This window comes from Chaetodon trifascialis, chromosome 19, assembly GCF_039877785.1.
Source record: "Chaetodon trifascialis isolate fChaTrf1 chromosome 19, fChaTrf1.hap1, whole genome shotgun sequence".
Taxonomy (NCBI): Eukaryota; Metazoa; Chordata; class Actinopteri; order Chaetodontiformes; family Chaetodontidae; genus Chaetodon; species Chaetodon trifascialis.
Window position 1 is genome coordinate 5,644,491 of NC_092074.1, and position 72,089 is coordinate 5,716,579.

Here is a 72,089-nt window from a genome sequence, read left to right on the forward strand (position 1 = left end):
TAAACTTCTTTAAAGTGACATCATCGAAAATAAAAAAAAAAGAAAAGTTACTGTGGTGTATTCCCTTTTTATTCCTACTTAAAGAATCATCAGTGGACTTACTTTGCTGGAATTTTGCAAGTTAATCACACAAGCATTGTTCATCTGGTGTTGTGGTGGCAAAATGCGAAAAATTGTGACCAGTGTCCAAGAACTGTAGATGCTTTAATTTTCACAATTTTGATTTAGCAATTTAAGTGGAAAATTAAAGACCTTTGAGAGTCAGGACACTTATCCTGTATGTAACCTATAAAATTATTTAAACACACTTTTAAATCCTCATGAAAAAAAAAATCTCTGTATTCTGTAGGCACAGAACAAACACACACACACACACACACACACACAAAATCCCAATTTGCATTTGTATAGCTTTGCAGCATTTACATTTGCATTTTAACACCTCATGGTCACAGTGGCTGAGAGAGAACTTCCACGGCAATTTACAGTGACGGAAATTGACGGAAATGTGACTTTTCATCCAGTGATGAAGCACGGTAGGGTGAGTTTGCCCACAGACTTTGCATACCGAACGCCTCTTGCAGTCACGACTCATATGACCCACACATAAACATGCAAAGCAAACTCCCTTTTCCTGCAGAAATTGAATTTTCTCCTTATGCTTCTTTGCAGTGAGTTCCTTACACTGGTCCAATGTGTGTTCATGAGCACAACAGAGGCATCCAGCTTTCTTAATTTTCTTTGGATCTTCAGTTCTTTGAGGCATGTTTATAGATGTTACTGCAGTGTCAACAATACTTTCCCTTATTCTGTCCCTTGGCTGTGCTTTGTACCTGTTAAGAGTCTTTGGTCCAGCAGCACCCAACCCAGGGTCCTGTATGTTACCAAACAGAGGGTCTGAAAGAATTCTGACATGGCGTTCAATAAATGTGACTAAGTCCGTGATGTGTGCTCTGTCATTTGTTCTTTCCATTATTTCATGAGCCTTGGCTCTCCATTGATCTCTCATCTTGAATGGTAATTTAGAATCAATGGCTCTCATGTTCAGTGGCATGTCAAGCTCTTGCAGGTACTGGAGCTCCCGGGCATAGCCACTCCCGGGATCCATATGCTGACAGCTACGCACCAGCTCTTGTGGCTGGCCCCTAGTGAATTGCTCCAGGTAATAAAGACAATCTGCTTTGCTTGCCTTTCCTTCTACACCACGCTCAAAAGCTTTGGCAAATGCTCTGCATTTAAGAGGGTCTCCTTCAAATGGGAATTTCTCTTAGTGGCAAAGATAGGGAATGCTGTTACTGCATCAAAGCAGCTGTTATTTCGTTTTGCCTGTGCATGATGTTAAGAATGTCTCCAGAAGTATTTTGGCTAATTGTCTGTTGAATGTTAGTAGATTGCCTTGATCCATCATTTGGCTGAACTGCTGTAAGATGACATTGCCCATGCTGTGATGTTGCCGATATGTTTCGGAGGCGATAAGGGCTTGTAGCAACTTGCAAAACTTGCACATTTGGTTTTGGCACTTCCATGGATCTTAGTTTGTCAGGTGGTGATGACAATTCTGCCAAGTAATTTTGTTGTGGAGGCCTCCATGCATGTTTGTACTCCTTTGTCATGGGGTTTAAGGCAATGGTACATTCCACTTTTCCCTTTCAAAGTAGGAATTCATGCCATTTGAGCCTTTAAAAGAAGAACTGTTTGTATCACAAGTCTGTAATATGGCCAGCTAAGCATTAAATGCAGCAAGCTCAGTTTCCAAGTCAAGCTCCCCCTTTTTCCTTTTCAGCTGCTCTTGCTGCTCCTCCAAAGCATGTCTTGCCTTTAATGCTGCTTGACGAGCAAGAAGTGCCGCTCTATCAGCCTCAGCTTTTATGCGTGCAGAAGATGTTGTGCTTGACTTCCCACTGCGATGGCTCCTTTGACTTGAGCGTTTGCTACCCACATTAGAAATACTGTCATCCAGACATCCACATGACCGTTACCATTTCCATGTGCAGTGAAACCATCATGGTACAAAACCCACTTCTTTGCATCAGCAATAGATTCATCATTACTTAACATTTTTGCTTTAAACCACTTTTCATGCTTCACCCTTTCAACACATGGCAATAAGGCCACCACAGAATCATGACAGAATTTTGCTTCTTTGAAAACCCTTAGCAACTCATCAAGAGCATTTTGTACCTCTGTCTTATCATCGTTCAACATTAAACCTTGCATTGTTTTTCTTATGACACTTGCTTTATTTAGTTTGGATTTTCTTTCTTTTTGTTAACTCTCTAATTTACCAGCAAGCGCCTTTGCAGTGAGTCTAACCACTCACTTTTCTGTTTGTGTTTCACCACCGCCAGTCATACTGCTGGCCTTTTTACCAGTTAATGTAACATTAGCGTTACTAGTCCTTTTGACAATGTCCGAAGCCGCGTAGCTCCTGTGCCGGGTCCAAGGATGACTATAGACGCAGCAGAAGTCCTGGCAGCTCTCTTCGTCCTTCCGCAATCTGTAGACACTCTCCAGCGTAGCAGAAATCCTGATAGCTTCCCGTCCTCCCGCAGCCCGCAAATAACTCTACAACTTAACTTCACGTTAACTGAAACTGCGTTTTGCTACCGTAACGTGACAAATGAGCCGGAGGTTTCTCAACAAAGTTTAAAATGGCAGGGTTTTTGACTAATGTAGGAGCTTGGTCTGATACTAAGCTACCGATGTGACTCCCAGGAGTGACCTGGCTGATGCGCTGCCTACACCTTACTGTATGCTGTGTTGTTTTAATGAAGAGTCTGTGGCTCGTATCGTCTGTGCTGAATAATGCAATTCCTTTATTTTCCTAGTGCACAGTGAATACATATTCCAAGTATGTCACATAAATGTACAGCAATCATATGGTACCTCTGTCCCTGCTTGCTGCCACAGTGGTCAAAAACCATATGCCCTTCCGGGGTCAAACACACCCAACAAAGTGACGTGACCCACCTAAATACCTGTGCTCTTGGCGACAGGACAGCGACACCCAATGGCACGTAACTGAAAATACACCAGGTGACCATGTTCATTTTTGACCCTGAATCTGGCTCTTACATATACTGTGGAGTTTTTTTTAAATCACTGGTACGGTAGCACCGGGGATGCAGAGAATACCTGACATGAAGGATTATTGAATCACCAATTAGGAGAGTGGTAGTGGAGAAAAGTGGACAAGGGGGTGGGAACTGAGTGCTTCCAGGGGGCGACAGTGCATCTCTCATGTCATCAGAGCGGGGCAAACTCAGGTGAGGGTGAGTGGGCTGTTCCCGCGAGTGTTGTGGTGAAGGCCTGTCGTCTGACATGGGTGGCTGCTTTCCAGTCAGCTGTGAGAAAATTAACCCCCCAGAGCGCCTGTTAACAGCCTCCCTTAGCAGCCTGCGGTGGTAGGAGGAGGACTTTCCTGCTTGCTTGTTACTCCGGTCGGCCCATTCTCCAGATGTTTGAGGGTTAGCAGTAACAGCAGTTGCATCCGACACGGGATGAGGGCCCCCTCCAACTGACTGTATCGGTTAGAAAGCTGAAGTTCGTGGAGAGGAGAAGGACATGAGTGTGAGGGTGACTTGTTTGACTTGCTTCTATGGACAGCAACCCATGGACCCTGACTGGGAGTGGAGTTATGAATTTTTGGAAGTTGTTGCTGGTATCTTTGGCTTAGCTCCTTGCCGTAGCCAGAGATCCTCAGGGACTGGACAACCGGGAGAGTGGAGTCCAGCTCAGCCTCAGCTGAGTAGGAGCAGCACCAACAGTAACAAGGGAGTCAAGGTATCATTCCTCATCCCAGAGTTGGTAGAGAGTGGAGATATGTCTTTCCAGTTCAGAGATGGTTTGAGTCAAATGCAGGCAGCGGTCATAGCCAGATGGAGAGGTAAGTGGTGGCATACTTTGATGATATCTGTGGAACAGGCAAAACAGCTACGGGACCAGCACCCCCACCAGCAGACCAGACACAATTCTCAGTGTGCAGGACCCCCCTGAGGAAACAGGACACACTGCAGTTAAAAATAAAAGGCATGACATAAGATAACTAAAATGAATTAGACAGTTAAAGGAAGAAAAATACGTAACATAATGAATAAAGTAGATTAAATAGGATGAAATACTACAGAATATAAAACAGCAAAATAAAAAACATCAACATAAGTTAAATGACAAGAACGTAAGAGATAGAAGAGAGAGAAGGTCAGCTAAAAACCTGATTAAAAAGGTGTGTCTTTAACCTTCTTTTAAAAATATCAAGACCTGGCTTTTAGTTCTGGCTTTTGGTATGGATAAAAGGCTGGTGCCGGAGGACCTCAGGGTCTGCGAGGGTTGATATGGTAAAAGCAGGTCAGATAAGTAAGAGGGCGCAAGGCCGTTAAGACATTTAAAAAGGTTTTTTAGAGATTGTATTGGTTTAAAATCTTGTAATTTTGGTAAAAGTTTCTCTGTCTGGCCTTCAGGACCTATAACTAAAACCTCTGTTTAGTCCTGGTTGAGCTGTAGGAAATTCCCTGCCATCCATGACTTGATATCTGAAATGCAGTTAAAAAAGGTATCTATTGGCCCTGTGTCATCAAAAGACATGGCAATGTATGGTTGTGTATCATCAGTGTAGCTATGGAAACTGATGCCGTGTCTCCTGATGACATCTCCAAGAGGAAGCATGTAAAGATTAAAAAGAATTGGAGCTACAATTGAGCCTTGGGGAACCCCACACCTAATTTCATGGGTTCCTGAGGAACAAGTATCCATACTTACATAAAAACATCGGTCTATGAGATAAGAGTGGAACCAGTTAAAAACAGTACCAGAGAGGCCAACCAGGTGTCTGAGTCTATTTAATAAAATGTGATGGTCTACTGTATCAAAGGTGGCCCTTAGATCCAGTAGAACCAAGACTGTGAGTTTCTTGTTATCTAAGTTCCACCTGATGTTTCTCTAAAATGTTTCTGTTTAAAAAGTCATTGACTTGGTTAAAAAACAGTTTTTCTAGAGTTTTATTTAAGAAGGGTAAGTTGGATACAGGTCGGTAGTTATTAAAAATGTTGGGGTCTAAAGTGCTCTTCTTCAGAAGGGTCTTCACCACAGCTGTTTTAAAGGTGGTGGGGAAGACACCCATCTGAAGAGAGCAATTCATAATGTTTAAAAGCTGTTCCTCAAAGAATCCAGAAAATGATTTTAAAAGTGAGGTGGGAATTGGATCTAAAAGTCAGTTTGTTTGGTTTACTTGTGAGAAAACTCGACTAAGTGTCCTTGCATCAACCAGGGCAAAACTGTGCAGTCTTTCCTCAGGCAAGGACAACATTTCAGGTGTGTCAACAGATAAAACTTGTTGGGATAAAAGGCTGGATCTGATGTCCTTGATTTTGGTTCTGAAGTGGTCTGCAAAGTTCTCACAAAGAGTGTCAGATAGCACGTTAAAATCAAAATTTGCGCTTGTTAAAATATCAAAGATGGAGAAGAAGAACCGGGGATTGTTTTTGTGGTCTATGATAAGTTTCGAGAAATGAGACATTTTTTGCCTGTTTAACTGTGTTATTGTAGGTTTTGCGTCGTTGCTGTAAAATATCGAGGTGGACAGTTAATTTTGATTTCCTCAATCTTCTCTCGGTACTCCTGCAAAGTCTTTTCAGTTCATGTATTTTATCGTTATTTTTCCACGGGGGTGTAGGTATTCGGCGGCATGGTGGCACAAGCAGGTAGTGCGCGTGCCTCACAGCAAGAAGGTCGCAGGTTCGATTCTCGGGTCGGGCCTTTCTGTGTGAAGTTTGCATGTTCTTCCTGTGCATGCGTGGGTTCTCCCGCCCGTTGACAGCCGAGATAGGCTCCGGCCCCCCCGCAACCCCGAAAGGGATAAGCAGCATAAAAAATGGATGGATGGATTTCTATAGCATTTAGCAGGTCTATATATTCAACCACAGGCTATATTGACAAACAAGGAAAACATTGAAGGTATACAGGATTTTCGAAATATTAACAAAAAAAAACCCCAAAACACTTACTCTTGATGGATCAGAGACTGTGCTTAATGTAGGTGATCTCCTTGCAAGGATAGAATGGATCTAAAGGTACAATCAAATTCATGACAACGTCATCAGTAGAATTCAAGTACAGTGCAATTTGGGAAATTTTCAGCAAAATTAGCGCTTTAAAGGAGCACATTGCCTTTTTGGGAAATACGTTTTCTTTTGAAGAGTTAAATGAGACAGCTACACCAACAGCCATTATGTTAACCTAAACTAATTGGCTTTAGCATTACACTTAGTCCACATATGTGAGCAGCAATGGTGTACAGTTGCAAGTACATTTACTAAACCTTTAAATATATGATGGACTGACACCACTTAACCGTTTATAAAGTAGCAAACATGAGCTCAACCTCAGCCAACTACAACAGTAAAAAGTTGTAAAGTAAAAACATTTGATAATCTAGCATTGATAGAAGCACTTCTACTCTACTACCATAAAGAGTACTCTTATTTTTGATTATTAAGCACATTTTGCTCATAATAAAATAAAAATGTATTTTTATAATTTTGTAATGTATTTCCCAAAATGTCAAAGTATTTTTTTTAAATCAACATACTATCAAGTAGAATCAAGTAGTGTCCCAAACACTAAAATGAAGAAACCCAGAAGAAAGACAGATGATATACATATTTCATGATCAGATGGAAAGAAGCCAAAATGTTTTATTACACAAAAAAATTGAAGAATGCAAAGGCAATGTGGATTCCTTTATTTGTTGGTGATACCATGGCTCCCACTCCCAAAGACCAAGTTAGTCCAAATAAACGTGTCAAAATGATCACACACCTTGCAGTGACCACCAGTGTATGCTTTTCATCTGTTTGAGCAGTGTCTCCCACGCCTCTTCTCAGCATTCTGAAGACCACAATGACTGTAGGAGCAGAATGTGAATTCATTTATGTGTGTATGGTGTGTTGGGTATCAGGTCTCATGGGGTAATTAGGAGTCATTATGATATATGGGGGGAACCTTTCTTTGTCTGGTCAGGTGTTCCACCTGGAAGGGGTAAACAGTTTTTGACCGCTGAAGCAGCTAGGTGCTGGAGTTGCACTTGTGGATGTATGAGCTTTTTGGTAACCTGTTCGAGTTTAATGGACACTGACACTTTGTGATGGAAAATAAATGGACGAAGTGTTCAACTGGCAAGTTTGACTCCAACTTTGATTCATCAGACATGGTAACAATAAACACGTCAATTAGGTTATCCCGTTGCAGTACCTCAGTGGCTTAAAACGTTGGCTTAGCCTCTATAATGACGATTTAAATGTTTATTAAAAACTGTGGTCAAGGCAGGTATCACCAAGGCCAGCAGGGCCTTTGTTTCGATCCAGTTGAGCCAACAAGCATTGTACGCCCTTATGTATCCATTTCCTGGAGCTGTGACAGCAACAGTAATAACAGCTACAATCAGAGGGCACCCACAGCCTAAACAGAGGCCAATGGCCAACATGGTTGACTTGGACATGTGGGAGAAGACCTGACACAAGCATCCAAAAGAATAGAGCTAGGTAGAAAAAGTGCATAAAAAATGTTGCTGTGCTGCATGGTCCAACTGGAACTTCATAGTCACCCCCTGGGTTTTCAAGGGGGTTCTTCACAATAGAGGCACCAATGATGAAACAGATGTCAGCAATCAACAGAGACAGGGCGGTGTTAATGATGGAAACATGACGCATAAAAGCAGTGCTATTTCTGGTAATGGCTTTCCAAACGTATCCTTCAATAATGAGGCATATAACTAGGCTTGCCAGAGATATCCCAACTCCAACGTGAGTGATCACATCCAAGGCATCTTTCAGTTCTGCAGGGACGCCCTTTGCCATCAGAACTGAGGAGGAGGTGAGATGGTTACAATTGCAGGTTACTGTGTTGTTTATGGCGGCATGGTGGCGCAGCAGGTAGTGCGTGTGCCTCACAGCAAGAAGGGCAGGCAGGGCCTTTCTGTGTGAAGTTTGCATGTTCTTCCCGTGCTTGCGTGGGTTCTCTCCGGGCACTACGGCTTCCTCCCACAGACTACTGCAGACCTCGCACTGTGGGTTTCATTTGCATTCAAATCTGCCCAGGACTCCCTTGCATCATCACCAATGATTATATCAATTGTTGTAAGTACATTCTGCAGATGGAGAGACATTTCATTGTGAGGGTACAACCTTAATAGAAAGTCAGAAAGTACATTTATTGACATAACACACCACTACTTGTACACTAATTGTTACACTACTTTTACTACATGAAAGTAGTGTAACAATTGTTTTGAAGCTTGCTGTTGTAGCACTAGATGTGATGAGAATATGTTGAAATTCTAGTGTACAAGTAATGCCTTTCAAGTTGAAATAAATTGCTGAACATTTTCAAACAAATTTCAAGTAGGGAAGGGTTACCCCACAACTGATCTCTTAATACCTACTGGTAACAACAGTTTTTGCTGGAGTTGGGCATGTTGTCACAGTCAGCACTGAATTTGCAAAAAACGTGTCATTGGAGACAATAAAAAACAAATTATTCAAGCCCAGATTTGCTCTGGATTTTTAAAAAAAACAAACAAAAAAAACCATTGTCATACTACCACGATTATTTTTTCCAACACTTGCTTGTTACAATTGATGTTACAATTGATGTAGGTGTTGTTGTGTTAACATCTATTGTGCTACTGTTGACAATTTTATAATTATGTTTGTTGAAGTAAAAGATTAAATCCTATGAGTGAAAGTTAATTATAGAAAGTTGTAAGTATTTTTAAGCATTCACTTCACACTAAAATTGTGGCAAGTGCCGTAGCAACTATTGTGAATCTGGAAAAAAACAAAATACTTGTCCTTGTATTAACTGTTAGTGTAGTTGTTGGTATGTGTGATGTAGCATAAGATAAGATAAGATAAGATAAGATAAGATAAGATAAGATAAGATAAGATAAGATAAGATAGGGTTTATTTATCCCACAATGGGGGAAATCCACGTGTTACAGCAGCAACAAGACGGAGTGCAAGAAGTCAGAGGACAAGAAGACAAAAATAAAAATATAACAAGAAAAAAAATATTGCACAAATGTTATATACCTTATGGTAATTTACAATATATACAATATGTACACACTGATTTAAAAACGATGATTGCATGTGAAAACAGAGGTTATCGGTATAACTTGCAGTTGAGTGGATGTTTATTGTGCGCTGTTATACAGTCTGATGGCTGTGGGCAGGAATGACCTGTGGTAGCGCTCCTTCCTGCACTGGGGATGTAAAAGTCTTGTGCTGAAAGAGCTGCTCAGGGTCCTCACAGTGTGGTGCAGGGGGGTGGGAGGAGTTGTCCATGTCAGCCAAGGATGTCAGCCAAGCTGACATCCTTCTGTCTGCCACCTCCTCGATGGAATCCAGTGGGCAGCCCAGAACAGAGCCGGCTCTCTTAACCAGTTTGTTCAGTCTCTTCCTGTCTCTGTCTGTGCTGCCCCCTCCCCAGCATACTGGCATAAAACACTGCAGAAGCCACCACAGTGTCATAGAGATTTCATAGTAGAACCCTGCACACACCAAAGGACCTCAGTCTGCTCAGCAGGTGTAGGTGACTCTGGCCCTGCCTATACAGGGCGTTAGTATTGTCTGTCCCGTCCAGTTTATTGCTGAAGTGAATGAGGTGTTAAGTCTGCAGAGACCATTTTGTGATCCTGCAGTATTGCATCATTCAAGCCCAAATAGGCTATTGTAAGGTTTTGTACTACCTTCAAGTGAAAAAAAACAACTGATATTAAAAAAACAAAAATAAAATGTTCACAACAGAAGTGCAACTTCATCACTTTTTACTTGAAAACTCATTGGTAACTGCAGATGTAGCTGAAGTTAAGTGTTTTGCGTTTTGATGTGTTGTGGCTATTGATGTTGAATCTGCAAGAACAATTTTACAACCATCAATTACAACCATAAAGTTACTGATAAAACTATAAACCAAAATTATTCAAGCCAAATTACTTACTAGAAGTTTTACTGCATATTAAGAAGCGTATCACGAATATTCAAACCATTATTCAAGACCATACCTTAGCAATTCTTTTTAAGCACTGGTTACGACTGTTGTTGGTGTTGTGGTAACTGTTGTTGTGTTCACTGAAAAGTGAGATCTGACAAGTTGATTAAGACAGTGTTGTTATAACAAGGAAGGGAATTATTCTCAAGCACTCACATGTTGGTGATGATGTGGCTGTTGTAGTGATCACATTTATTGTTGTTGTTGCAACAGGTATTGAATCTGAATGGAACATGTTGCAATATTACTGCTGACAATAGTAAACAGGTGCATAGTTCTAATCAATCAAGTATGTCACATGATCTTAATTGACATACTTCTTTACAGTATATCAAGGAAGGCAATTCCAACAATCCATTATGTAATTGTGGGGGTTATAATGTTCAAATGTGAACTCCCCCCTAGTGACAGCTGCTTAGAATCTTAGATGCAACAGTAATCATTTTAAAACCCCACAGCAGTCCAGTAAAAATTACCCTAAAACACCTATCCAAGGCAAACCCCAAGTACACTGATAGCTTTTCTTGAACCATCTGTACATGCATGGTTTGGATCTCTTGAAAGGTAACACTCTGAATGTTTATCCCCATCAGTCAGAATCACTGTAAGTGTTACTGGCATAGAGTTTTTTTTTCCTTCTTAAATATTTTTTTGAAAATAGATGGTTGCAGATGACTATATCTGGGAACTTATTAGCTGGAAAACACAATTGGACCACAGCATGAAGCTGTGCTCTAGTCCAAGTTCAATAAAGACGGACAATACCACAGAGACTGAATAGTTCTATGTTAGTTTAGCTTAGTTTCATGCTATATATCTTTATATTGAGGCCATTTACTATATTTATCACTAAATTAGCACTGAAATCCTTGATATGAGGTGACTGAAACTGTAAATGATCCCCTGAAGCGGCATATCGGCCTGTTCAGAATTTCATTGGCTATTCAAAGTGTCAGTCATCCACAAACTTGGTTCTAATTGGCTCAGTCGTCTTCTGTCGTCTGTTTAACTTAGACTGTTATTGGCTTACACTTTATCTTATATTTTCACACTGCAAAAATAATGGTGGGGGGGCATTACAAAAGGTCATATCCCTTAATTCTAAAACTCCACTTGGTGGAAGTATGGGTGTTGCATTCTTTGATTGTACACAATTGTTGAAACTAAAAAGATTAATTATTCAAGCCCAGATTACTAAGTGTAATCTTCACTCCATTTTCATATCATGTTTTTCAGCATGATAACAGTTGTCATTCGTGTTGTTGTGTCACAGGGTGTGTGAGTGTGTGTGCGTGCCTGTGCTTGGGTTGTGGGTCCCCCCCCCCTTTCTTGTTACCAAGTGCACCGACTGATTTGCAGTGATTAGCTGCACCTGTCCACAAAACGGCAGCGACTGTGATTGGTGCACGGGGGGTCAGTTCTTTCCCTTAAGTGACACAGGTGTGCTGCATTGGACGGTGGAGTGAAGAGTGAAGCGACAGGACGATAAGCGGTGACGGAGTCGGGAGGAGGTGATCACAGGCGAGGGAGACGGAGCTGAACGGCGGCAGTAAGAGGACACGGCGGCGACCCACTGCAGGCAGAGGAGCCAGCGTATGACGGCTCGGTGGGCCGGAGAGATTTGTGTGGTAGGAGCCGAAGAAGGAATCAGCGCGAGAGACCGAGAGAGAGAGAGAGAGAGAGAGAGAGAGAGAGAGAGAGAGAGAGAGAGAGAGAGAGGACGCGCCGTGAGGATGGTGGAGGAGTGAGGTGCGCTTCACTCCTCCTCTCAGCTAAGTAACCTCTTCTTACCTTCATGACGTCAGAGACGTGCTGATTCCCACAATCTATCCTAGGGGGATATTCATAGCTGTGTCCCCCCCGTCCCCTTATTATAGTTTACTTAATTAATTTAATTCCTTTATTAGTTTGGTTTGGTGTGGACATTTGTTTAAGAGTGTTTTTTTTTTTAGTTGGAAGTTTCTTTTGATATTTTGGAGGGGGAGGAAACACTATGACTGTACCCTGGAATTTGTTTATTGGATGAACATCCTACTAGAGGCCATCTACAGTGGTACAGCCGCCAGACTCTGAAGTAATTTAGTTTTTTTTACATGTAGGCTTCCTGCCGCCCTACTCCTGGATACAGACGGGGCCAGCTGCAAGAAGAAGCTCCTCCCTGGACCCCGAACTCATGTAGTGTTACTAGGGGACTACCTTAATTTGATGTTGCATTCGTTGATAAAATAACGGGGCACCACCTTCCTCAGCTAAGAAGGACTGCAGAAATTATCTGCTATAACGCTGATAAATACTAACGAATGAACTAACAGTAAACCAGTCTGATAATCTGAAGTGTAAACTCTGGATACAGGGATCGTATATATTCAGTTCAAAAGGACACCGTCTAACCAGGACTTATATCAAAATATCATTTATTAAGCAGAATTATGGATAATGAGTGATGTATCATGAATAATAAGACAGAAGATGGGAGATGATATGACATAACACAAAAGAAACTTATGGCAACACAATGGTAAAACAAGTTTGGCGATAGTGAGAAGTAGTTGTAAGGGGATAATAAGGACGCGAACCTAAAGTTAGTTCGGTTGAGTCCGTGACGGATTATTTTGGACTGATAGTACAAATTAAGAGTCTCTTCGATGTCGGTCGAAAAAAAAGCTACAAAATTAGTATTACTTGCCTAAATTTACTGAAGTTAAAACAAAACATTTGGCTAAACCAAAAAGGTTAACTTGAAAACTTGCGGCAAATTATAGAAACACGTCTTCTGAAAAATGAATCACACTACTCGGTATGGCTTTTGAGTAGCTCGAAGACCGGAAAAACTTTAAGAGCAAAAACGACTGTGCAAAACTTAAGACAAAGAACTAAAAGACAAAACTAAACATAACGTAACATAACCTAAACAAAACTGAGTAACGCGCACTCTGAGTAACGCGCGCACTGAGAGTAACGCGCGCACTGTGAGTAACGAGCGCACGCACTGAATTCATGCTGCGGCTGCAGACATTTAAACCTCGCTCCAGAGGCGTGTCTAATGGGCAGGCCGTCGAACATGTGAGACGCTTTTGTGACGCGCAATAGCCTCAAGGAGCTGAATTAATCCATGACTCACACAAGGGGCTCATCTGCTTCTCACTATGGTCAATCACATATAATTTCAATAACAAATTTTCAATGACATTTCAACATTGTTCACAGCATGCATCAGGCACTTCCTATGGTTGGGTGACAACATGAAATGATAATCTTGATACAGTTTCATCCCAACATGAATAATTACTCAATGTATAACTAATACAAAAATAAAAGAAAAAGAAAGAGATAAAGAAAGAAATAAGAATAAAGACATAACGAAATAAAGAAAGGCAGACTATAATTGCAAAAAAAAAAACCATTATCATCCTTATGATTGTTCCTTAATAAAGGTCTTATAAAGCACAGTCAACTTCAAACCCTACGAACCCTTAGATAATAGGAAGGCTCCACTGCAGAGCCTCAGGCAAATCTTAAAACAAAGTTAGATTCACAGCTTGTCATGGGACATGAGAGAACATGGGCATCATATAGATCATGAGTTTAGCCATGTGAATATGTCCAGTGTTGATTCATACAGAGATACAATTGTCAGGTATACCAAGAAACAAAGTCCTCCGGCTTACAAACTGTTCATTTTAAGGTTGGCTACTTTGCAGCAGACTCTGTTTGTGGATTCAGTTGAAGCCTGGCCTTTGTTCTTCCCAGCCGGCTTTACTTCCTTAGGGCTATTGGGGGACCATTAGCATTGACATGGGACATCCTGTTTCTCTTCGAAATCACACTTCATTATGAGCATTCTAGATGGTCTATAGTTCAATCAATTAGACTGGTTTCCAACTCCGTTTCTCATGAGAAGTCAGAGAGGGTAAGAGAAGGTCAGTTAGAGGCTAGTTCTGCTACACTCAGTAGCTGGCGAACTGTGTTTTTTTTAGAGACTTTAGAACTGGACTATTTTAGCAAATATTGTGTGTGTTTTAACAAAATTAAATTCTCTTATAAAGACTGCTCCCTGCGTGCTGATTGACAGACTGCTCCCCAGTGGAACTACTAAGTAAACTGCTCGGGGTTCCAACCCCCGTTACAGTTGCAGTTGTCCATCCATCCATCCATCCATCCATTGTCTTCCACTTATCCGGGGCCGGGTTGCGGGGGGAGCAGTCTGAGCAGGGACGCCCAGACTTCCCTCTCCCTGGACACTTCCTCCAGCTCTTCCGGGGGGATCCCGAGGCGTTCCCAGGCCAGCCGAGCGACATAGTCACCCCAGCGTGTCCTGGGTCTTCCCCGGGGCCTCCTCCCGGTGGGACATGCCTGGAACACCTCCCTAGGGAGGCGTCCAGAGGGCATCCGATAGAGATGCCCGAGCCACCTCAGCTGACTCCTCTCGATGTGGAGGAGCAGCGACTCTACTCTGAGCTCCTCCCGGGTGACAGAGCTCCTCACCCTATCTCTAAGGGAGCGCCCCGCCACCCTGCGGAGGAAACTCATTTCAGCCGCTTGTATCCGGGACCTCGTTCTTTCAGTCATGACCCAAAGTTCATGACCATAGGTGAGGGTTGGAACGTAGATTGACCGGTAAATCGAGAGCTTCGCCTTTCGGCTCAGCTCCTTCTTCACCATGACAGACCGGTACAGCGACCGCATTACTGCAGCCGCTGCACCGATCCGCCTGTCAATCTCACGTTCCATCCTTCCCTCACTCATGAACAGGATCCCAAGATACTTAAACTCCTCCACTTGAGGCAGGAACTCTCCCCCAACCTGAAGGGAGCAAGCCACCTTTTTCCGGTCAAGAACCATGGCCTCGGACTTGGAGGTGCTGACTCTCATCCCAGCTGCTTCACACTCGGCTGCGAACTGCCCCAGCGCATGCCGAAGGTCCTGGCTCGAGGTAGCCAACAAGAAAACATCATCCGCGAAAAGCAGAGACGAAATCTGCCGGCCCCCGAACCGAACCCCCTCCGGCCCCTGGCTGCGCCATTCTGTCCATAAAAATAATGAACAGAACCGGTGACAAAGGGCAGCCCTGCCGGAGTCCAACATGCACCGGGAACAGGTCCAACTATCTGCCGGCAATGCGGACCAAGCTCCTGCTCCGGTTGTACAGGGACTGTACAGCCCTCAACAGAGGGCCTCCAACCCCATACTCCCGGAGCACCTCCCACAGAATGACGCGGTCGAATGCCTTCTCCAAGTCCACGAAGCACATGTGGACTGGTTGGGCAAACTCCCATGAACCCTCAAGCACCCTGTGGAGGGTATAGAGCTGGTCCAGTGTTCTACGGCCAGGACAAAAACCGCATTGTTCCTCTTGAATCCGGGGTTCGACTATCGGCCGGATTCTCCTCTCCAGTACCCTGGAATAGACTTTCCCAGGGAGGTTGAGGAGTGTGATCCCCCGATAGTTGGAACACACTCTCCGGTCCCCCTTTTTAAAAAGAGGGACCACCACCCCAGTCTGCCAGTCCAGAGGCACTGTCCCCGTCTGCCACGCGATGCTGCAGAGGCGTGTCAACCAAGACAGTCCTACAACATCCAGAGACTTGAGGTACTCAGGGCGGATCTCATCCACCCCCAGCGCTTTGCCACCGAGGAGCTTGCGAACTGTCTCAGTGACTTCAGCCCCGGTGATGAATGAATCGACCTCCAAGTCCCCAGTCTCTGCTTCCTCTACGGAAGACATGACAGAGGGATTGAGGAGATCCTCGAAGTATTCCTTCCACCGCCCGACAATATCCCCAGTCGAGGTCAACAGCTCCCCACCTCCACCGTAAACAGTGTTGACAGAAATCTGCTTCCCCCTCCTGAGGCGCCGAACGGTTTGCCAGAATTTCCTTGAGGCCAACCGGTAGTCCTCCTCCATGGTCTCCCCGAACTCCTCCCAGACCCGAGTTTTTGCTTCTACAACCGCCCGAGCTGCCGCACGCTTGGCCTGCCGGTACCCATCAGCTGCCTCAGGAGTCCTATGAGCCAACCAGGCCCGATAGGACTCCTTCTTCAGCTTGACGGCATCCCTTACTTCTGGTGTCCACCACCGGGTTCGGGGGTTGCCGCCACGACAGGCACCGCCGACTTTACGGCCACAGCTACGGACGGCTGTGTAGCAGAACCGGCCTTTAACTGACCCCTTCTTTCCCTCCTTTTCTGGTGATACTCAAGGGAAATGGAGGTGTAAACCTGCCAACTGATTGAATTATGGACCATCTGGTTTACCTATAATGCAATCTGATTTCGAAGAGAGACAGGAAGTCTGGCTCAGTAAACTACTTTACTAACACACTGAAGAAAGAGATCCAAAAGGTCAACGCCTATCTCTAAACCAGGATGTCCGACTCTATGCTAATTACTCCCCCAATAGCCCGAGGACTCCATACAACAAGACTGCCTGAAGAGACAAATGGCAGGCCTCAGAGGAATCCACAAACATCAGCAAATGCTGATGGGTCGTAAACCGGAAATCCCTTGAAGCAACTAGTGACTCATGTTTGTGTGCTTTTCTCAATACCCCAGGATAACCAGACTTTTATGTTAAACTTAACTTTTCATGTTTTCAACTTGCAGGACTCGGGGTACGCATAATATTGATGTTTTCCCAGTATCTCTGACCTGAAGTATGACCAAGTTGTGATGTTAACGGTTTTATAAAAGTTTGTAGTCACCACAAAACCATACTGCCATCCAGAGTTTCCTAACCGTCAGATTGAATATGCTTGACTTGGCACATTTATCGATAAGTAACCGTAATCGTGATAATCATTTTGACAAATATAATCTGCCTCTCTTTATTCCTACCTTTATTTTTGTATTAGTTATTCATTGAGTTATTATACCTGTTGGGATAAAACTGTACCATGATTATCATTTAATGTTTTCACCCAACCATAGAAAGTGTCAAATGCATGCTGTGAACAATGTTGAAATGCCATTGAAAATTGGTCATTGAAATTATATGTGATTGACCATAGTGAGAAGCAGATGAGCCCCTCGTATGAATCATTGATTAGTTTAGCTCCTTGAGGTGATCGCGCGTCACAGACCGTCTCACATGATTCGATGGCCTGCCCTTTCGACACGCCCCGGAGCGACCTTTAAAAAACTGCGTGTAGTGCGCGTTACTCAGTTAGTCAGTTTAGTTTAGTTAGGTTTTGTTTTAGTTTTTGTCTTGTCTTGTCTTAAGGTAGATTTTTGGTTTTTGTTAGTTGGTTTTAGTTCTGTTCCTTTGTTTCTTTTCACGTCTAGTTACTCTCAGCTGAGTTCTTTTCCTTGCTTTTGTCTTAAGTTTTGCACAGTCGTTTTGCTCCTTAAGTTTTCGTCTTCGAGCTACTCCAAGCCATTCCGAGTAGCGTAAATCATCTTCAGAAGACGTATTCTTATAATTTGCCGTAAGCTTCAAAGTTAACTTTCTCTTTAGCCAAACGTTTTGTTTTTAACATCAGTAAATTTAGGCAAGTAATACTAATTTTGTAGCCTTCTTCAACCGGCCATCGAAGAGACTCTTAATTTGTACTATCAGTCTAAAATAGTCCGTCACGGACTCAACCGAACCAAACCCTGCGGCCAGCTGTTGATCCTTGGTCCGGTTCACAACCATCCGGAGCAGTCCCTCATCTGTAACCGACACCGCCGAATCAGTTCCAGAGACGCCCCGTTCAGCACCAGCTCGTCATCTTGGGGGCCTGGGCCTTCCACCAGAACGCCAAGCAGATCGAGCCACGGACGAACATCTGGAACTTCTTCGAGCCAGTTCGGAGCAGAGCACAACGGGACGCCAGCAACCAAGTAGGCACGCTAAGCGGGTTTGAATAAGAGTTGGTCCGTGAGGTTAAGAGTAGGTCAATTCGTCCAAATTCTCTCCATTAATCGTTCATTCCCTTAACTCTGCGTTCGCGTCCCCATTATTCCCTTTCGACTGCCTCTCACTATTGCCAATTTATTTACCATTGTGTTGCCATACGTTTCTTGTGTGTTCTGTCATATCACCTCCCATCTTCTGTGTTATTATTCATGGTACATTACCCATTATCCACAATTCTGCTTAATAAATGATATTTTGATTTAAGTCCTGGTTAGACGGTGTCCTTTTGAACTGAATATCTACGATCCCTGTATCCAGAATTTACACTTCAGGTTATCAGACTGGTTTACTGTTAGTCCATTCGTTAGTATTTATCAGCGTTATAGCAGTTAATTTCTGCAGTCCTTCTTAGCTGAGGAAGGTGGTGCCCCGACATTTTATCAACGAATGCAACATCAAATTAAGGTAGTCCCCTAGTGACACTACAGTTGCATCAACAATGGAAGTGGAGAACATGGTCCATTCGGACTCAATGTCTCCAACCTCCCTCGGGATATGGTTGAAGCTCTCCCGGAGGTGGGAGTTGAAAACTTCCCTGACAGCGGGTTCCGCCAGACGTTCCCAACAGACCCTCACGGTACGTTTGGGTCTGCCAAGTCTGTCCCGCTTTTTCCCCTACCAGGGAATCCAACTCGCCACCAGGTGGTGATCAGTTGACAGCTCAGCCCCTCTCTTTACCCGAGTGTCCAAGACCGCCGAAGGTCAGATGATACGACTACAAAGTCGATCATTGACCTCCGGCCTAGGGTGTCCTGGTGCCACGTGCACTGATGGACACCCTTATGCTTGAAAATGGTGTTCGTTATGGACAAACTGTGACTAGCACAGAAATCCAATAACAGAACACCACTCGGGTTCAGATCGGGGAGGCCATTCCTCCCAATCACACCCCTCCAGGTGTCACTGTCGCTGCCCACGTGAGCATTGAAATCCCCCAGCAGAACAATGGAGTCCCCGGTTGGAGCACTTTCCAGTACCCCCTCCCGCCTCTCTACTCCAGAGTAGAAGAGAGTCCAACCTCTCTCAAGGAGTTGGGTTCCAGAGCCAAGACTGTGCGTGGAGGTGAGGCCGACCATCTCTAGCCGGTACCGCTCAACCTCCCGCACTAGCTCACGCTCTTTCCCCCACAGTGAGGTGACATTCCATGTCCCCATAGCCAGAGTCGTTGTCCAGGGTTTGGGTCGTCGGGGCCCCCGCCCACGACTGCTACCCATATCACATAGCACCGGCCCCTTCTGATCCTTCCTGCAGGTGGTGGGCCTACGGGAAGGCGGGCCCATGTTGCCCCTTCGGGCTGTGCCCGGCCGGGTCCCGTGGGCAAAGACCCGGCCACCAGGCGCTCGCCTGCGAGCCCCAACCCCAGGCCTGGCTCCAGGGCGGGGCCCCGGTGACGCCAATCCGGGCGACGTACGCTTTCTTGATTGAATGTCTTTCATAAGGGGCTTTTTGAACTGCTCTTAGTCTGACCCGTCACCTAGAACCTGTTTGCCTTGGGAACCCCTACCAGGGGCATTAAGCCCCGGACAACATAGCCTCTAGGATCATTCGGGTACTCAAACTCCTCCACCACGATAAGGTGGCAGTTCAAGGAGTTGCAGTTGTAAAAAAGTTAAATTCTTCAAATGAATGTGATTTACTGAAATGGTCAAAGAAACACTAACCAGAGTCATCCCATCCCTTATATCTACAAACTCACTGTTAACTACAGCTGTTGTAGTCAAGGGTGCTGTAGTGTTCACATGTTGTGACAATAGGTCTCAGAATGTTACATGATTAATATTATTCTTAAGCACTTACTTGTTGCAGTTGCTGCAGGTGTTGAATCTGAAAAAATGACAACAGTCCATATTAAACCTTTCTGTACGCAGTTTGCATGCTCTTCCCATGCATGCGTGGGTTCTCTCCAGGCACCCCGGCTTCCTCCCACAGACCAAAAACATGCTCATTAGGTTAATTGGTGACTCTAAAATTGCCCCTAAGTGTGACTGTGAGTGTGAATGGTTGTTTGTCATGTGTGTTGGCCTATGATTGACTGGCGACTGGTCCAGTTGTGCACCCCATCTCCCGCCCGTTGACAGCTGGGATAGGCTCCAGCCCCCCCGCAACCCCGAAAGGGATACACGGTATAGAAAATGGATGGATGGATGGATGTGTCACTCAAATATTAACCAGAGGAGTGTCAGCAATCCATTAAATGTCAAATCTTACTGCTGACTGCTGTTGGTTTGACAGCAGATTTTTGAAACTGTGGGTGTTGAAGTGCTCAGATTTGTTTTAACAAAGGGGCTTGAGTCTACAAAGTTTGATCATTATTTGATATTATATGATCAGCTGTTCATGCCTTTACAACATGTGTTACGATACAATTCCAGGTCATTTGCTCTCAAGTCCAGCAAGTCCCTTTAATTCAAAGCACTGACTGCCAAGTTTCAATCATTAAGTTGTGGAACAGTATTTTAAAACTTACTTGGCACAAATGTTGTTGGTGTTGCAGCTGTTGTAGTGCTCATATCTGTTGTAGTAACAGGTGTTGAATCTGGAAATAATATATAAAAATGATCAATATTAATTATCATGTAAAGATTTCTAGCTTTAACTCATGTCTGAGAAACTTACTGGTAACTGCAGTTGTTTGTGTAGCTGTGGGTGTAGTAATGTTGAGCGTTAAATTTAGCTGTTTTTGACATCCTATTTTTTACAGTGGTGGCTGAAGTGCAGTGTCATGTCAGGCTGTCATGTCTGTAAAGATGACTTTAGAGTTACCTGTTTTTGATGACTGAAAAAGTAAAAACTGAACCCTGGTGATATTATGTGAGAATACGTATCTATTTTTTGATCTGTTTTAATTTAGAGTGAAGTATTTTGTCTACAGTAGATAACTAACCTATCCCCTTCTTTTAAAATACTTACTTATTACAATTGTGTCACAAGTGTTGTTGTAGCTAAGCTGATGTGGTGTTTCGATCTATTATCGGGACAGGTGATGAGTCTAAAGAGAAAATTTTACAGTTATTTATGTGCTGCAAATAGTGTGTCCTCCAAATTAAGATCAATCCTGGAAATTTTCAAACAAAAGTTTCATATTCATAAATATGTACTGGTGACAGTTTTTGATGTAGTTCTCTGTGTTGTAGTGTTTCAATCTGATGTAGCAACAGGTGTTGTATCTGCAAATAACAGCAATGTTGATTCAAAATGATTCAAGCTCAGATCATTCACAGTAATGATTTAACATTTTTACTGTACACCTATTACACATGACTGTAAAAAGTTAAAATCACTCCACTTACATAAAGAAATAGCACTGTTGTAATCACACTTACTTGTTACATCTGTCACAAGTGTTGCTGCAGCTGTAGCAGTGTTCAGTGTTGTAGAAACAGGTGCAGAAGCTAAACGGAATATTTCACAAATAATTTATTTTCTACAAGTAATGAGGTAAAGCTCATAACACACACATTTCACCCAGACCTGTTGTTAACCCGAAGGCTGTCACAGGACTTACTGGTGGCGATAGCTGGTGTTGTAGTGTTGAGGTCTGTTGTGTTATGTCTACAAAGAACATTTGAACAATAGAATGCAAAATCAGACAAGCCCAAATGACTCACTATGAGGTTTTAGCATTTTGACGGCACAAGTTGTGCGCAAAACGCTTATTCATAGTAATATACAAGAAGAGCTTTATTCTACGGCATCTGTGGCAGTTGATGGTGTTGTTGTCACTACTGTAGTGTTTACATGTGTTGTAGCAGCAGGTATAGAATCTGCATTTTAGACATTTTAAAGATTTTTATACAACATTTTAGATATCACATAAACTGAAAAGCTAAATCCTTCATAGTCATTGGTGTTGTAGCAATTTAGATGCTGTGTGGCAGAGACAGTGATTGAATCTACAAGGGTCATTATGCAATAACTTAACACATTTGACTTGACAGTAAAACAATATATGTGTGTGTTTTATTTGCGTCCATGTTATGATCTGCATTAGCCACGAATGCTCATTGGCAGTGTTGATATGCTTTTCATATGGCACTGCTTAAAGGTAACAGAGAAGCAGTGGAATTTGGATGCTGAGGTCTGTTGTAGCATTGAGTACTAAATCTCAAGTGATCATTAGAGTAAAAATAAAACTAATTTTATTCCACAATCACCTATGTTTACTGTAAATCCTTATGTTTTATGGTGTAGTTCTGACACAAGAAGGGAGGTAAACTGAATATACATGCCATGTTTGACAGCTGTTGTGTCTATTATGACTATTCTATCTTCAGATGTTGAAAGTAAAAAGTAAAGTTTTAAGAGCCTAGTTAAGTCTCTGTTAAGTTTTAACACTGTCATTTAAGATCCAAACTGCATTTGTTATGCAGATGGAGTAAAAATTTAATTTGCACCAAAATTAAAAGTTTTTAGGCAAATATAGAGAACAGCAGATAAAATTGGGGTGTTTAGATATGTACTATTATTGTAGGTGCTGAGTCTAAAAATGTGATTATAAGATTTTTTTAACAAGAAACTGTATGTATAATACATACATAAAAATGTATTATGAAATATAAATCAAGCAAAAATGATATCCTTTGATAGATATTTAACTCATGGCCTTTTAAAGAAGTGACTTGTTAGAAATGTTGTTGCAGCTGGTGTGAAATCTCAAAAGAATCATAGCAACAGATGTTGAATCTGAAAAGACCATTTTGAAATTATCCATAATCATTCAATCAATCCTTATGTACTGGTCACTACAGTTGTGGGTGTTGTTGTGTACAGGACTGCCATATGAACAGGTGTTTTGTCTAAAAGGACAATTTATGATCATGTGTTATTACTGACATCATATGACACGTGAAACACTCACTGTAAGGCTTAACAAGCTTGTAACATTTGTGAATGGTGTACACAGCCATGCCACAGTGTTCAGATATGTTTTCCAACAGGCAATGGTGTTAAAATCAATTTATTGAGCTATCCATACACTATGCATTCCACTATTTCCAATGTCATGCATGGGAGGTGGTGATACTAATATAGACATAAAATATGACAGTGATATCTTTTAGGTTAAGTTTAACCCTTGTGATTGATTGGTTGCAGCAAAACCTAACTGAGGAAGCAAAGTGAAATTCAGTATTCAGTGTCAAATATATGAGATGACTAATACATACCAGTTATGACAGTTGGGGTTGTTGTTAAGAGTGTGGTGGTCCGTGTTGTTGCAGTGTCTGTGATTTTAAAAAGGCAAAAAATATCAAGAAAACATGACACCAAGAACAGCAGCAAAACTTCATATCACATTTTAGAAACTCAATAAAGCAGAGTGACAGGCTGAATAAAGAAGGAAAGAACTCTACACTGTGTGTGGTATAGAATAAATACTTTATACACTGGATTTTCATACCATTTGGAGGAGTTGGTGATGGGCAAAGAGATCTGTGTGAAAAAACAGACAGTGTTTTGAAAAGGTCATAAAACAAACAGGAAGTGCTCATATCTTGAACGGAGCTGGGGAATGAAAGTAATTCAAGAGGCTTTCAGCTCCTACCTGATGGTGTCTGGCAGTAAGACCCATCTAGAGGGATAGTATTGATGCAGCCACAAGTATTGTTGATTATGTTATCACATGTGCCAAAAGTAGAACACATATGGCAAGGCCAGCGGCACTGGTCTGCATCAACACATGCAGTCAGTACTGTGCTTATCTTTTTTGTGTTTACACAAATGAAATATTGTCTTGTCAGTCTTACTTGTTGGTGAAAGAGTTGTGTGAGGACAGGCTGTAAAGTCTGTAAGCAGGAAGAGAGAGAGGAGCAGCTGCTGAATAAATATAGAGTGACGCTTTGAGGACAGTCACCACTGCACTTCAATGCTACATGCTGCAGTGGGTTGCTGCAGTTGTGAGTTTTCAACAGAAGATGGCACTGTTCTGACACAGGTCTTGACATAAAAAAAGTGGCTTAGGGAAGGCAGTTATGCAGGTTTTACTGGCTTCAGTGAGTTATGCAGCAAATGTTTGGAGCATAGTTATCAAAATGACAGTCATCAAACTGCCAAACAATGCAGGCCAAAAAAGTAGCTCCTCAGACTAAAGTTCAATGATTGTAAGGCAAAAAACATCACCTTCAACAACAGAGAAATACTCCATGATACCAAATTCAACCACCTGTAAGCTTGACATGAGATTAATTCAATTCAATTCAATTCAATTCAATTCAATTCAATTCAATTTTATTTGTATAGTGCCAAATCACAACAGAAGTTGTCTCAGGACACTTTCCATATAGAGCTGGTACAGACCAAGCTCTTTAAGAACCAAACGAATGGATCTTAATAGAGCCTGTTTTTCTTCTTCAAGCTTCAGCAGAATTCACCAAGTCTGTTTTTTCATGTTCCTTGAAGTTTGTTTAATAACTATAATTCAGTTGAGACATATCCTCAAACCTTAATTTAGGTGTCATTCAAAGTGTTCATCATTTTAGTTTTAAACAAAAGCAAAGGGTTTGTGCAGTGAGGCACCTGACCTACTGTGTTACGAGGTGTAATCAAGGCCAGAACCCAAAATTGCAGAGTCACAAATCTGGACTTTATTAGAAAACAAAGTACAACTAAAAGGCACCACGAGGGGAAAGACTAAAAGTCTACAAACAAACAAAAGAACTCCAAAAGGGAGAGACAAGACTTACAGATGCTTGTAACAGAAAACACACCCAAAAACAAAACAGGCAGAGGAATAACTTCTAAGGAAAACCCAAAGTAATCAAACAAACAGAAAAACTCCAAAAAGGGAGAGACAAGACTTATGTATGCTTGAAACAGAAAACACACCCCTAGCAAAACTGGCGGATAGCACAAATATCTTCTAATACACACTAACGAAACTATGAACTAGAGAAAGGCTCGAGGACGAGAGACACGGGTGAACACGGCTGGACTGAGGAATAGTCTGGCACAGGAATGAGTGTGAGCGGAGCATAAGAAGCCGGCTAATTGCCGATGAGCAGCAGGTGCGTCTCGTGTGCCTCGCCCCCGAGCCGACGGCCCCGCCTCTCCACACCGAGCCAGCTGAAGCAAAGGGAAAAAAGGGTCAATATAAATACAAAGTGGCTGAACAAAACCCCAGACCATGACATACTGTGTTGAGTTAATTACTACAAACCAACTCACTGTGCTGATCAGCAGACTTGCAATACTGTCTGTCAGGAGGAATGGCATTGATGCATCCACATGTGCCACTGGTTATGTTGTCACCGGGTCCATACAGGAAACACTGGTCACATGACCAATGATACTGATTCTCACATCTGCACTGGAAACCACCACTGCTCGGAAAGCAAACTGGAGTTTCATCTGACTTCACGTTTACAACCCCATTTCCAAAAAATTTTGGACACTGTAAAATGTAGATAGAAACAGAATGTGATGATTTACAAAACACTGAAACTCCAGAAGTAATTGAGAACAGCACAAAGGTGACAAATGTTGAATTTGATGTCCGCATCATGTTTTAGAAAAGTTGGGACAGTGGCAACAAAAGACTGGAAAAGCTGTGAAAAGCTACATGAAACAACTGGTAGAACAACTCACAGTTAATTAGGTGAACTGACAACAGGTGAGTAACATGATTGTGGATTAAAAAAAAAAAGCCTTCCTGAGAGGCTGAGGCGACGTTTACACGTAGGGAAAAGGCATATGTTTTCATGCGGTTTGTCCTCTCATTTACACGCAAGTGGAGTTTTTTTCATGGAAAACGATAATTTTTAAAAACTCTGGCCAAAGTGGAAATTGCTGAAAACGCCGGTTATGTCTTGGTGTGTAAACAGGGTATTCTGCCCCCACTTCTGTGTGTGTGTGTGTGTGTGTGTGTGTGTGTGTGTGTGTGTGTGTGTGTGTGTGTGTGTGTGTGTATGACACGGCCTCGCCTGCTACATCAGCTCGGCAGGTAGCTATCAGTTTCCCCAAGATAAAGAGTGAAGCAGCTTTCATCTTTTCTTCCAATCTTTACTCGGGAAGCACTGTAAAACTAGACACATACAAGAATACATCTATCAGTATTTCATTCAATAACAGACGTTGTTGAAGAACAATATTGTTATATTGGCTGTTTTAACTGTATAGCGACAAATGCGCTAGCTTATGGCTAACGTATATGGGAAATTCCATTATGATGCTAGCAGTTAGCATATACGATCAAAACACATTTAGAACGAACTTAGATTCATCAAAAAATGAATTCAACACTAGTGTTCTTATTATTCAATGTCAAAATGACTGTATGAAACTGAAACTCACAGGCAAACATGTTTTCTGGCCAACTAAAGTCATAAGAGGAAAAATAATTGACCGTTTACTTCACCATGTTCCGTTGTAACTACGGCAAGCCTAATAGTACAAAATAAACATTACGTTAGTAGTCACTACTAGAATTCTCCTTTTCCCCCAGAAGAACATCAGAACATCACACAGGGTTAAACGGCATTTTAGGTTCCGAAACGTTACAATATGCAACTGAAAATACTTGATGTCATGTGAGCGACCTATGTTTACACTCATGCCCATTGGTTTGGCATAGTTATGATGGTGCTCAATGGTGTATTTATCCAGGTTCATGTAAACAACAACAATTTTGAAAATGATGTTGTGTGCACAATGTTATTTTTGAAAAACGGAGGGGCAAAAATATCTGTTTTCCAAAATACCCTGCTACGTGTAAATGTAGCCCCAGAGAAGAGAAAAAAACACAGCCTTAGCATTTTCAGTGATTAAGACGTGTACGTTGAATGTAAGTAAGCTGAGTGTGCACAAATGTGTCTTTCCTACATTAAAAAGAAAGATTAATGATATTTTAGGCAATATGTGGTTCAGAGGGAGCTTTAATTAGTTATTTATAACCCCCCAGAGGCCAGATATGTAAAAGTCAGTGACAGCTGATGACTGATAATTGTGAAAGGCCATGAAAGTGGACATTTTGAATATATGAAGATATGAGATATATGGGGAATGTTGAAGTGAATGTGAACATATTTTCTAATCATGAATACAATAACAGGTCAGCGTGACACAAGACAGACACTTTTTACTGAAGTTGGTTTTGTACAGTGAAACAGAGAAGTTATCCTGCTTTAGTGTAACATTCATAGTGTTGTGAGCAATGCACAACTTGCTGGTGAAAGTACTGATGTAGATATTAATGTTCATGCACAAGTCTTATTCAGTACTTTGTAGTTACTCTTCTTTATTTCATATCACTTTGAATGATGAAACTTCCATCTTTTCCTTGACATCTGACATCTGCAGCCAGGTCAAATAATGGAAGCCCTGACTGAAAACTGCTGTAAGAGACAGATCATTTCACCATTCATTATTTCCTTACAGGTCTGTTTAAAGCTTTGTGTGCTGTAGCAAGGGAAGCAAAGGTCAAGACTTTAAAAAGGACTACAAACATTCACACAGACAAAAATTCAGAGATGTGCACAGAATACAGAACAGTAATAAGTGAATATATAGAGGAAAAGAGCCAGTCATTGAGATATAAGGATCCTACATTTATTAACAGACACACAATGAGTTGAAACACTGATCAAAGGGTTATCAGTGCACTGGTTCAACATACGGATGTACTGGTTTATGCACAGTACAGTGACAATGTTTACATATAACACGGACAGGAGATTCATCGTCAGTGTTGAACGAATCACTGGCATGACAGCATTTCAAATAATGACTCAAAAGAGCTTAGAATTAGTGAAATCACCTTGAAATATTTTTCCAGAAATGATCATTCTGAAAGCTGATCGAAACCAGCTGTAAAAGAAAGCATAGACAAATGGATTGAGCATTGAATTTGACCATCCGAGCCACTTAAATGCTGTAATCACAGGGACCGGTATTGTATAGTTACTCAAAGGGTTAAAGGTTATACAAAGAAAGAAAGGAGTCCAACAGATGAGAAAAATTCCCATAACAATAGCCAGAGTTTTGGTGGCCTTTCTCTCCATCTTACTGACAGTTGATCCAGACTTTGTGCTCTGACAGGTTGTTTTCTGAATGCTGTATGCCTGTCTCTGTGCCACCATCAAAATCTTTAGGTAAATACTAAACATTATTGTTGCTGGGAGGTAAAATCCAAAAGCTGTTGTGATGACTGCTGAACTTTGAAATAAAACACACTTCCTGTTAGATTGTCCATGGTTCACTCCCCAAATTGAGCTGGCAATTCCAAATAGAGCAGAAAAAGTCCAGCTCACCAAGATCATGATCGCAATAACATGGACATTTATTTTAGTTCTATACCTCAGAGGCTGACACACAGCATAATATCTGTCAACAGAAATGAAACACAAGTTCAAAATAGATGATGCACACAGAAAGATGTCAAAGCAACTTCGGATCTTACAGAGTAAATCTTGAAGATACCAACATGAGCGTACAGCCAGTATTGCACTAAAAGGCAACACATTAACACCAACAAGCAGGTCAGCCACAGCCAGAGAGAGGATGAGGTAGTTTGTCGGAGTGTGGAGCTGTTTGAAGTAAACAATGGAGGTTATTACAAGAAGGTTTCCACACATTATAAGAACAGATAAGAAGCCAATGAAAATACATAATAAATATGAAGAGGTGACAGCTGTAAAGTCAGACGCATTTGCTGATTCATTACAGAGATGTTTGTCTTCAACAACATCATCAGACCTGTTAACAAAGAATTTAGATTCCATGCCTTAGATGGTCATTAAGGCTCACATAATATTTGTAATAACATGTCTTAAATCAAGAAAATATAACACAACAGTATCCAGTTTCAAGTCATGAGAAATCTCAAGTTAATCTTAACGCTCTGTATGTTTAATACCATGGCTATTAATCCTGGCTTGTGCATCTGTAGTACTAACAGTCTTTGGTCTCCGTGCCACTGAGCACACATTATTTTTTATTTAAATTCATTATCGTGGGCTCATTTGCATATTATGTTAGAGGGAGGGAATTTTATGTTGGTCAGTAAGATGAGTTATCATACAACTCCTGGTGCATGTGTTTAATCTCCCATACGAAGACACAATTTTAAGTTACCTCTTGCAAATTAATTAGTCAAGAAACTCTAATAAATAAATTTGAGATTTCACATTCTAGTGACCATAAGTTTACCTAAATGCCCACGTCACCCTGGTCCATGATGCAGCATGAAAACCTTCCTGAAATAAGAAATACTTCCTGCTTTTCAAGGGTCAAAAGCAGCTTCATTCTCCATGTATGTGTACACATACATGGAATATGACTGTTCTTTGTTGCTGTGAATGTACTTACACTGAAATAGAATAATAAGACCAGGTCAAGAAAGCTAGAAGTAAGAAGACAATTCAGGTTTCTTCTTTGTAGTTTAGAGACATTTAGACAACAGTATAAACAACAACATCTTCAGCTTTTCATCTTTCTGGAGAAACGTAGAAGTGTAGCCCAAGGTGAGTCAATTCACTGTGACTCTTGGACTATACCTTGTATTTCACTGTACAACTCTGTGTTGCAGAATGCTAAATAAATTAACCTTCTACTACAGACAGGTCAAAAATTCTGGGCAGATTTCAAACAGCCCACAGATTTGGTCTTATAATGTATTATTTATAAGACCAAAGCAACTCCAAGCTGCTTTGGCATCGCAAAAGCAATTCTTCATGCAGGCCTGTGAGTCAAAGGAAAACATCACCAAAGCCAGCTACGAAGTGGCCATGTTAATAGCGAAACATGGCAAACTTTTGACTGAAGGTGTGTTTATCAAAGACTGTGTCATGACAATGGTGCAGAACATTTGCCCCAAGAAGAAGCAAGAATTTATGAATGTTTGCAACACTGTGGTACGGAGACTTGAGTACATATCGTCAGTTATTCAGAGACAACTGATTGACAGGGGAGTAGCTTGTGATTATTTCTCATTAGCCTGTGATGAAAGCACTGATGCATCTGACACTGCACAACTACTTATTTTTTAAGAGCAGTTGATGACAACATGAACGTGACAGAGGAGCTGCTTGACCTCAAAAGCCTTAAAGGCCAAAACATCTATTCGTTTCTGTTTGTGAACGTCACAGTCCCGCCCAGCACTTACCTGTGCTGCAGCTTTTCAGCCATGCTCCATACCTGTCCATCTGCACACTTAGCCTATTAAGCTCAGCAAGAGGGTATTTAACCCACGCGGTCATTCTTACTGGTTGCCAGATTGTCATTGCATCATGTCAGACTCTCCAGCGTTCTTTGCTGAACTGATCTTTGGTGTCCGATCTCACCTGTTCCTGACTACTCCTTCCGTCAAAGCCCTGTGTCTGCGGGTATGCAGACCTTACCGCCTTGTATCAAAGAGCATATTCCTCCTCCGAGAGTTCTGTGTGAAGTTTGCATGTTCTTCCCGTGCATGTGTGGGTTCTCTTGTCCCAAACAGAGTCCTGCACGGTGCACTTCGCAGCTTTGAAAGAAGTCATTGATAGGATAGGATATCGGTGCGCAAATGAAGAGTTATGCAACAGCTGTCATATCTCTTTCTGTGGAATTTAACAAATGCTTTTGGGACTTTGCAGTTATTGAAAAGGACATGTTGCTTTTTTCTTCTCCCTTCTCAGTGGACCCTGATAATGCTCCTCCACAGCTGCAGCTGGAGCTCATTGAGCTGCAGTGTGACGATGAGTGCCGTGGTGCCGCAGCGGAAAACACCAGGGGCCTCATGTACAAAGACTTGCGTGGATTTCCTACTGAGACATGGCGTACATTCAAATCCAGAAAACGTCATATGCACAAAAATATCCAGATGTATGAATCATTGAGTCACAAGAAGAAATCATTTGTGCAATAGGTGGCATAAATGATCGCCTATCAACTAATAGGTGTCCTCACAAATATTGGTGAATCAATAATTGCATTGGTGAATAAGTGAATTCTTCGTCCTTGCCTCTTTTACATGGTTGAATTCAAATGTTGCCAGGCCCGAATGGCCTCCTGGGTAGGATGCACATTCATGGGTCCAGCTTCTGGTTCATCTGGGGGGGGATATGCTGCTCTGGCAGTGGTATGGCGTGTCAGTGTGCCACATTGTGGAGGATGCCGAGCAACATCACAATGCAGCACACCTTCTCGGGACTGTACAGCAGCATACCCCCAGTCCTTTCCAGGAAGCGCCACCATCCCTTCAGCAGACCGATTGTCCTCCCAACGACTGACCGAGTGCGGGAATAGAGGTCATTGTACCTCCGCTCTTGGTCAGTCTGAGGGTTGGTAAGAGGGGTCATCAGCCAGCTCTTAAGTGGGTAGCCACGGTCGCCTGGGGTCAATTGAAACCAGACAAAGTGAACTGGATTTACAGCACACACCATTGTTGCAAATTAGTGCAGAAGTGTGCCGGGGAAAAGGTTAGGCCGTTTAACACATTTCTCACTTTACACACAGGGTTATTAACATGCGCCCTCTATCAGCCAGCCGCCCCTGTTGTTAACACATATGGATGACAGGAAATTGGTTGGGGCTGTGCTCTTGGATGTTACTGTAGCTTTAGATGTCATTAGCTATATTTACATGGACACAAATAATCGGAATAAAGGCCCAATCAGATTAAAAATGCTTCATGTAAACACCTCAATCGGAAGTTTCTGATCCGATACGGTCCATTTGGAAAGAAATTTCATTCCGAAAGAGAGAGGTGGTTTATGCCGATCATTATTCCAAATGGTGTCCATGTACACACCCATTCGGATCCTGTCTTCCTGGTTGGGGTAAAATTATCTCCACTGCGCACGTGTGCTACGTCAGCGTGTGCTATGTCAGCGTCAGCGTCAACATTAACAGACACTGCGCCAGAGGGGAGGAAAATAAAATGTAAGGGGCACAAAGAGTAAACGAGCCGAGGACGTGCAGACAACGCTGCGTTATACAAATACTGACAGCTGTACAACTGCTGTACCAGAAACATCCCAGACATGGGCAACATCATCATCTTCTACAGAATAGATCTTCATCTTCGTCAGCTCCATCCAAATCATGGAGGATTTTTTTTAGAATCCTTGAGAGTGTTTGCTATTTTCAATTTAGCAAGTGGAATTTCATTTTTGTTCTGACATGAAATACAGTGCTGAACTATAGTTATACCAGTTATAGCATTCATTTCTTAATGAATGCTATAACTTAATTTACTGTTATATGAACGCTCCTTGTAAATGTTGTTTCAAGGCCAATAAACAATGTTATAGGGTTAGGGGTTAGTTGCTATGTCGTCTGACATGTTGTGTTCTGGATGCTGTGTGCCCGTCTTTGCGCCACCTGGAAGATCTTCAAATAGATACATGACATTCACTGGGAGATAAAAAGATAAAATACATCCAAAAGTGGGGCTGCACAGTGGCGCAGCAGGTAGTGCGTGTGCCTCACAGCAAGAAGGTCGCAGGTCCGATTCCCGGGTCGGGCCTTTCTGTGTGAAGTTTGCGTGTTCTTCCCGTGCATGCGTGGGTTTTCTCCGGGCACTCCGACTTCCTCCCACAGACCAAAAACATGCTCATTAGGTTGATTGGTGACTCTAAATTGCCCCTAGGTGTGAGTGTGAGTCTGAATGGTTGTGTGTATGTGCCCTGTGATCGGCTGGCGACCGGTCCAGGGTGTACCCTGCCTCCTGCCCGTCGACAGCCGAGATAGTTTCCGGCCCCCCCGCGACCCCGAAAGGGATAAGCGGCATAGAAAATGGATGGATGGATGGATGGACATCCAAAAGTGGGCATTATCTGAATACAAATGAACAACTGCCCTCACATTTTTCTTTATGATATCCTTCAATCATCACAGCTCACTAAGATCATGACGGCAGCAACATGATCATTTATTTTAGTTGTATATCTCAGAGGCTGACGCACTGCATAGTATCTGTCAACTGAAATACAGCACAAGTATTGATGAATTGCTCAGTGTTACATCAAAACTTCCTCTTATTTTGCAAAGTAAACTCAGTGAACTCAGTGTTGCGAACATGAGTAAACTCATTGATAGGATTAAGCTCATATCTAACTGCTCAAATATTTCTTTAAGAAGAGAAAGACAGCTGATGAAGATGACGCTAGTCAGTAGTGATTTGTCGGTCGCGAATAGAATGAAAGAGCTGCACGTGATTGGTCAACTACATGATGTGTGGTGGCTTCAGTGTGTACACACTGAGCAGGAGGGGCAGGAGTGGGACACACACACACACACATGCTGGGAGGGTGAGAAAAATGACTGACCGCAGGAAATGCAGTAAAATTTGATATAAAGAATGTTTTGTACATTAGCAATTAATTTTACACATAATTTTACAGTATTTTGGTAATAATTTAAGCAACAAAAAATTTGAGGAACCACTTGGGAAGCGAAAGAGCCGGCTCTTTTATGAGAGAACCGGCTCTTTTAAAAGAGCTGGAATTCCCATCACTACTAGTCAGGTATCATTAGCTTTTTACTAACTCATAAATGATGATGGTTAGGTAAAAAAAATTGTGTCCACACTTGTCAGATGTGAGTGTGAATTATCTAACGTTAATGTTTAATGTAATCCTATAAGCAGGAGCAGACTGGGATAAGAAATCGGCCCTGGCATTTTGGACCAGACTGGCCCACCACATTTGATAACACACACCTTTTCAGTCTTTTCGGTCTCTTGAATGTGTATACCAACTGTGCAACTCTTTAAAACCATGTATCTTAAGCCAGGCAATGAGTTAATGGGAATCAGTGAGAGTGGACGCATTAAATACTTCCAAAAAGTTTAATTTATTAACACTACAAAAAAGTACTCTACCACTCCATCACAATAATGGATCTTTAAGCAGAATTCATCCTATTGGGTGTACTCATGTGTTTCAGGGAGGAAGAAAAAAAGAAAGAATAGAGATGAGAAATGATGGATCAGATGCTAACTCTTCCAAGAGTAGTACTCAATAAATTGTGAACTTACCCAGTCCAAAAGGTTGAATGTAGCTGAACTCCTGAATGAACTTTGAATTCTCTGTATGTATGTTTGAGAGAGAAAGAGAGAGAGAGATTTAATTATTGGTCAATCTTCAAGATAAAAATAGCAGTGTAGAAACTGAAAACTTAAGAGGAATGATGAAACATGAATGAGGGAGAGGGCTACATACACAATGTCTAAAAAATACCTGCGTATACAGGTATTAAAAACTAAGTAGAATACAAACTAACCTGGCCATAGAACATTAGCCAAAAATATGTTATTGACATTTTATCATTGTCAGATTTACCAAGGGGTTGGGTTGCTTTACTCACTACAAGTGCTCTGAAAGCAGTCCATCTACCGCAGGTTTTACTGCATGTCCCTGTTCAATGTCGCCACCACCACCACCGTCATCGGCCACGGGAGCTGATGAAGGCCTTGCCGTGGCAAACATATCAGAAATTTTTGCGCATTTCGCATCGTTGGTTCGAAGAGCCAGCTTCTTCTTGTCTCGCAGTTTCTCTGCACCTCCTTTCATTTTCTCTCCATTTTCTAACAGATTACGTTACCGACGTAAAAGAGAGGACGTGTTTCATGATATGATTGGGCGAGATGAGCCCCGTCACGTATCAGTGAGGAAAATAACCTATGGACCGCAGAACAGCGTTTGTCGAGGGCCGGTCAGTGGTTATGAACAAACTCTTGCGCTGACTTTTTTTTTTTTTTTTTTTTTTTTGCCAAATGCATTATGCCGGCAGGACCAAAGCGAAAGGGGTTGGTGTTTAACGATGTGATTGGGGCTGCACGGTGGCGCAGCAGGTAGTGCGGGTGCCTCACAGCAAGAAGGTTGCCGGTTCGATCCCCGGGTCAGGCGGGGCCTTTCTGTGTGAAGTTTGCATGTTCTTCCCGTGCATGCGTGGGTTCTCTCCGGGTACTCCGGCTTCCTCCCACAGACCAAAAACATGCTCATTAGGTTAATTGATGACTCTAAATTGTCCGTAGGTGTGAGTGTGAGTGTGAATGGTTGTCTGTCTTTGCATGTGGCCCTGCAACCGGCTGGCGACCGGCTCAGGGTGTACCCCGCCTCTCTCCCGTCATTGTAGCTGGGATAGGCTCCAGCCCCCCGCAACCCCGAAAGGGATAGGCGGTATAGATAATGGATGGATGGATGGATGTGATTGGGCCAGGCTAATGCCAATTGGGCTGTTGATCAACTGTCTGGTATTATGGGCCGGTCAGACCAATCTTTAAAATAAAAAGTAAAAAAACGGTGGCCGAGTGTCGGCCCAAATAGCACGTCGGCCCACCGGGAAAATGCCCGATATGCCAGATGGTCAGTCCGTCCCTGCCTATAAGACAACCAACATTAGACAGGGAGGAGCAGTGGAACAAAGTGAAGGAGAGCAGAGTACAGCAGGGGAAGAGCCGAATGAAGGAGCAGGAGAGCAAAGTGATGGTGCAGGAGAGAGAGATGAGAGTAGAGAAGAAAAACCTAAAGGGAAGCACAGGCTATCAGGCTGGGACCCTAAATGGGTTGAAAAAAATAGCCGGTTCCACTCATAGCTCTACCACACTGATAATGGTGAGTGTTGATTAACCTTTTTTTTCCTTTCTTTTTTTTTCCATAATATACATGTTCTGTAAAATAAATAAAAATAAGTGTACTCAGTGTATTTCCACTGTAAGAGCAATGATCAATAACAACCCAATCTCACTCCAAATTGTGTAATACCTACGTTTGTCCACAAGACAAAACGTAAACCCTTTACAAAAACGTAAACCCCTGAAATTGTAGCGGCAGTACGTTTTATCTGCCTAGTCTTTTCTACGGGCATACTTTAGGTCACGTGGCTGCCGAGTTTTAGGGCACGTGACTGCCGAGTTTCTCCCAGCGTGAACAAAAAACATGGCAGACATCCCTTCTATTTTCGGTGGAAATTGCTATATTTGAGGTAGCTTTTGGCTTTAGCTTTGTTTTGATAACTTTTCTAGCGACAAATGTACACTTTATTTTCATACTATCCATTCGGCTTGTGTATACGATCAGTAGCTTTTTCGTTTCGAGGTACATTTTTTCCGGTCTCTCTACGAAATTGTACGAAAAATACGTTTTTTGTTGTTGCTACGTTGGTAACTATGGACGCTATTAACAACGAACCGGTCGGTCAGGGACCGAGTTGCTGTTAAAACTGATTAGGCTACATTTGACCACAAATACGCCTCTATGCACTAAATAGTGACTTTTGTTTGATTTTCAAAACATAACGAAATCTTTTAAAAATAAGTTTTTTGTTGTTGCTACGCTGCTAGCTACTGACACTATTAACGACGAACCGGAAGGAAGTTGAGGTCGGTCACGGACCGAGTTGCTCTTAAACTGGTTAGGCTACATTTTTTGCGAGATCTCGCAATCTTTTAAGACCAGGGGCTTCATTTATAAAACTTGCTTACGCACAAAACGGGGCTTGAAAGTTGTGTACGCCACTTCCTACGCAAAGGTTGTGATTTATAAAAATAAACTTAGCGTGAGAATGTGCGCACTGGTACACCAACTTTGATGCTTGCGTACGAACATTTTGGAGACAGGGGGAACTGGCAGTGCAGATGATGAGGTGGTGAATTGAAGCCAGATTGATCTCATACATTTAATGTCATCACATATCAGACTTATGATGACCGTGTAATCATAAACACCCAGGTCTGCAGTGTTATAGATGAGTTCCTTTAGTGAGCCGTTAGGCCTACTACTGTATGCACAATGTTCATATATCATACTTCCATCTTCAAATGATACAGAGCGGTGGATGGCACTGATGGATTAGTATTAAATGTGACAAGGTGTGTAACAATCATTCAATTTGCTGAGTAAGCATATAAATAGTGCGGTGACACTCGTGCGTAATGCTGCACAATGGATGCGCTGGCACTGCTGGAAGATCATGCAAATGGTAGGATCAGGATGGAGAGAAGTTTTAGGGACCACGGAGATTTCCTGGCCCATGATGATGACTGGCTAATAAGCCGATTTAGATTCCCTAGAGTGGTGCTCTTGGATCTATGTGCTGAACTGGGCCCAGTGTTAGATAGTCCCACCCACAGGAACCGCGCCATCCCGTACCAAGGATCGATGCTATCTTGGTGTCCAGCGGTGAGGGCTCGGGTGTGCCCTTGCCCCCACCAGTAGCAGATGCGCTTCGACGGTGCCATGCCACTTTCTTCTTGGCCTCCACCTTCAAATCCGACCACTTCTTTTTAATTTCTGCCACAGAACACTCTGTGGCACTGGAACTATTCACTGCGGTGACGACGTGCAGCAACTCATTTTTTTTTTTTTTATTCGTGATGCCATTACTGTGACCACTAAACAAAATATCCTTTCTGGCCTCCACCTCACCCACAAGTACCTTGATTTCAGTCTCCGTAAAATTTCTTTTTCTTTTCTCTGCCATGATCAAACGTAAAATGCCATTGATCAGCAGGCATATTTATATGCAAAGACATTCATGAGGTACTTTGCATTGACCATTTAGGTGGAGTGTGATTTATAAAGGGAAAATTGTGTGCAGGTGTGAGTACACACGGTTTTATAAATCCGAATATTTTTTTGGCGTACGCCATTTTCAGCTTTTGGGCGTACGCACACTTTTAGTGTGGATTCTATGCAATGTTTTATAAATGAGGCCCCTGGAGTGCATACAAGCGTCAGGCCTAAACCACAACGCTAAGAAGTACGATGGATCCGCTTGAAGACGACAACACCTTATTTCTTGCTAATGTGCTCTTGGATGAATGCGAGGTAGGCAATGCTTTCAAGATATCTCCTTAAAATTTCTAAAACTAGAGCTGTCTTTTTTAACGTTAGGTGATAATGTGTATTAGGTAACACTGGCATGTCCCTTGATGTTTATTTTAAGGAGGCTCAATGTAAACAAACCGCAGGAGCGTCGAAAACGGGCTCAGAGAAATTTGTTTCAGTCGAGGAGGACGAGGAAGGGAACCCTCTCCCAAAAAGGCGTAGAACGGGGGAGGGGCGTTCATCCACAGGTGGGTTTTCTTCCCCAATACTTTTGCTGGTCACTTTGTTAAAATAATGGTGCTTGTTTTGGCTGAGCATATTGTTAATGCATGATTAAGTCATATATGTTTGTCTGTGTGGCGTGTGTGTATGTAGGTAGGGTCATAAAAGATCCTGTGCATGTGTGTGTGTGTGCATGCGCACGTGTGTGTTCCTATTGTTGTATATCCTCATGTAGTTTAATGTGGTGTTAGACTCTTTTTCAATTCAATTCAATTCAATTTTATTTGTATAGCGCCAAATCACAACAGAAGTTGCCTCAGGACACTTTCCATATAGAGCTGGTACAGACCAAGCTCTTTTATCTACAGAAAACCAACAATTCCCCCATGAGCAAGCACTTGGCGACAGTGGCGAGGAAAAACTTCCTTTTAACAGGCAGAAACCTCGAGCAGAACCAGACTCTGGGTGGGCGGCCATCTGCCTCGACCGGTTGGGTGAGAGAGGGAGAGCAAGAGAGGGAGAGTGAGACAGACAGACAGACAGACAGACAGACAGAAATGCAGTCAGAGAGAGAGAGAGAGAGAGAGAGAGAGGGAGAGAGAGAGAGAGAGAGACAGACGTGCAATCACAGTGACAGTGGATGTAATAATAGCAGTAGCAGTTGCAGTGGAGACTCCAGGGAAGGAGCTAAGTTAGTAACACGCCGTGGTAGGACATGAAAGCGTGCAGATGGAGAGGGACAGAAGGACAGAGGAGCTTGGTGTATCTTTGGAGGTCCCCCAACAGTCTAATCGTATAGCAGCATAACTAGGGGCTGGTCCAGGACAAACCTGAGCCAGCCCTAACTATAAGCTTTATCAAAAAGGAAAGTTTTAAGCCTACTCTTAAATGTAGAGACAGTGTCTGCCTCCCGGACAAAGACTGGAAGATGGTTCCACAGGAGAGGAGCTTGATAGCTTAATTCTCTGACTCCTGTTCTGCTTTTTGAGACTTTAGGAACCATAAGTAGACCTGCATTCTGGGAACGCAGTGTTCGAGTGGGGCAATAAGGTACTATGAGCTCTTTAAGATAAGAAGGTGCCTGGCCATTTATGGCTTTGTAAGTAAGGAGGAGAATTTTAAACTCTATTCTAAACTTTACAGGGAGCCAGTGCAGAGTGGCTAGTATTGGAGAAATATGATCTCTCTTGCTGGTTTTTGTCAGAACACGTGCTGCAGCGTTCTGGAGCAACTAGAGAATATTCAGCAACGAATTTGGGCAGCATGATAGTAAAGAATTGCAATAATCCAGCCTGGAAGTTATGAATGCATGGACTAGTTTTTCTGCATCATTTTGAGACAAAATATGGCTGATTTTTGCGATATTACGTAGGTGAAAAAAGGCTGTCCTTGAAATTTGTTTTACATGGGAGTGAAAGGACATGTCTTGGTCAAAGATAACTCCCAAATTCTTTACAGTGGTGCTGGAGGCCAGCGCAATGCCATCCATAACTGCTATGTCATCAGAAAGTGAATTTCTAAGATCTTTAGGGCCTACTACTATAACTTCAGTTTTGTCTGAGTTTAGCATCAAAATTGCAGGTCATCCAGGTCTTTATGTCATGAAGACATGCTTGTAGTCTAGTTAACTGACTGGTTGAGTGCTTCCTGATAATCTTACCTAAAGGAAGCATATATAAGGTGAATAGAATTGGTCCAAGCACAGAACCCTGCGGAACTCCATAGCTGACTTTAGTGAGCACAGAGGAGTCGTCATTAACGCGTACAAACTGAGAGCGATATGACAAGTAGGATTTAAACCAGCTTAGCGCAGTTCCTTTAATGCCAATGAAGTGTTCCAGTGTCTGCAATAGGATGCCATGATCAGTGGTGTCAAATGCAGCACTAAGATCCAATAAGACTAGTACAGAGACAAATCCTTTATTAGATGCAATTAGAGGGTCATTTGTAACTTTAACCAGTGCTGTCTCTGTGCTATGATGTACTCTAAATCCTGACTGGAAATCCTCAAATAAACTATTATTGTTTAGAAAGTTGCACAGCTGATTGGCAACTGCTTTCTCAAGAGTTTTTGAGAGAAAGGGAAGATTGGTTATCGCTCTATACGTAGTTGGCTAAAACCCCTGGATCAAGAGTAGGCTTTTTCAGTAGCGGTTTTATCACAGCTACTTTAAAGGACTGTGGTACGTAGACTGTTGATAAAGACAGATTGATCATGTCTAATACTGAAGAGTCAATTAGAAGTAATACTTCTTTAAACAGCTTAGTCGGGATAGGATCTAAAATACAGGTTGATGATTTTGATGATGAAATTATTGAAATTAGTTGGTGAAGGTTGACAGGAGTAAAACAGTCTAAAACTGCGACAGACTGAGAACCAGTTTCTACGGTTTCTGTGTTTGAAGACAAAACAGTACCTGTTGACGGCAGGAGCCGATTAATTCTGTCTCTAATAGTTAGAATTTTATCATTAAAGAAGCTCATGAAGTCATTACTGTTCAGAGCTAAAGGAATACATGGTTCAACAGAATGATGGCTCTCTGTCAGCCTGGCTACAGTGCTGAAGAGAAACCTGGGATTGTTCTTATTTTCCTCTATTAGTGCAGAGTAATAGGCTGCCCTGGCACTGCGGAGGGCTTTCCTGTATATTTTAAGACTGTCTTGCCAGGCGGACCGAAATTCTTCCAAATTGGTAGAACGCCATTTCCTTTCTATTTTCCGTGAAGTTTGCTTTAATTTGCGGGTTTGAGGAGTATACCATGGAGCTAACCTCCTCTGTTTAATTATCTTCTTTTTTAGGGGAGCAACAGAGTCAAGTGTCATACGCAATGAACCTGTAGCACGATTAACCAGGTAGTCAATCTGGGAGGGACTAATGTTAGCATAGGAATCCTTTGTTGTATTGAAACATAGCATTGAATTAAATACTGATGGGATCATATCCTTAAATTTAGCTACAGCACTATCAGACAGGAGTCTGGTATAAGAATTTTTGCCCACTGGCTGGTAGTCTGGTAATATGAATTCAAAAGTTATTAAATGATGGTCCGATAAAAGAGGATTCTGTGAGGAGACTATTAAGTCTTTGATTTCAATGCCATATGTCAAAACAAGGTCGAGGGTGTGGTTAAAACAGTGAGTCGGCTCATGTACATTCTAATGGAAGCCAACTGAGTCTAATACTGAGATAAATGCAGTGCTAAGGCTGTCATTATCAACGTCGACATGTACATTAAAGTAGAGTTAGGACCAGGAGAGCGGTATACTATAACAAATAAAACTGACTGCACTGTTTTCCATTTTTCATGGAATGAAATGATGAGGCTCTTTTTAACTTTTTTTACCCAAAAGCCCAACTATGGACAAGAGCTGGAAATTAGCAATAGCTAAACAGTCATGTAAAATGTTTGTTTTCCTTCCTTCCAAGAGTGCTTTTTGCCAGTAATGCTTCCCTGCTGCGACTGCTCTACTGGGCAAACAACCGTTTCTGCAGGAAAGCAAGTGTTGCTGATTGGAATGAATGGCACAGTTTTCTCCCTCATATTGTCTTTTAGATTACTCGTGTATTAAAGAAATTAATATTCTGTTGTTGTTTTTTTATATTTATATAGCTATATATATATTTTTTAGGACGGTACAATCTGTCCCTTCTCACTGTCAGAATGGTAAAATATGTGGAGACACCATGCAGAAATCATTCCTGGAATGGTCTTATGCAAAATTTGAGGTTGAGAGGCTGTCTCAGGTGCATCACTTTCAGTGCCCCGCATGCACACCCTCCATGTTGGCTGTTGCAGTGTATGGGAACCGCAAGCTTTACCACTTTAAGAGCCAACCGGGGTGTGTAAAATTCTTGTCCACTTATATTTTAGATTGCCATAGATGTAACCTTTGTAAGTTTAACCCCTATTTTGATTCTTTTAGACCTAATGGATTTTTTGAAGATTTTTTGAAGGCGTGTTTCTGGCCAAGGATGCTGAGGTGACCTTTGTCGACTACATCCATGGGTCAACACAACATGTAAAGTTTATTTCCATTTCTCCTTGTTTTATAAATGATCATAGCATACTTTCTGCATATCTTGTTATATTGTATTTACCCCATATAACATCATATTACCAATAGTTAAATCTTAATGTACAACACTTTGCTCAGTCTACATCTCTGTGTTTGTCTTCCTCTGTAATAGAATCCTGGGAAAGGGAGGTGTGGTACAGGCGAGTGGATGGCAGCACGAGAGTCCTCAAACAAGTCTGCGAGCAAAGTAGATGAGGAAGGTGTCGAGGTTGCTGTCTGCCATCATGGGATTTTGCTGAAGGGACTGAATATGTTCCGTGGAGAGATATTTGCATATCCCTTATATCTCCAGAAACAACTTGCTTCACAGAATGTGCAGTTCTTTTGCTCTGATGTGGTATGCAAATACTGGCCATATTTGCAGAGGGTTGTGGACCACTGTCCTGAGTTACAGGACCTGTTGAACATGCGTCCCTTTCTCTCCATTATGCATGCTAAAGCACATTCCTGAATGTGTGAGGTAATGACTGCCAATGGCTTTTATTTCTCATTATTACTGTTGGTCCTCTTCCAACCCCCTGTCTTCCAAATGGTAACATACAAATTTGTTGCAGTTGCAATGGGGAGGACGAAATCAAGAGGGAGCAGGAATAACGATAGGGGAGGAGATTGAACAGATGAACAGCTTCCTCTCTTGAGCAGCCATATGTTCCAAGTACATGTCAAAGGCTGGTAAGTATTTTTTAGATGCATCTGACTAATTAAGGTTTTGGTTTCCTTGCCTAATATGCATTGTGTGTTAAGTCCGCACAGACATCCTTACCATCCAGGCCAGTGGCTGGAACAAGCAGAAGGCAGAAAATCTTGACCGGACTTTGGCCAAACGATTCATCAAGGTAAAGAACAGACCGATGTTTTTCATGATGCACAGACTCAGCGATTTGTTACTCCAACATTGATTTTGACAGACTGTACAAAGGATTTCCGAGGCATCTGAGGACCTTAAGAAGCTGACTACAGAGTTGTCTATACAGTAGAGATACAGTCCAGCAATGGGTGTCGGATGCTCAGCAGTGGACTGCAGGTACTGTGAAAGACTGTCATTTTATGAACAATTCAAACAGTCATTTTTCTCAGTTTTTGTGAAAGTTTGTTGAAAAAGACTTGGATTATAAACTGATATTGGTGTGAATTGATTTTATAAATCTCTCCTCACAAGGAACAACCAGTCAAACTGACCTGGAGATTTCAGGGGAGAGGAGATTGGAAGTGTATTTAAAACCCCAAATTCCTAATAAAGTACACATGCTGAGAGACACTGGAGAAAAATTTACACAACTTTCTAGAAATCTAAGATAACTGATAAAACTTAATGTGATGAATTGCAGGTCATGGCGACATGGTAAAGAAAAAAAGGGTTTATGACAATGTAATGCTGCTGACCAGACTGGAAGAAGAGGAGGTCATTGTGGTTCGTGAAGTCAAGCAGCACTGGGAGTACTTGAGTATGGTTGGAATGATGGAAGAGATTTCCTCCCAGCTTTCTTAAGGGATCACCCAGCAAAGTAAGTAAAATATTTTTGGCAATTTGCATGGATGTCCAGAGCTTGTAGCATTAATTTGTTTTCCTTTAATGTCATTGTCAGGCAGCACTGAGGCATTGACGGAGAGAGAACGTGAGGGGCTACTCTATCTGCTGAGGAAGAGATTGTCTGCAGTTAAGTTTGGGATTGCAAGCATTGTCTCTGGATGACTCCTCCACTGATGATGAGGAAAACTTGGACAGCAGCTCCTCCTCTGATGAAGAACTTTGACCTCCCCCAAAAGCAGTCACCCCAGCACCCAAAGATGCAGACATTCCAGTGCCCTCTAGCTGTTCTTTTCCATAGCCCCAGCTGACTTTTTCCTGCAGTGGTTCAGTAAGTGGATGCATGGTTAACACACTGTGCAGGGATGGCCAAAACTGTAATAGTGATGCCTGTATGTAAAAAGTAATGTAGAAATTGTACTTTGATTATTGTGCGATATGAAAAATAAATTCCTTGCAATTGAAATTCTGTGGATTTTTTTTCTGCACTACACTATTAAATTGCTAAATAGAATGGATTTGGCCAATCAGATGCTGATGCTGTTGATGTAAATTATGAGTCATTATTTCAAAATATGTTGATGCATAGGTGGTCACTTAAATTGGGCTTTTCACATAACCTCACCCAAAACATTTAATAGCGCTAGCACCTGTGTTGAAATCACTTCACTTTTTTAGATTTGTGTAAAAGACCAAATTAATAATATGATGAATGAGGCAGATGTTTGTGCTGGGAGGCTGAAATTTACAGTGATTGTTGAAAATGATGCCCAGAACACACATGAAGTTTCAAGTTATTTACACAAACTTATAAAAAAAACATGGGCCTATACACTTGAATGAGAGCCCAGTTAGTGAGACTTGAAACAGGTATTGGTGACAGGGCTCTGCAACTAGAACACCTATTCCAAGCTTCAAGTCCCTTCCATACTTGTCTCCAGAGATATGGCAGAAATGAAAATGCGTAAATGCACTTCCATTATGAAAATTTGCTGCAGTCTTTTGAGCTTGTGTTTCAGCTCTGTAACTTCTAGGCGGCTGAAAATTTCAGAATCAGTCCTCCTACAGACACTGATCATTGGTGTAACTTTTGGTGGCTCTAGCTCAAATGGAAACCAAAGAACCAGGGCCCGGCTTTGAAGAGCCACACATTAGGGTTAGGGTTAGGGTTATTGGGTTCTCTGGGACAGAGATGGCTGAAATTCACAACAAATGCTCCTTTTGGGCCTTAAATTATGTGTGTAAAATGTGGTGTATGTAGCCCAAATAAAATATCAAAACCTGGATTGATCATCAATACTGCTCACAAGGGCTCTAAGAGTGCACAAGTCACAGACCCTGATTTTCCCCAGTTTCACAAGGAGGTACAAATTTTTCCTTTAACCCTTGGAGGCCCCTTTAATAACATACCTAAGTTCCCACACCATGTCCATTTTAGTCACTGAGGGAGAGTATGATGATTTTTTTTAATTTTTTAATTTTTTTTAATTTTTTTTTTTTTAATTTTGGTTATTAACTCCAGTCCTCATCATGCATAGCAAATGTGACTTCATTTTCATAATTTTAACCCTCTAAATGCCAGTTTATTCACATAGTACTACATTGTAGTATTACACAAAAATGAAGTATTTTCAATTTGATGAATGCCAAGTGGATTTTTGTTTTTTGTGGATATTCAGTCTGGGACATGTCAATGATTAGCAGCAACACTGATTTTGATAAATTATTAATTTTTGTGCAGTTACAAAAAATACCAAAAAATCACCAGTTCACTCCTAGGGACCGTTTCGGTCATAGACTCATATATGATAAAAGCATGAAACATGAATATGCAATACAATAATTTTATTAACATTTTGAACTAATCAATTATAACAACAAACAAAATAACAACAAATATACATATATACAACTATAGATACAACTTCAAATTAACATTTCATTCAAACTAACTCACAAAACATGGAACTAAATGAGATAATCAATCATAACAGCAAACTAAATAGCAACAAATATACATATACAACTATATATACAACTTCAAATTAACTTTTCATTCAAATTAACTTTAACAAACATGGAACGAAATGAGATAATCAATCATAACAGCAAACCAAATTGGAACAAATATACAAATATATACAGTTTCATTTACCCAGAGTCTTACTGGTAGCAGGTGCTGCAAACCATAGTGGTGTGGGCTCTGCAGATGTAGTGTCCACACTTAGCGCATGTGTTCTGTACCCCTGCAGTGCAGTGCGTGCACCGTCGCCGCGGGCGGCCTTTGCTGGCGGCCCATCACTCTCCTCCCCCTGCCCCCTACATGCTGCAGCCAGCAGCGCAACAGCGCTCGGATTTCGAGGCAAGCGTTGTCGCTGCTCCAGCAGGGGGCTCACCATCGCTCTCCCCAGCTCCTCCAGAAAAACCCGCCGCTTGTGAGTGCTTCCCTCTCTCCACAGCGGATCGACTTCTCTCCATAGGACGAAGGCGTACGCTGACACGTCCAGGATGTTGTAAAAGAGCTTCAGCGGCCACCTCCGGGTTATGCGCCGGCAGCTGTAGGCGGTGACAACCTGATGGAGGAGGGAAAAATAAATAAATAAATAATACATATTCTTCTTCATCATACTCTAATAAATCATTCTTTCTTTCAAATGATGCAAGAAATGGGCTACCAAATAGGAATAATAAAATAGGAATAATAAACATTTCGGCTTTTTCTGCTACGGACAGACGGCTCGGGTCTGCCCGGCTCGAGAGCCTCTAATGCCCGCATAACACTCCATCCTTCCCCCGGAAGCTCCAGTACAGCAATAATAATATAAATCATGCAAGAATAATTTGAAATAATAATAGAAGCCTACCTTATCAAGGTTGTCGACACCGCCTTTGTTGTGGTTATAGTCCATTATTATTTTTGGTTTTCTGTGGTATTTATCGCTGACTGCCGCCTCCCGACGTTTTTCCCCCTCCTCGGCACGTACGAGACGGCCGTGTGTGTCGCCGTGAAGGCGAAGAGGGAGGAGAGGACGGGCCGCTGCTTGAGGTCCAGAAGCTTCGGGGGCAGCTCAGGCTTGTTGCGCCGGATTGTGCCCACCATGGTGATCTTCCTCCTGAGCAGCTCTTGACCCAGACTGTATGAGGTGAAAAAATTGTCACAGGTGACGGTGTGCCCCTCCAGCCCGTCCACCATCTCCAGCACAACCCTCTTCCCCTGGCTGACCTCACGGGGGGCTCCCTCCTCCTTCCCCGTATACACCGACACTCGCCATGCATAGGACGTCCGGGCATCGCCGCAGACCCAAACTTTTATTCCGTAGCCGGCCGGCTTGCTGGCTATGTACTGTCTGAAGCGGCAGTGGCCTCTGAATGGGACCAGCTGCTCATCGACGCAGAGCTCCACTCCCGGGTTGAACAGTTGTTGCAGCCGCGGTTCCCACCTCTCCCACACCGGCCAAATAGCAGCCAACTTGCCCCCCCTGTGCCGTCTCAGCCTCGTCAGTTTGTCATCAAATCTCATGGCCGCGGCGATCTTTTCAAACATTCTCCTCGACATTGTGGCCGTGAATACGGCTCTGCCACTGCCACTGCCACTCTGTCGCAGCGCGGGCTTCGTTCTGCGGCTTCGACGATGTGCGGGCGGTGCGCTGCCTGGAGCGGCCAGGTTGAGTGGCTCTGGAAGGGCCAGCGACCATTTCCACGGCCTGTTGGAGGGTGTAGGTTTCCTGTCGTCTTTTCATATCGTCTTCTTATTTCTCACAGATTTGCAGAAATGTACAATTCTAGCCCTGGCTGAATTTATAACTTTATTAGCAGATGCACCTGCATAAACAATTTGAGGCGTTTGGCTGTCTTGTTTACTTTTTGCAGTGCAGGGATTTGCTGCTTGTTGGCTCCAAAACTTTTATTATGATGCAAACATGGTTGCAAAGGTCATATTGATGTAAGGGATTTTTACTCACTTTTTGATCTTTTCATTTCAAATACATATATCAAAGCGCTACCGCTGTCACTCTCCCTCACCAGCTCTCCTGCTGTGCCAGGTGTTCGCCACGCCAATCTGCTCAGCAACGTAACACCTGGCCACCTGACCCTGATTATCGGCGAAACAGTTTGCTGTTTTGCAAACTAAACCACCCCTGAAGCCTGTGCTGGCTCCGATCAAAGACTCCCAAAAAATACCAGCAACGAAACACAGCCCTGGCTGTGTTTCGTTGCTGGTAGCATATGATTTTACAGACCACATTTCTCTTGCACGCACGCGCGCGCGCGCGCGCACACACACACACACACACACACACACACACACACACACACACACACACACACACACACACACACACACACACACACTAATGCTCATACACACCAGACTCGGACATCCATAGCAAATAGTTTCAGTTTTATTCCCATGTCTGCCGTTACTGTTATATCCCATTATTTCAAATGCGACTTTTATCCCTCACAAGGCCTCCCTGCAAAACATGGGTAGAGGGCGACATCTAGTGGATCGTCGTTTTCGGTGAAATTTTGAGTCTCCTGAGGCAGGGATGCAGAGGAATTACCAGGATTTCACATTTCTGTATTGCAATGGCAGTAGAATGAAAATACGTGGTTTTAATGATAGTTAATGGGACCAAAATGGTCAAACTGGGTTTGGAAGTGGCTATCTTGCCTACACAGTGTAAAATTTGGCACACTTTTCAAGCTGGAATTCCAAAATTCATTAAAAATGCACAATCTCTACCAAATTTCATCATCTCAGCACAAGAAATGCCAAAATCTGAGCAAAAAATCAAATTTTAAATCCCAAAAAAGCCCCAAGGGCCTCCGAGGGTTAAATATAGGAAGTTGAAATTTTAATATGCTGTTCTGCCCTCCCTATGGATTACATCTGTGGTGGTTTGACCCCCCTAAGTCCTTTCTGCAGCCCGTACAGGGCGTGGCAATGTCCGACCGAGACAATCAATTAAGCATCATAACTTGGTCAAATTTGCTCCAAATAAGATGAGATTTCTGGGGTGTATTCATACCTCTGCCAGAAATTAAAATTTAAAATTTGGAAGCCCCACCTCCTTCCTGAAACTACTTACTGTTTGGGAGAGGCTTATGAAATGATTCCACCAGATTATGATTTCATAATTTTCAGAGGCCTCACAGTTCAAGTTTCAGGTCTGTATCTACTGTAGAGGCCAAATGAGAGCAAAAGAGCAACGGGGTGAAAAGGGCCAACAGGCTTCATGTCGCAGCTAGGCCTCAAACCCTTAAGTGAGCTCTTTGGAGCGCCTTTAAAGGATTGTCTGACGCCAATCTTGTTGTGTGTGTGTGTGTGTGTGTGTGTGTGTGTGTGTGTGTGTGTGTGTGTGTGTGTGTGTGTGTGTGTGTGTGCCATGTATTCCTGATGCTGTGGGGACATAAATCTGTTGACACAGTCATTTGGGGACAAAGGGCAAGTCCCCACAATGTAAATCATTACATTTCAGGGAGTAGACTGGAGTTAAGGTTGAGTTAATTGTGTTTTGTGATCATACCTCTGATAATAAGAGGTGAAACTTGGCCTTCCTGTACCATGTTTTGTAACCATGAAATGCTTGTCCACCAATTATTTTGCAAGGAAAACAGGCAAATATTACAGGATAAGAAACAAACCTAAAAATACAGAAAGCAAAAAGCTAGAAGAATTTTAAACAGTACTCTAACTCTATATGTGGCACTATGGTGGTCTTTGACTGAGTGTAGTTATTGTTTGTCTTTACAATGACAAGAAATGGTGACAGTGGGATCATAAAAATATCCAGAAAAATAAATTCAACTCAAAAAGAGTCATAATCTGCTCTTGATAGGATATTTGATTTTCTTTATGCATATTTGAACTTGAATGTCCCAGACAACATCCATCCATCCATCCATTGTCTATCCATCCATCATCCACAGCCTATCCCAGCTGTCATTGGGCGAAAGGCGGGGTACAACCTGAAAAGGTCACCAGTCGATCACAGGGCAACATACACAGACAAACAATCATTCACGCTCACACTCACACCTAAGGACAGTTTTAGAGTCACCAATTAACATAACGAGCATGTTTTTGGTCTGTGGGAGGAAGCCGGAGTGCCTGGAGAGAACCCACACATCCACAGGAAGAACATGCAAACGTCACACAGAAAGGCCACACCCGACCCGGGGATCGAACCGGCAACCTTCTTGCTGTGAGACATGCGCACTACCTGCTATTGTAACTATTGTTACTATTGTAAGACAAGTGCCTTTATAAGATTACATAATCTAACCAGACTCTCACAGGCAGTCTTTCATGTCTGACTGGAGTCACTTAAAAATTACTCTTCATTTCAAATATATACAGTCAAATTCTGCAAAAACTTCTTGCAGCATCATGTGTTTAATGCATGGTGTGCAATAATCCCAGATATTTGCAGTTAACTCATATCATATAAAGAGTTGATAAAACTTATTGGGCAATTTTCCATTTGAAATGAAAGTTTTATATTGAAATGAAACATAAATATCTGAAGGCAAGGTACAGTGTAAAATACAGTGTCAGTAAAAATAACTGACAGAGTAAAGATATTGACCTTTGTTGTGCCAGCCTTTATTATTACATATAATTATTGACAAGTTCGAATTCAGCTTTTCAAAGAAGTCAGAGGAGCTTTGAGTTAGAGAAATCACCCAGAAATAACTTACCAGTAATGATCATTCTAAAAGCTGACCTGAACCAGCTGTAAAAGAAAGCATAAATAAAGGGATTGAGCATTGAGTTTGATAGTGCAAGCCAATTAAGGGTTTCAAACACAGCAACTGATACTGAATCAGTACTAAAAGAAAGAAATGTCATGCAAAGAAAGAATGGAGTCCAACAGCTCAGAAAAACTCCCATAATGATAGCCAAAGTTGTTGTGGCCTTTCTCTCCATCTTACTGACGGTTGCTCCAGACTTCGTGCTCTGACAGGTTGTGTTCTGGATGCTGCGTGCCTGTCTCTGTGCCACAAGGAAAATTTGAAAGTAGATACAAAGCATTATGATCACTGGGAGATAAAATGACAAAATAAGACCCATAATATTTGCCAAGAGAACATTATTTGAGCAATTTTCTTCACATTTATCTTGGTTTAATCCTGACATTATGACACCAATTCCAATTAGAGCAGAAATAGTCCAGCTCACCACGATCATGGTCACAACAACATGATCAGTTATTTTAGTCCTGTATGTCAGAGGCTGACACACTGCATAATATCTGTCAATGGAAATACAACATAAATTCAAGATAGAGCACATGCACAGGGATATATCAAAGCTGTCTCGTATTTTGCAAAATAAATCTTCATTCCAGCATGAACTCACAGAGAAGGCCATGCTGAAAGGAACAATTATGACACCAACAAGCAGGTCAGCCACAGCAAGAGAGAGAATAAGATAGTTTGTGGGAGTGTGCAGCTGTTTGAAGTAAATGATGGAGATTATTACAAGAAGATTTCCACATATAGTGATAGCACATAAAGAGCCCAGTATAACAGATAATAAAACACATACTGTAGAAGTGCTGCTTAGCAATATGTAAGATGAATTGTCTAATTCATAGCAAGAATGTATATCATTGACAACATAAGTTCTATTAAAAATGGCTTCTGGTTCCATGCTTATCAGTTCCGGCAAGTGATCAATAATACTGATAAGTTTAAAAAAAAACTTCCTCGCAAGCCTTCTTGGAAAAAGAGCACCATAGCACCTGTAGTCACACAAGTGTATGACGTGTTTGCAGTGAACTACATGCTGAACCTGTGGACTTGTTACATGTGTATTTATCAAGCACTATCTCATCACCATAATTTATATTCACGTTATGAAAAGTCAACTCCCTGGACTTTTCACATCAGAGGAACCAGGAGGGTGTAGGTGGGGGGACTCGGTTATTGGACAGGAAACGCAGTAGATGTACAGGGTGGATATGAACTGAATTGTGGCAAAAGAATTGTAGCTGGGGGTGGGGCAGTAAACATGGGCAGATGACTGATCTACTGAAAGAATCTATTGAAGAAAAGGTTCAACTCATTCTTCCACTTTTGTCCCACCACAGGCAGAGCGCCTGTGGCTCAGGAGGTAGAGCGGTCATTCACCTATTAGGAGGTCGGTGGTTCGATCCCTGGCCTTGGCAGTCCACATGCTAAGGTATCCTTGGGCAAGATCCTGAATCCCAAAACTACCCCCCATGCTGTGCCATCAGTGTGTGAATTCATATGTACGTCGCTTTGGATAAAAGCGTCTGCCAAATGGTTAAGTGTAATTGTGTTGGGTTCCTTGGAGCCAGAGATGGTTTTAAGGCCCCTCCAGACTCCACTGATGTTGAATCTACTCAAACTGATCCTCCATCTTCCTCCTGTTTTTGGGTTTTTTAGTAACTCATGTCAGAGGGTATTACAATGACAATCAAAGTAATATTTTATGGCCCCAACTATGACTAGAAGTCTTAATCATATACACAGGACACCATACCCTGTTAATTTTTGAGAATTATGTGGAAGCTCTGGAAGGGACACTGATAGCAGAACTTGTTGTGGTAAATTCTTTGATGACACTATCACAGTTTTTTTTTTATTGTTTTAAAATAACCCTCTTCTTGTCAAAGATAACAGCGAAAACTCATGAAAGTTTAATTCTTCAGAAGTTAAAAAAAAAAAAACACTCTTGGAAGAAGCAAAGTGGGCTAGTAAAGAATGTCTATATTAGAATTCTACATGAACAAGTTCAGTGAGGTAACATGCAGTCAGACAATCTGGTTGTGAAGAAAAATCTGGTTGTGAAGAAAATCCCAGGTTAGTTAAACATATTAGGGGATGCCACTGGTTGAAAAACCTTAAATGCGTCATTACTGTTCTTTTTCCACATTTTTCACATATCTGTACTTTACTTCAGCAGATGTAGTTGTCAGTACTCTGGACTTCTTTCACACTACACCTTGCAGGAATTCTATACTTTCTACTCCACTACATTTCTACACTGTGTTGCATTATACTTACCATCTCATTGCTGATTTTTCTTTCCTCATTCATCAATCATTATGACTCATTTTGTGTGATGGTTTTGGGTTTTAGTTGAGTTATTTCCTGTTTTGTCTTGTGTTTTGTTTTACTTCCTGCCTTTGTCTCTTTACCACCCTTGTGACTGTCAATTAGTTTCCCCTGTCCCTCTTCAGTCTTCCCTCTTGTGTATTTAGTCGGTGTTTTTTCCATGTTTCAGTTGTCACACCTCCTGCATCTGTTCCCTTGTCCTGCTTTTGTGCTAGTGTTCCTCATCTGTATTCCCTCATGCAATACTGGTTTATTATTAGTTTCGTTATTTGCATTTTTCCTTGTTCTTAGATTTTGCTTGCTCCCTCACTTTTTGTTGCCTGCCAGTTTTGTTTGACTGGAATCAACTTTTGTCATTAAAGCTCACTTTTTTTTCTTCTTCTACCTGCCTTAGTGTCTTGCATTCAGGTTTTATATATCTGTTAATATATTTTTCTATCTCCAGCCTGAATTTATACACTCTGTTGCAAACAGCAGTCACCATTTATGAATGCTGTTCTGCGTGCCTGCATACTTGTGCTGACAGATCGGCAGACCTAACCACTATAATCTGGGTGTGGGGGGGACACAAAAAGAAATTTGGTCTACTCACTGACTGGCGATATAAACATTCACATCCACTCTTGAACTTGCATGAAGCATAAAATGTCTTTTTAACCTATAACACTAAAAATACACTCATACTGACAATGATCTGCACACACACACACAACTTACATTCTAGAAGACTACAGGTGTTTACACTATTTATTTCGACTTTTAACATTGCAAGAGAAAAGGCTTTTAGGATGAGGACATACTACAAATGTAAAGCTATCTCAGGTTACTTTGGCACTGGTTCCTGTAGTGTTAAGTGTGGTTAGTTTTTGTTAGAGATGATAAAAATCTATTGTTTAATCAATTACTTAGACTGTCCACTATCCTATGGACAGTATCCATCAAACTGTTCAAATGCAGAGTATCATTGGAGAATCACTGTTTGATGAAGGGTATAGCTAATGGCTAATCTACTACAGCCTACCAACATTCTGCAAGTGTGTTTCCATTTAGCACCCCGGTCTCCTAGAAATTATATTCATATACAACAAATCTGCAGCAGCGAATATATTTTGAGGGAACGGTAATGCTGACTGAGTTACATTTTCTATTAACCTTTTGAGGATCCACTCATACTGCGCTACAGTTTATCTGGTATTGCTGTGTTGGTGTTGTTCTTACAACATTATAATTAATGTTGTAATTAATGTTGTAGGTGCAGGTCAAGGTCAAGGTGGATGAATGAGTCAGACACAAGACTTTCACCCCAGAGACTAGGGTTTGTGTCCCATGTGGAACTTATTTTTATATGATGCAGAAAAACTAGTCCATGCATTCGTAACTTCCAGGCTGGATTATTGCAATTCTTTACTATCAGGCTGCCCAAATTCGCTGCTGAATATTCTCCAGTTGCTCCAGAACGCTGCAGCACGTGTTCTGACAAAAACCAGGAAGCGAGATCATATTTCTCCAATACTCGCCACTTTGCACTGGCTCCCTGTAAAGTTTAGAATAGAGTTTAAAATTCTCCTCCTTACTTACAAAGCCATAAGTGGCCAGGCACCTTCTTATCTTAAAGAGCTCATAGTACCTTATTGCCCTACTCGAACACTGCGTTCCCAGAATGCAGGTCTACTTATGGTTCCTAAAGTCTCAAAAAGCAGAACAGGAGTCAGAGCATTTAGCTATCAAGCTCCTCTCCTGTGGAACCATCTTCCAGTCTTTGTCCGGGAGGCAGACACTGTCTCTACATTTAAGAGTAGGCTTAAAACTTTCCTTTTTGATAAAGCTTATAGTTAGGGCTGGCTCAGGCTGGTCCTGGACCAGCCCCTAGTTATGCTGCTATAGGATTAGACTGTTGGGGGACATCCAAAGATACACCGAGCTCCTCCGTCCTTCTGTCCCTCTCCATCCGCACGCTCTCATGTCCTACCACGGCGTGTTACTAACTTAGCTCCTTCCCCGGAGTCTCTGTGCTTTGTCGTCTTGCAGGTTCCCATGGACAGTGGCTGAATCTGGATTGTGGATTTCAGCTGCGTCTCCTGCCTTGGCCCTGCCTGACATCCACTGCAACTGCTACTGCTGTTATTACATCCACTGTCACTGTTACTGTGACTGCATGTCTGTCTCTCTGTCTCTGTCTCTGTCTCTCTCTCTCTGACTGCTTTTCTGTCTGTCTGTCTGTCTGTCTGTCTGTCTGTCTGTCTGTCTGTCTGTCTGTCTGTCTGTCTGTCTGTCTGTCTGTCTGTCTCACTCTCTCTCTCTTGCTCTTCCTCTCTCACCCAACCGGTCGAGGCAGATGGCCGCCCACCCAGAGTCTGGTTCTGCTCGAGGTTTCTGCCTGTTAAAAGGAAGTTTTTCCTCGTCACTGTCGCCAAGTGCTTGCTCATGGGGGAATTGTTGGTTTCTTTGTAGATAAAAGAGCTTGGTCTGTACCAGCTCTATATGGAAAGTGTCCTGAGACAACTTTTGTTGTGATTTGGCGCTATACAAATAAAATTGAATTGAATTGAATTGAATTATATTGTTGACTTGTTATTTTAAGACTTGGTTCAGTTATAATTTTCAGTTTCGTTTGCTTGTTTTAATGCAGAAATGTCATTATATTTCACCAAAATCCCAATCTTTCCCTAACCTTGGCACAGTGCCTTTTTTGCCTAAACCTAACCACAGATTGAAATCTGGACAAAAACCCTGGATTCTGGTGTCACAGTCCTGAACTTTGTCACAACTCTGTAATTATGAAAACACATAAGTAATATACAGACATAATATCGAGGAGACAGGGTCAACTGGTCAATCAAGGATGATGGTGCTTTGAATGGGACGAGCTAGTGTCATTTTAGCAACAGGTTAGGTGTTCACCACTATAACCTGGAAAGTCAAAGTCCATTGACAGCTCTTTAATTTGACTATTATTCTTCTGTTGTGTGAGTATTTGCACAGAGACAAAACTTAATAATGTAAATGAAGAATTCCACTTAGACTGAATCATCATTCTTATACTTAAGAAAACTTCTGGTTTGATATTCAGTCAGTAAACTGGATGTATTACCCAAACTATAACAAGAGTTATTCTCAGATGTCATGTTTGTTCTTTGTTCCTCATTAAATTGGACTCTGTGGGTCTATTATGTCATTATTCAGATCATTAAGTGGCCATGGATTTGTTTTGCTCTATTAGTTCTGTTATTGCTAGAAGACAAAAAGGCCCCAGGTTGAGGAGGTGAGAAGGTGTGAGTGTGTGTGTGTGTGTGTGTGTGTGTGTGTGTGTGTGTGTGTGTGTGTGTGTGTGTGTGTGTGTGTGTGTGTGTGTGTGTGTGTACGTAAGTACATGTGCTAGTGATAAAGACAATCTAGGGACCAATAACAACACCATACATTCACACCTCTAATTGAAGGTTCTTGCATCACATCATCTAGGTGGAGACATAATAATGAAGCCAGACTTTTGATTTGAAAAATATGTTACCCATATGAGTAAAAATAAAAATACAGTGATAAAAGTATGCAAGGAAAACAAACTGTACAGCCAACTGAACTGTTCTGTTCTGTCCCAAAGAGTCATTTTAAAAAGGAACCTATGTTATCCACGCTAGCTTCTCAGGTCTGGAGCTGGAGGTGGACTCATTTTGCTTCTCTTATTCGGTTCAAACATTCATAGTTACTGATTGGGAACTTCCTTCACCTCTCCTGACCGAGCTGACATCATCATTCACATGCATCTCAGTATGCATATCAACAAACAACCATATCACCATCCATAATGCTACAGCTCTCTTTCTGACTGTCTTCGGTTTAGCAGCAAAGTCTTTTGCTGGTTTGACTGTCAATTAATAAAAAAAAATGAGACTGTGCTCCCAAATAGAACAGCAGTATCAGTTTTTTCAACAAGAGCCCCAAAACAAGTTGCTATAATAACTATGATAACACATTTGGATTTATGATAACAGGCTTTCTGCTGTCTGGAGTTAGCAGCTTCCTGATTTATCGCAAAGTTCGGAAGTTGATGGCGGGACACTTGGCTACCGAGAGGCTGCCCATCATGGTTGAGGGAATGTGCAGGGCTGTCAACACTCAGACTCAAGCAATAAGTGAGATCGGTCACAAACTGGATGCGATTCTTGATCAAAATCGTAGGCTGGATGCAAATTCTGAACTCCTTCACAGGGTGGATTCCAACTTGGAGAAGTTGTCAGCTTAGCTCGGATCAAATTGACCACCGAATTTGGATATATTTGAATTACAGCCGCCGGGAGACTCAGAAAGACTCAAGGCAGACGAAAATTGCAGTGTTGGCCTAACCTAAACAAATTGTTATCTTCATTGGCTCCCCAAGATAACCGGCCTTCTCAAGGTCGGTATCTCTCCACTCTCCTGGATGTTATGCAGACAGGACGCTCTGGCCCTATCTCCTCCCCCAAACATCCTCTACTCCCGTGAACTTTGTTTCTGGATCAGAACTCTCCGAGGTCGTCTCCATGGCTACGGCTGTGTCTTCGTCGGGGGGGGGGGGGTAGGTTTCGCAGCACAGACACAGCGCCCCCCAGAAACCCTCACCTGCTCCCACATGTGCAAGTCTTTGAGTTTTGTTGTCATGTATTATTTTGGTTGTGTGCTGAGGTGTTTTTTTCCTAATCCCCCCCCCCACACACACACACACAGGAGTCTAGATTGGGATTTGCTTTTTTTGCCTCTTCCTCCCTCTTGTTCTCCTTTTTCTTATAAACGGGGCGCTGATCGCTGGATTGTGCAGACCCACAGTTCTCCTGTTCCTGTACTCCCCATGTTATGTGTCATTGTTCTTTTCATGATTCTTGGACGGGATGTAACTGAAATGAAATTTGAAATTTGGGGACTAATGAAGGCTTTCTGATGACTACCAATTATGATGAGGTAATTTGCCGTTTAATTTGGACAACTAGGCCCATACAGGGAGTCTTTCTTTGGCTTTTGCTTCAGTAAGTTTTCAACCAGGAAGTAACATATTGTACACGAAGGCTGAGCTGTCAACGGTGGTTTCAGTCAGCACGAAATGCAAAAAATCCACTGATCCAGGCAGTAGTACAGATGATTCAGATGGTCAGAAGATTCAGGCAGATCTTTTTATTCAAGGTTAGAAGTCTGGAACGACTGACGACAACAATGTCACATCTCTTGTGATTGGGACAGCATGAAACCAAGGAAGGCAAGACTCACACAGTTAGTCCATATTCATTTCTGCATTTAGATTAACTGTAGATACTGTGCACTCGGGAAAATGAGACACCTTCTGTATCTGCACAACACAACACATTCATCTGGGGACGGGGTCACAGTGACTGATCTGCTGCTTCACTGTATATTCAGTATCATTAATTTTTTTGATCAATGGAAAATGTAATTCAAAATAGAAAATGTTAAACATATGTTTATAACAATGTAGGAACAACCAAGACCTAAAAGATTCTTCAGAAACTCCATAGCATCTTTGGTTGTCCACTTGTGGACTCTGCCCTCATCAGTGCCCTCTGGAGGTTAGAGGGGACTTTAGAACTGTTCATTTTCAAATGCCTTTCACCTCAGTGTCGCAAGCTACAGATTTGCAGCTCACTTTGAATGACCATAGTGTACTGCAAACAGCAGTGCCACCATTGGAACAAACTTGCCCCATCAGCTGTCAGCTGCCAACATTAAAGTAATGTTTGGATTTAGAATTAATCTCGTATTTTATTCTGTGGTGTTTCTGTACACCTTGATGCCAGCCTAGTTAGCAACATTTTTGATAACCCACCCTAGACACAAAACTAGCACAGTCATGCACATTCCTGCCCAATCTGGCAACACTGAAATTGAAATAAATTTGTCAAGCAAGGTCATGTAGGTGACGCTGCACAGTGGCGCAGCAGGTAGTGCGCGTGCCTCACAGCAAGAAGGTTGGTTCGATCCCCGGGTCAGACGGGGCCTTTCTGTGTGAAGTTTGCATGTTCTTCCCGTGCATGCGTGGGTTCTCTCCGGGTACTCCGGCTTCCTCCCACAGACCAAAAACATGCTCATTAGGTTAATTGATGACTCTAAATTGTCCGTAGGTGTGAGTGTGAGTGTGAATGTTTGTTTGTCCTTACATGTGGCCCTGCAATCGGCTGGCGACCGGTTCAGGGTGTACCCCGCCTCTCGCCCATTGTAGCTGGGATAGGCTCCAGCCCCCCGCAACCCCGAAAGGGATAGGCGGTATAGATAATGGATGGATGGATGGTCATGTAGGTTGGGCAGAGAATCAAAGTTTGGTGAAATGAATATGGAATTGTATGGACCCCCATTAAAAAAAAAACTTTGTTTGTCTGCTGTATGTTCCTTACATGTAAACAGGATGCAGTTTCCCATTCCCAATTGGACAACAGTTATGGTAATGAGATAGATGTTGACTTAAGGTTCTGCACAGTGTTACATGTGACCAAGATGACCCATCAGCACTAATGCGTTGATAATCTTTCAACAGGGTTTTAACAGGTTTGATATGAAAAATAAACAGATTTTGATTTTTTTAACTGATACTGTTGACACTGTATATTGTTTCTGACTCAAGTGATATATTTATGTATATGTATTTTCTCGTGCAATTTTCTCTATATTGTTGATAATAAGAATTGCATTGAATTGGTGGACCCCTAAAACATGGAACCAGGTGTCACTGTCAACAGGCCTGCCATTGGGACTGACATACATCCCTGCTATGAAATAGATAATTTCAATTACAGACTGACAAACACCCCTTCCACTGTATGTGCGTTACTATATATTTTCCTTGCATTATTGTCTCTTGTCACAATATGTGGAAACCTTCTTGTTGTCATCTCAATCATTTACTTCAAAAAGCTCCACACTCCTTCAAATTATCTTATTCTGTCTCTGGCTGTGGCTGATCTGCTTGTTGGAATTATTGTCTTTCCTTTCAGCATGGCCTTCTCTCTCAGCTCGTGTCTGTATCACGAGGATTTGTTTTGCAAAGTACGGAGCAGTTTTGATATATCACTGAACACGTTCAATTCTGAATTTATGTTGTATTTCTACTGACAGATATTATGCTTTGTGTCAGCCTCTGACATGAACTAAAATAAACCATCTGTCACAGTCCTGCATAGCTCTCACCTATGCTGCAGCTCTTCAGCCACGCCCCCTTACCTGCCCATCTGCACACCTAGCCTATTAAGTTCATTTGGAGGGTATTTAAGCCACGCTGTCATTCTTCCCAGCTGCCAGATTGTCTTTGTGTCATGCCAGACTCTCTAGCGTTCTTCTTCAGACTGATCTCCAGTGTCCGACCTCGCCTGTTCTTGACTACTCCTTCCGTCAAAGCCCTGTGTCTGCAGGTCTTACCGCCTCAGTGGGTACAAAAATTTCTCCTCATTTCTCCTCCGCATTTCTTCTCCAAGAGTGTTTTCGACCATGCCGAAATCTTTCAGTGATTTCCGTGTTCGATCCGCTCTACTCACAGTAACTCTCTGTCTCTCTCTGTCTGAGCAGGCTCTCTGCTCAGCACAGCACAGTTGTTTCCCCGTATTCCCCATAAATTAGCCGGTACTTTGATTGGGTCCTCCACTAGCCCGTTACACCATCATGTTGTTGTGATCATGATCCTGCTGAGCTGGGGGGGTTCTGCTGTAATTGGTACTGGAGTAATAATTGCTGGATTAAACAATGAAATATGTCTGGAAAGGTGTTTAATTGATGTTCTCATTGAAAACACTATTGGACCTATTTTCTCATTTTACCTCCTAGTCAGGGATGCACTGACCATCTGGCATACTGGGCATTTGCCCGGTGGGCCGGCGTGCTATTTGGGCCGACAGTCGGCCACTTATTTTTTGTTTTTTATTTAAAATATTAGTCTGACCGGCCCATACAGACAGTTGATCAGTGGCCTGATTGATCACATCGTCAAACACCCTTTCGTTTTGACCATGCGGCGTAATGCATTCGGGAAAAAAAAAAAAAAAAAAAGTCAGGGCAAGGGTTTGTTCGTAAACACCGACCGGCCCTCAACACACTCAGTTCTGAGGCCTGTCTTCACTGACACGTGACGGGGCTCATTCGCCCAATCATATCATGAAACACTTCCCTCTTTTACGTCGGTAAGATAATCTGTTAGGATCTGCAAGAATGGAGAGAAAATGAAAAGGAGGTGCAGAGAAACTGTGAGAGAAAAAGGAGCTGGCTCTTCAAGCCAGCGCTGCAAAATGCACAAAAAGGCACAAAAAGGCAGGGCCTTCATCAGCTCCCGTGGCTGATGACAGTGGTGGTGGCGACATTGCACAGGGACATGCAGTAAAACCTGCAGTAAGCTGGACTGCTTTCAGAACACTTGACAATGATAAAACATATTTTTGGCTAATGTTCTATGGCCAGGTTAGTTTGTATTCCAGTTAGGTTTGTAATACCTGTATAAGCAAGTTTTTTTTTAAGACATTGTGTATGTAGCCCTCTCCCTCATTCATGTGGTATCATCTCTCTTAAGTTTTCAGTTTCTACACTGCTATTTTTATCTTGAAGATTGACCAATAACTAAATCTCTCTCTCTCTTTCTCTCTCTCTCATACAAACATACACAGAGTTCAAAGTTCATTCAGGAGTTCAGCTACATTCATCCTTTTGGACTGGGTCACTTCACAATTTATTGAGTACTACTCTTGGAAGAGTTAACATCTGATCCATCATTTCTCATCTCTATTCTTTTTTCTTCCTCCCTGAAACACATAGGTACACCCAATAGGATGAATCCTAGATCCATTACTGTGAAGGAGTGGTGGAGTATATTTTTTTGTAGTGTTAATAAATTTGACTTTTTGGAAGTAATTAATGTGTCCACTTTCACTGATTCCCGTTAACTCATTGCATCACTTAAGGTTTTAAAGAGTTGCACAGTTGGTATACACATTCAAGAGACAGAAAAGACCGAAAAGGTGTGCGTTATCAAATGTGGTGGGCCAGTCTGGTCCAAAATGCCAGATTTTTTGTCCCAGTCCGCCCCTGTTGCACATGATTAATATATCAAGTCAAAGCATAAGTGACATCCAACTAAATGACTCATAACTGAAATTATGTGACAATTTAAATTCAGTTTAATTGATGTGCTTCAAATTGTTTAGGTTAGACATGTGTTAATTAACAGTGGAAAAATTTCTAGTCTTGCAAATTACCACCATTTTATATTTAAAAAATATTGAAGCACTTTTAATTTTGTGTAGTGTACACTTCACTTAAATTTACCTCATGTAGCATAAGATGGGATGATGCATTACAAATGGAAGGCCACTGGGTAAGACGGCTAGCAACAGAGAATGGCATATAACCTAACTTCTTAGCCTTAGCTACCTTGGTAGCTTTGAGCTAATTGTGTGTATTTCAGCAACCATGCCTGCCTCAGCTCCACTGACCTTCCAACTGCCAAAACAGTGACATCCAGAGCCTGAGCTTCACAAAGGCTCTTCAGAATCTTATGGGTGACGTCATAGACAAACAGTTTTTCCAACCCTAGTCAATAAATATTTAATGATTGTAACTGTCTTTCAAATCAGAATTAATACTAATGTCTAACAGCAGTTAAATTTTTTAACTTCACAATTCATAATTCATTTGGAAAGAAAACAACAGTTTATGAGGTACACATTTAAATTTTTCAGTGATTAAGACGTGTACGTTCAATGTAAATAAGGTGACACATAAGTGCAAGTAATAGTAGTTGTAAGTGCACACAAATGTGTCTTTCCTACATTTGAAAGAAAGATTAATGATATTTTAGGCAATATGTTGTTCAGAGGGTGTGTTGATTAGTTATTTATACCACACCAGAGGCCAGATATGTAAGTCATTGACAGCTGACTGATATTTTTGAAAGGCAATGAAAGTGCACATTTTGAACATATGAAGATATGAGATATATGAGGAATGTTGAAGTGAATATTAATAAACATATTTTCTAATTATGAATACAATAAAAGGTCAGCATGACACAAGACAGACACTTTTTATTGAAGCTGGTTTTGTACAGTGAAACAGAAGTTATCCTTCTTCAGTGTAACATTCAGGACTGTTTACACCTCTGTGTGCTGTAGCAAGGGAAGCAAAGGTCAAGACTTTAAAAAGGACTATTAACATTCAGACAGACAAAAATTCAGAGATGTGTTACATATACACTGAGTTTACACACTGCTCAAAGGGTTATCAGTGCACTGGTTCAACATACAGATGTACTGGTTTATGCACAGTACAGTGACAATGTTTATGTAAATATATGACATGCGACGAATGACTGACATGACAGCACTTTAAAAAATGAGTCAAAAGAGCTTAGAATTAGTGAAATCACCTTGAAATATTTTTCCAGAAATTATCATTCTGAATGTAAAAGATAGCATAGACAAATGGATTGAGCATTGAATTTGACCATCTGAGCCACTTAAATGCTGTAATTACAGGGACCGGTATTATATAATTACTCAACAGGTTAAAGGTCACAGACAGAGTGAAAGGGGTGCCACAGATGAGGGAAAAAATTCCCATAACAAGAGCCAGAGCCTTTCTCTCCATCTTACTGACAGTTGCTCCAGACTTTGTGCTCTGACAGGTTGTTTTCTGAATGCTGTATGCCTGTCTCTGTGCCACCATCAAAATCTTTAGGTAAATACTAAACATTATTGTTGCTGGGAGGTAAAATCCAAAAACTGTTGCGATGATTGCTGAACTTGTGAAATGAAACACATGCTCTGTTAGATTGTCCATGGTTCACTCTCTGAATTGTGATGACAATTCCAAGTAGGGCAGAAAAAATCCAGTTCATCAAAATCATGATCACAATAACATGGACATTTATTTTATACTATACCTAAGAGGCTCACGCACAGCATAATATCTGTCAACAGAAATGAGGCACAAGTTCAAAACAGATGATGCACACAGAAAGATGTCAAAACAACCTCAGATCTTACGAAGTAAATCTTGAAGATACAAACATGAGTGCACAGCCAGTATTGCGCTGAAAGGCAACACAAAAACGCCAACAAGCAGGTCAGCCACAGCCAGAGAGAGGATAAGGTAGTTTGTCGGAGTGTGGAGCTGTTTGAAGTAAACAATGGAGGTTATCACAAGAAGGTTTCCACACATTATAAGAACAGATAAGAAGCCAAAGAAAATACATAATAAATATGAAGAGGTGACAGCTGTTAAGTCAGACGCATTTGCTGATTCATTACAGAGAACATCATCAGACCTGTTAACAAAGAATTTAGGTTCCATGCTTAGATGGTCATTAATGCTCACCTAACATTTGTAATATCCATCCATCCATTTTCTCCCACTTCATCCGGGGCCGGGTCGCTTGGGGAGCAGTCTGAGCAGGGACGCCCAAACTTCCCTCTCAGTGTTGCCAGGCCAGCCGAGTGACATAGTCACTCCAGCATGTCCTGGGTCCCCGGGGCCTCCTCCTGGTGGGACATGCCTGGAACACCTCTCTAGGTAGGTGTCCAGAGGGCATCCGATAAAGATGCCCGAGCCACCTCAGCTGACTCCTCTCGATGTGGAGGAGCAGTGACTCTACTCTGAGCTCCTCCCGGGTGACAGAGCTCCTCACCCTATCTCTAAGGGAGCGCCCTGCCACCCTGCGGAGGAAGCTCATTTCAGCCACTTGTATCTGGGACCTCATTCATTCGGTCATGACCCAAAGTTCATGACCATAGGTGAGGGTAGGAACGTAGATTGACCAGTAAATGGAGAGCTTCGCCTTTCGGCTCAGCTCCTTCTTCACCACGACAGACCGGTACAGCGATCGCATTACTGTAGCTGCTGCACCGATCCGCCTGTCAATCTCACGCTCCATCCTTCCCTCACTCGTGAACAGGATCCCAAGATACTTAAACTCCTCCACTTGAGGCAGGAACTCTCCCCCAACCTGAAGGGAGCAAGCCACCTTTTTCCGGTCGAGAACCATGGCCTCGGACTTGGAGGTGCTGACTCTCATCCCAGCTGCTTCACACTCGGCTGCGAACCGCCCCAGTGCATGCTGAAGGTCCTGGCTTGAGGGAGCCAACGAGACAACATCATCCGCGAAATGCAGAGACGAAATCTGGCGGCTCCCGAACCGAACCCCCTCCGGCCCCTGGCTGCGCCTAGAAATTCTGTCCATAAAAATGATGAACAGAACCAGTGACAAAGGGCAGCCCTGCCAGAGTCCAACATGCACCGGGAACAGATCCAACTTAATGTCGGCAGTGCGGACCAAGCTCCTGCTCCGGTTGTACAAGGACTGTACAGCCCTCAACAGAGGGCCTCCAACCCCATACTCCCGGTGCACCTCCCACAGAATGACACGAGAGACACGGTCAAATGCCTTCTCCAAGTCCACAAAGCACATGTGGACTGGTTGAGCAAACTCCCATAAACCCTCAAGCACCCTGTGGAGGGTATAGAGCCGCCCCAGTGTTCCACGGCCAGGACGAAAACCGCATTATTTCTCCTGAATCCGAGGTTCGACTATCGGCCAGATCCTCCTCTCCAGTACTCTGGAATAGACTTTCCCAGGGAGGCTGAGGAGTGTGATCCCCAATAGTTGGAACACACCTTCTGGTCCCCCTTTTTAAAAAGAGGGACCACCACCCCAGTCTGCCAGTCCAGAGGCGCCGTCCCCGACTGCCATACAATGTTGCAGAGGCGTGTCAACCAAGACAGTCCTACAACATCCAGAGACTTGAGGTACTCAGGCGGATCTCATCCACCCCCATTGCTTTACCACTGAGGAGCTTGCAAACTACCTCAGTGACTTCAGCCCCAGTGATGGATGAATCGATCTCCAAGTCCCCAGTCTCTGCTTCCTCTACGGAAGACATGATTATGGGATTGAGGAGATTCTTGAAGTATTCCTTCCACCGCCCGACAATATCCCCAGTCGAGGTCAGCAGCTCCCCATCTCCACTGTAAACAGTGTTGACAGAAAGCTGCTTCCCCTTCCTGAGGCGCAGAATGGTTTGCCAGAATTTCCTTGAGGCCGACCAGTAGTCCTCCTCCATGGCCTCCACGAATTCCTCCCAGACCCGAGTTTTTGCTTCTACAACTGCCCGAGCTGCGGTACCCGTCAGCTGCTTCAGGCGTCCCAAGAGCCAACCAGCCCCGATAGGACTCCTTCAGCTTGACGGCATCCCTTACCTCCGGTGTCCACCACCGTGTTCGGGGGTTGCCGCCACGACAGGCACCGCCAACTTTACAGCCACAGCTACGGACGGCTGTATTAACAATGGAAGTGGAGAACATGGTCCATTCGGACTCAATGTCTCCAACCTCCCTCGGAATCTGGCCGAAGCTCTCCTGGAGGTGGGAGTTGAAAACCTCCCTGACAGCGGGTTCTGCCAGACGTTTCCAACAGACCCTCACAGTACGTTTGGGTCTGCCAAGTCTGTCCCGCTTCCTCCCCTGCCAGCAATTCCAACTCACCACCAGGTGGTGATCAGTTGACAACTCAGCCCCTCTCTTTACCCGAGTGTCCAAGACATATCGCCGAAGGTCAGATGATATGACTACAAAGTCGATCATTGACCTCCGGCCTAGGGTGGTCTGGTGCCACTTGCACTGATGGACGTCCTTATGCTTATAATAGCAGGTCTTAAATCAAGAAAATATAACACAACAGTATCCAGTTTGCAGTAGACAGAAATCTCAAGTTGATCTTAGTGCTCTGTATGTTTAATACCACGCCTATTGATCCTGGCTTGTGCATCTGTAGTACTAACAGTCTTTGGTTTCTGTGCCGCTGAGCACAGATGGATTACATTCATTGTCGAAGGCTCATTTGCATATGTGGCGAGGGAGATGAACAACAGCAGTTCAACTGCGAGTGGAAGATCTAGAGAACCTTAACAACACCGACAACGCCACCTTAGGACTTGCACCTAAAAAGTATACTCATTTTAACTTTAACTTCCCTGAGAGGGTTTCCTGAAACAGCCCATGGACAGGTAAGTGCACAAATGAATACAGGCACAAGTAAAGACAGTTCAACAACCTTTACTTATTAATCACAATAAAATATTTCCTTTAATAAATTATGTTTCTTTTTTAAAAAAAACGTTGATGTGGTTCCCTTTTACCCCTGCAGTGTATGAGGCTTGGCCATCCTCAAGCCTTCCGTATCTCTCGTATGTGTGCTGTACATATTTTTGCCATCTACGAGTTTTCTAGCGTGTTTTCTGTTGCAAGCGAGTATCAGTCTTGCCTCTCCCTTTTGGAGTTTTTTTCTGTTTTATTTGTAGCACTTTGAGTTTCCCGTTGTGGTGATTTTTTGTTGTACTTTGTATTTAAATAAACCGGTGAATCATGATTCTGCAATCTTGGGTTCAGGCCTTGATTTCTCACACCTAACAGGATAGTCTGGCCACCATGAACCCAACAGAGTCCGAGTCATTGAAGCAAGCCTTCTCAAACCAGGCTGCAATTGTCAATCAGCACGAGTCATCACTGCACCAGGTAATGGATCACCTGCAAGAGCTCTAAGCCAGTGTGGCTTACGTACTGGGCAGGCTGCAGCATGGTCACTTGCCATTTCGGGTCAGCAATCAGAAATGCTAACTAATTATCAGGCTTTCACCAAGGAAATGAAGCGCGTGTTCAACCACCCCGTTAAAGGGAGGCAGGCCGTGGGACATTTTCTAGACCTACAACAAGGAGGTCAGCCCGTCTCTCAGTACGCCTTTGATTTCTGCATTTTAGCAGCGCTTCAGGGACTCTGTCGCTCCCCGCTGATGAACCCATGCAACTTGGTTGCACCAGATTTACACCCGCCGAACGTCAGTGCCACATGAGGAAAAAGCGCTGTCTCTACTGGGGGTCTCATTTATAAAAAATTGCGTGGAATCCATACTAAAAGTGTGCGTACGCCCAAAAGCTGGAAATGGCGTACGCCAAAAAAAATATTCAGATTTATAAAACCGTGTGTACTCACACCTGCACGCAATTTTCCCTTGATAAATCACACTCCACCTGGAAGATTGCGCAGGTGGATTCACCTCACATCCCGCTCCCGACAGACCCACATTTTACCATGAATGGTCAATGCAAAGTACTTCATGAATGTCTTTGCATATAAATATGCCTGCTGATCAATGGCACTTTACGTTCGATCATGGCAGAAAAAAGAAAAAGAAATTTTACGGAGGGTGAAATCGAGGTGCTTGTGCGTGAGGTTGAGGCCAGAAAAGATATTTTGTTTGGTGGTCAAAGTAGTGGCGTCACAAATAAAATAAAAAGAAATGAGTGGCAGCACGTTGTCACTGCAGTGAACAGTTACAGTGCCACAGAGTGTTCTGTGGCAGAAATTAAAAAGAAGTGGTCAGATTTGAAGGTGGAGGCCAAGAAGAAAGTGGCATGGCACCGTCGAAGCGCATCTGCTACTGGTGGGGGCAAGGGCGCACCCGAGCCCACACCACTGGACACCAAGATAGCCTCGATCCTTGGTACAGCCAGCGTGTATGGCATAGTGTCAGAGAAGGAAAGAGACACCGATTTGGCAGAGACCACAGAGGAGACTGGTAAAGTACAGTTTTATCGGTTTATTAAAGTAAATATTTTAAGACTTGTGAAAAGGTAGTTGACTTCTTTGTGTCCCCAGTCATTGTGGAGTTGGAAGCGGTGGGTGACAAGGAGGTTCCGGGCACGGCGTGTCCTGGCACCGTGGCTGAAGGCCTGGCTGTCCCCAGCACCAGTGCGTCCCGACCGCATGGCGCACCTAGAAGTGGTCGGATCCTGACAGACGCTGTCCTTCAAACACAAAGGGACACCATCAGTGCCATTAATGAAGTCCGTGATGAGCTCCAGCAAATACGCACAGTGATGGGCAACATGTGTGAGGTCATGTCTGACATTGGCAGCTCCATTAAAGATCTTGTTAAAAAATGAAACATACTTGCCGTCTTATTTAAAACGCCGCATGACACCTTCACGAAGCCTTGCTCCCTGCTGAAATTCCTCATGTCGGGGAGGTGGTTGTGGATCGGGGTCCTCGTGGTGTGGGGGAGGGAGGCCATGCGGGAGGGGAACAGCATTCCCCAGTGCCACATTGTGCAAAACTCCAAAAGCCATTATTATTTTACACACCTTTGTAGGGTGATAAAGCAGTCTGCCCCCCGAGGCATCCAAACACCTCCACCGAGCTTTGAGGAGACCGATGGCTCTCTCCACGACGGAGCGTGTGCGAGAGTGTGCCACATTGAAGCGCACCTCCTCTGCGCTCTGCGGGTTGGTGAAGGGGGTGAGGAGCCAGCGCTTTAGGGGGTAGCCACTGTCACCTGCAAGGTATAACAGAAGAGTAATTATACATCAGGCTTTAATGGGTAGAATCTATACAATGGGGTTTATGTACTTACCCAGGAGCCAGCCATCACGCGCAGCGCCTGCCTGCAGCCTGCTCCCTACACTACTGTGCGTCAGGATGAATGAGTCATGTGTTGAACCAGGCCACCGTGCCACTACATTCGTCAAGATCATGTCCGAGGTACAAATAATTTGTACATTGAGTGAATGCACATTTTTTCGGTTCACATAAGCAAATTCATTTTCACTCGGAGCTCTTATAGCAATGTGAGTACAGTCAATTGCGCCGATTACATTTGGGAAACCGGACATTGCTGCAAATTGCCTTTTAATGTCGGCCTGTTCACCCACAGTGTAAGGAAACCTGATGTATCGACTGGTCATTTTTATAATGCCATCCAAAACGGCTGGCATTATGGCGCTGAGGGATGGCTGCGATATCCCAGACCTAAGGACATAATTTAACTGAATTATATCATAGCCAAAAGGGGCTTTAGACAGACAATGTAACATTATATAATATTAATCATATCAAACACTTACCTGTCGGCTAATTCTCGCTGAAAGGAGCCAGTCGCCAGAAACCCCAGAGTGGTCAGCACCTGGATATGCACTGGGATGGCGCGGTTCCGGCGGGTGGGTCTATCTAACACTGGGCCCAGTTCAGCACATAGATCCAAGAGCACAGCTCTAGGGAATCTAAATCGGCTTATTAGCCAGTCATCATCACGGGCCAGGAAATCTCTGTGGTCCCTAAAACTTCTCTCCATCCTGATCCTACCATTTGCGTGATCTTCCAGCAGTGCCAGCGCATCCATTGTGCAGCATTACACACGAGTGTCACCGCACTATTTATATGCTTACTCAGCAAATTGAATGATTGTTACACACCTTGTCACAATTACTACTAATCAATCAGTGCCATCCACCGCTCTGTATCATTTGAAGATGGAAGTATGATATATGAACATTGTGCATAGAGTAGTAGGCCTAACGGCTCACTAAAGGAACACATGTATAGCACTGCAGACTTGGGTGTTTATGATTACGCGGGTCTATAAGTCTGATATGTGATGACATTAAATGTATGAGATCAGTCTGGCTTCAATTCACCACCTCACCATCTGCACCGCCAGTTCCCCCTGTCTCCAAAATGTTTGTAAGCAAGCATCAAAGTTGGCGTACCGGTGCGCACATTCTCACGCTAAGTTTATTTTTATAAATCACAACCTTTGCGTAGGAAGTTGTGTACGCAACTTTTATGCCCCGTTTTGTGCGTAAGCAAGTTTTATAAATGAGACCCCAGGACAAACTCACGCTAAGTTTATTTTTATAAATCGCAACCTTTGCGTAGGAAGTTGTGCACGCAACTTTTATGACCCGTTTTGTGCGTAAGCAAGTTTTATAAATGAGACCCCGGGCTCGCCAGTAAAAAGGGTATTGCTAGTGAGCCGAATTTCGTCATTCTCTGCCTCTCGTATACACACGCAAGGTATGATTCACATGCCGCAACACACCCTCCCGGTCGATGGTCTGGTCGACTCGGGAGCTCATGACAACTTTATTAATAGAGACTTTGTGAAGGAACATAATCTTCCCATGTATGAACTAACGCATAGAACTGAACCAGTGAAATGAATTCTGTCTAGCAACCATCATGAGTACCAGGAGCTGTATATAATTAACTCTCCCATGAACTCTGTAATTTTGGTTATCCCATGGCTTAAGCAGCACAACCCTCACGTTGACTGGACTATGGGCACCATCCATAAATGGAGTTTGTACTGTCACGCACACCGCCTTCAGTCATCTCTACCGACCAGAAGCCCCAGCACCTTGCCACAGATGGAGGTAATTGACCTATCTAATGTTCCACCTGAGTATCATGACTTGAAGGACGTTTTCAGCAAATCCTCTGCCCACAGGCTACCCACGCACAGACCCTACAACTGCGCCATAGACCTGCTCCCCAGATCATCCCTCCCAACCCAGTGGTTATATAATCTCTCTAAGCCAGAAAAGGAGGCTATGGAGAAATACATAACTGAGTCAGTTGCGGCGGGGCTGATCCGCCCCTCTTCTTCACCCGTAGGGGCAGGATTTTTCTTCATGGAGAAGAAAGACAAAACGTTACGCCCCTGTATAGACTATTCTAGGTTAAATGACATTAGAGTCAAAAACAAGTACCCCCTCCCTCTCATTGACTCGGCTTTCGGTCCGTTACACTCTGCTTGTGTCTTTACTAAACTGGACCTCAGGAATGCATACCATCTGGTTAGGATCAGGGAGGGGGACGAGTTGAAAACAGCATTCAACACACACTTAGGACATTACGAGTACCTGATAATGCTATTTGGTTTAACCAACGCACCTGCTGTATTTCAGTGTCTGGTCAATGATGCTCAATTGTGTGGTTTTTGTATATTTCCAGATGATCATATTAGCCATGTTCGTGACATTCTGCAGAGACTGCTTGAGAACAAATTGTTTGTTAAAGCTGAGAAATGTCACTTTCATACTTCCTCTACAAGTTTTCTAAGCTACGTGATTGAGAAGGGGCAGATCCGGGCAGATCCCTCCAAGGTGGAGGCTGTTAAGGGCTGGCTGGTTCCATCCACCCGCAAACAGCTCCAGCACTTTCTGGGGTTTGCTAATTTTTACAGACGTTTCATTAGATGGTACAGCCAGATAGCTGCTCCTCTCACCCAGCTCACCTCCCACAAACAAAACTTCACCTGCTGCTGATCGAGCTTTTGCCAAATTAAAAAATCTGTTCAGTAACGCACCTATTCTCGTTCATCCAGATCCCGGGTGGCAGTTTGTGGTGGAGGTTGATGCCTCGGACTCCGGGGTCGGGGCTGTGCTCTCCCAGCTCCAGCCTGCGGACAACAAGCTTCACCCCTGCGCCTTTTCCTCCCGCTGCCTCTCCCCGGCTGAATGAAATTATGACGTGGGGAACCGGGAGCTGCTGGTGGTGGTGCTGGTTCCAGAAATGGTACCGCCCTGGTTCCAGAAATATTAAGCCAGATGCTCTTTCCAGACAGTTCTCACAGGAGATGGAGGAGTCTCCCAGCGAGACCATCCTTCCTGCTACCTGTGTGTTGGGGGCGGTCCGGTGGCAAGT

At 42.8% G+C, this 72,089-nt stretch overlaps 2 protein-coding genes and 3 pseudogenes across 2 annotated transcripts; 1 reads left to right on the plus strand and 4 right to left on the minus strand.

The window, feature by feature from the left end:
* Window positions 1–27,663: 27,663 nt before the first annotated feature.
* Window positions 27,664–28,656, minus strand: LOC139347846 (trace amine-associated receptor 1-like). Its single transcript, XM_070987667.1, has one exon. The coding sequence runs from the start codon at window positions 28,654–28,656 to the stop codon at window positions 27,664–27,666; it is 993 nt and encodes a 330-aa protein (XP_070843768.1).
* Window positions 28,657–45,657: 17,001 nt separating this feature from the next.
* Window positions 45,658–49,728, minus strand: LOC139348065 (piggyBac transposable element-derived protein 4-like; annotated as a pseudogene).
* A 443-nt stretch (window positions 49,729–50,171) lies between these two features.
* On the minus strand, window positions 50,172–51,170 carry LOC139348066 (trace amine-associated receptor 1-like). The gene has a single exon (XM_070988015.1). It carries the CDS (start codon window positions 51,168–51,170, stop codon window positions 50,172–50,174), a length of 999 nt encoding a protein of 332 aa, XP_070844116.1.
* Window positions 51,171–59,290: 8,120 nt separating this feature from the next.
* Window positions 59,291–61,906, plus strand: LOC139348067 (trace amine-associated receptor 1-like; annotated as a pseudogene).
* A 1,046-nt stretch (window positions 61,907–62,952) lies between these two features.
* Window positions 62,953–72,047, minus strand: LOC139348068 (trace amine-associated receptor 1-like; annotated as a pseudogene).
* Window positions 72,048–72,089: the final 42 nt, after the last annotated feature.

Excerpts from the sequence above, each read along its gene's own strand:
- LOC139347846 (XM_070987667.1), bottom strand. The coding sequence starts at position 28,656 with ATGGAATCTAAATTCTTTGTTAACAGGTCTGATGATGTTGTTGAAGAC.
- LOC139348066 (XM_070988015.1), bottom strand. The coding sequence starts at position 51,170 with ATGGAACCAGAAGCCATTTTTAATAGAACTTATGTTGTCAATGATATA.